Source organism: Grammomys surdaster, unplaced genomic scaffold, assembly GCF_004785775.1.
Source record: "Grammomys surdaster isolate TR1022 unplaced genomic scaffold, NIH_TR_1.0 331, whole genome shotgun sequence".
Taxonomy (NCBI): Eukaryota; Metazoa; Chordata; class Mammalia; order Rodentia; family Muridae; genus Grammomys; species Grammomys surdaster.
Window position 1 is genome coordinate 589778 of NW_021604750.1, and position 72089 is coordinate 661866.

Genomic DNA, 72089 nt, shown 5'->3' on the forward strand with positions numbered 1-72089 from the left:
AAAAGTAAATCCTCCTGCCATATAATAAACAAAACTCAAAATGTTCAGAACAAAGAATATTAAAAGCAGCAAAAGAAAAAGATCAGGTTATATACAAAGGCAGACCTATCAGAATTATACTCAGTTTCTCAACAGACTCTTAAAAGCTAGACGATCCTGGACAGGTATCTTGCAACCTCTTAAAAAACAAAGATACCAACTTAGACTACTATACCAAGCAAAACTCTCAATCACCATTAATGGAAAAAAAAACAAGATATTTCAAGACAAACCAAATTTAAACAATATCTACTCACAAAACCCAGCCCTACAGAAAATATTGGAAGGAAAATTCCAGCCTAAGGAAGATAACTACATCCAAGAAAACACAGGAAAAAGGTAATTTTTCATACAAGCAGAAACAAGGGAAATACACAAACAATAATTTAACCAGTATCAAAATAACAGTAACTAACATCCATTGGTCATCAATATCTTTTAACATCAATGGACTAAATTCGCCAATAAAAAGGCACAGGCTAACAGAATGGATATGAAAACAGGATCCATCATTCTGCTGCATACAAGAAACACACCTCAGAAATAAAGATAGACACTAAAGCAAAATAAAGAGTTGGAATAAAGTTTTCCAAGCAGACAGGTACAAGAAGCAAGCTGGAATAGTCATTCTAATATCTAACAAAATAGATTTTCAACCAAAATTAATCAAAAGAGACAAGAAAGGACACTTCATATTTATCAAAGGGAAAAATCTACCAAGATGTTATCTCAATTCTGAACATCTATGGCCCCCAAACAAGGGTATCCACATTTGTAAAAGAAACATTGGTAAAGCTTAAATCTCACATCAAACCCCACATATTAAAAGTGGGAGACTTCAACACCCCATTTTTACCAATTGACAGGTCATCTAGATAAAAACTAAACAAACAAACAAACAAACAAAATATAACTTACAGATACAAGAAAATTGAAATATCACCTTGTATCAGACTACCATGGATTAAAGCTAGACTTCAACAATAACAGAAACAATAGAAAGTGCACACACTCATGGAAATTGAACAACTCTCTACTCAGTGATTTGGGGTCAGGGAAGAAATAAAGAAAGAAATTAAAGACTTTCTAGAATTCAATGAAAATGAAGGCACAAAAATACCCAAATTTATGGAACACAATGAAAGTAGTGCTAAGAGGAAAGGTCATAGCACTAAGTGCCTTCATAAAGAATTTAGAAAGTTGTCATACTAGCAATTTAAAAGTATAATGTAAGCTCTAGAAAAAAAAGAAGCAAGCACACCAAAGAGGAGTAGAAGGCAGAAAATAATCAAAATCATGGCTGAAATCAATCAGTTAAAAACAAAGAAAATAATACAAAGAATCAATGAAAGCAAGAGCTGGTTCTTTGAGAAAATCAACAAGATAGACATATCCTTAGACAAACTAACAAAAAGACAGAGAGACGGTATCCAAATAAACACAATCAGTACTGAAAAGGGAGACATGACAACAGACACTGAGGAAATTCAAAGAATCATTAGGTCTTACTTCAAAAGCTTATACTTCATAAAGTTGGAAAATCTTAATGATTTTCTAGACAGATACCACTTACCAAAGTTAAATCAAGATCAGGTAAACTATTTAAACAGCCCTATAATGCCTAAAGAAACAGAAGCAGTCATTAAAAGTCTTCCAACCAAAAAAAGGGGGGGGGGGAAAGGGGGTAGATGTTTTTAGTGCAGAAATCTACAAGACTTTAAAGAAGAGCTGATACCAATATTCCTCAAACTATTCCACAAAACAGAAAAAGAAACACTGCTAAACTCATTCTATGAAGCCACTGTCACCTTGATACCTAAACCATACAAAGACTCAACAAAGAATGAGAACTTCAGACTAATCTCTCTTATAAACATTAATGGGAAAGTACTCAATAAAATACTCACAAACCAAATTCAGGAACACATCAAAAACATCAGCCATCATCATGAAGAAGGCTTCATCCCAGGGATGCAGGAATGGTTCAATATATAAAAATCCATCAATACATTCCACCATATAAACAAACTGAAAGAAAAAAATCACATGATCATCTCATTAGATGTTGAAAAAGCCTTTGACAAAATTCAATAGCCCTTCATAGTAAAAGTCTTGGAAAGATCAGTGATACGAAATGCATACCTAAAAATAATCAAAGCAATATATAGCAAGCCAATAGCCAACATCAAGTTAAATGGAGAGAAACGTAGAGCAATTCTACTAAAATCAAGGACAAGACAAAGCTGCCCACCCTCTCCTGTCTATTCAAAAAATACTTGAAGTTCTAGCCAGAGCAACAAGACAACTGAAGGAGATCGAGGGTGTTGAGGTTTTGTCTTTCTCTGTCTATTGTAATGCTAAGTGAGTGTGCAGGCTGAAGGGACAGCAGAGGTGGCAGGAGGGAGCAGGACATAAGAAGGGGGACAGAGATCCTCCTCAGGAGCAAAAAAGGGGAGCAAGGTAGGGGATGAGGCGTAAACTTCTTTAGAGGAAGAAGGACGGGGAGCGGTAAGGCCCATAACATTTGGTCCAGGTGGTCCCTAGCCTCATAAACTAAACCTTCACACTGTAAACGATGGGGAGATGGAAAGTCCCTTCCTCAGACCATAGTTGGGCCATTCATTCCTATAAGAGATGGTTAGTTTTCGGGGACACCAGACCCGAGTCTTCTGTGACTTGGCAAAAGTCCTTAAAATAGTTGTGCACCAAGCCCAATGGGGTACTTTGTGCCTGTCCCATCCGATCAGAAAAATACTCCACAATTTGGGTCAGGGGTCTCCAGAGAATCCCAGGACAAGTTCTCACATGTAAGGGTTGGGCATTCACTGGAATAGTGTGATAAGGGGTCAGGAAGAAGTTTTCCTCCAGAGCTGAGGGGGATAGGACTGCTGGCTTACGGGTCCTTCGCAGTTCTGTGTCCTGAACCTGCAAAACCACTGGGGATAGAGGTGGCTCTCCACCAGAAGCTGTGAGACAGTGATGTGTGGAACCTGGTCAGGGTGCCCAGGATTTCTATACACAATACCTTTAACCAAGTAAATAGTAGGAAAGTGGAAAGTGCCTCCTTCTGGCCACCCCACATTGAAAGCTGGCCACTCTTTCCTGAAAAACAAAACAAAACAAAACAAAACAAAAAACAAAAAACAAAAAAAAACAAGTCAGTGCCTAAACATGCAAATAAGCCCAGGCATTTGCAGTCCTTGAAGCGGGACTGGACTAAATCCGGGGGGGGGGGGGTGGAGCTGGTGGTCAAGGAAAAGGAATAATTAAACCACAAAAACAGAAATATGAAAACAAGCCTACATGGGTTCAGAAAACAAACAAAAACCGATGTGTCGAGAGCCCTGACTCTTATCTGTCAGGAGCAGATTGTGATAAGGGTTTAGAATCCCCTCAGGGAGAGAATCGACAGGTCCTGCTCCACTCAGGGATCATATGCTGGATTTGACTGTGAGATCATCAGCTCCTTGAAAGGGAAGAGAGACAGACTTCAGAGACAGAGGTTTTGGAATTCAGTTACTCTTTAATGACGCACAACAAGCAATATATTTTCACCGATGCTAAAGCTATTGCCATGAGATAGTGCTACATTTCTTATGCATTGCCTGTATCAATACGGCACAATGAACACAATTACCAAAGAGAGATAAGCATGGCAATAAGTACATCATTCATTCATGAATTATACGACTTGAGTCCTTATGAAGTTTCGTCTGGAGTGTATGAAGGAGGGGTCAAGCTGCGGCTTCCAGATAGTTGAATTGCTAATTTGACCTCTTAGGGTGCTCCAGAAGTGGAGGCATTGCTCTCTCAGTTAACTCTTTCATGATCGGGTGTTGAGGAGGCTTGTCGAAGTATCACGCTAGGTAATCATGGTTACCAGTGTGATATTGTGCTCCAGTTGGGCTCCTCTTTTATGTTTGATTTGGTGTTACTGCTGGCAAGCACGGCAGATAACCACTCGTGTCTGGTTATCACAGTACAACTTCACTTCTAGACTTGTCTCTACAAGTACCAGACTTGCCTCTACAAGTATTTTACTTCCAGACTTGTCTCTACAAGTTTCCTATTATAAAATGGAGTTGGTCCTGTTAAGGGCCTGCTCCTTACATAATGGTAACATATCCCCAAATATGGGTTCTGCCAATCAGAAAGGTCCTGCCAGTCTCCACCAAAGCCTGTGTCAAACTGGTGTTCTCTGATTCCAACTGAAAGAAGTGCAGAGACACCAACCTAGCCCTAGAGTGAGGGGCTCTGCCTTCTGGAAAGTACCTGTTGGCTTCCATCAAAACATCCTGGGTCATCCTGTGTCAGAAAGGAGCCATCTCCAACTGAAGGTGCCTGAGGAGCATTCTCCAAGACCCCACCCCTCGCCAGGAGGATGTTACCTGTGTGTCTGCCCTGCCTCTGTTGCTCTCAAGGACATATAGACAAAAGGGAGGAAATTCTCTCCACAGAGGAATAAGACAAAAGGCAGCTAAGAGCAAGGGGAAGATAAGAACACTCAACAAACAGAGACACTCTCCAACTGACTGATCGGTGGGGAGTCAATTACTCTCCAAAAAAATGCTCTACTATTGAGTCAGGGGAGAATTCAGTGTTTCCCAGCCAATGCAACCAATATAAGGGTCCAAAAACCAATGAAGACCCCAGACTCAGGTAGTATGCAAAAACAAAGAGCTTTTATTCTGCAGAAACATCTAGCATGCAGGAATTATCATTGTTTCCAAATGGCAACATCTACAGAGACATTTGAGTTCCTTTTATAACAAGATTGCTTAATTGCTTCTGAGTTAGCAGCAGACTTCTAAAACTCAGAGCACATTCCAAGGGGTTACAGAAACCATTAACCATAGGTCATAAAGAAGATATACACCACAGGACCCCAGGTGCAAAAACAGTAGATAAGATATTGACTGAGTTTGTGGAAACAAAATTTCAAGGATGGCTTCGTTATAGTCTTAACTTTTCCATGACCCTGTAAGCCAGTAACAAATGGTAAAAGTTAAGCCAGATAATTGCTCCTAGTGTATATACATGTAGGCATTCTCTGTTATAACTTCTTATTCAATTTATGTATAGACCTCCAGTGAGTGAGAGTCTTACAAGTACTGAGAACATAGGGCAGAGATAAGTCCCCCTCCCCTTTTCTCCCTGAGACTTCAACTTAGACAAGCAGAGGTCCCTGCTTTACCTAGCCTCCTGCTGTGTCATTTTGAGGTGCTAACTGGAGGCTGCAGAAGCCAGACTTAAAGCATCAACTGCAGAACTGCAGAAGCAGAATACCTTTCACCCAGGATAGATATAGCAAATGGTCTAAATGGTTCATGGTTTAGTTTCTGGATGGGATATGAAAAATGAACTCCTCACTAGGATGGGAGATGCTCCCAGGACTCAATGTGGGTGACTTTAGCCAAAATGCCCAACAGTGGGGATGTGGAACCTGAAGAGACCACCTCCAGTAGATAGACAGGGGCTCAAGTGGAGGCATGGGACACTAATCCACCTGCAAAACTTTCTACCAAAATTGCTCCTGTCTAAAAGAAATGCATGGACTGAAGGAATGGCTGACTAATGACTGGCCCAACTAGGGATCTATCCCACAGGTAGGTACCAAACCCTGACACTATTACTGGTGCTATGTTGTGCTTGCAGACAGGAGTTTAGCATGGCTGAGAGATTCTACCAACAGCTGACTGAGACAGATGCATATGCACCAGCCAAGCACTGGATTGAGGTCAGCGACCCCTATGGAAGTGTTAGGGGAAGATCTGAAGGAACTGAAGCAACCTCATTGGAATCCCAACAGTGTCAATTAATCTGGACCCCTAGTAGCTCCCAGAGCCTGAGCTTCCAACCAAAGAGCATACACAGGCTGGTCCAAGGCTGCTTTGTCTGGCTCCAGTGGGAAAGGATACAAGTTTCTAGTCCTCTAGAAACTTCATGTCCCAGAGTGGGGGAATACAGGGAGTACCCTCTCAGAGGCAAAGAGGAGAAGGGATAGGAGGAAGAACTCTGCAAAGGAGACAGCATTCGGGAGGTAAATAAATAATTTATCAATAAAAAATTCAAAAAAAAGAAAAATAGAAAATAATCTCCGGCTTCATTTAGCACATGGCAGTCAATGGGGACAATGTTTTTGTATCAGAGAATACCCACCTATTACAGGGCTCTCTAATATACTTTTATTTGGTGGAGCTGGAGAGAGGGCTCAGCAGTTAAAAGCAGGAGCTGCTGTTTCTGAGGTCCTGAGTTGAATATCCAGCAACCATATGGTGATCCATGACCATCTGTAGTGGAATGTGATTCTATCTTCTGGTGAGCACTCATATACATAAAATAAATAAATAAGTTTTTCAAAAAAAATTCCACTTAAAATTTATTTTTTATTTGGCATTGGAGTAAGCATAAGCACTATGAACAAATAATAAGGGGCCAACAGAATCCACCCATACCTCTAGTCATAGGGCTTTTCCTTATATCCCTGTAAATGTTGCCTTTTTATCACATTGTTTATGCTTTGAATATACTTATACCCCTCCTTACTGCAATCCACTTCTATTTGCATGTTTCCATCTGATAAACACCTACTTTGCGATAGATTGTGTGTGTGTGTGTGCATGTGTGTGTGTGTGTGTGAAAATGCTACCTATTCTGCCCTTTCTGTGAGTTATAAAGTTTTGTATGGTATAGGCTGTATTTTGCTCATTGTGCTCAATAAATCTTTACAATCAATCCATAGAATTAAGCGAGCTTTCCCTGAGAATTGTGATGATTCTTCACATCTATTGGTTCCTGTAAGGGTTACAGATAGAACAGCTTTTTATTGCCTATCCCAGGATTAGTTATTGGAATACAAGAGAGGACTCAAAATAACTTGTATGATTAGTAATGATTAGTAATATGATATTACAGCAAAGATATTATCAGAAATCAACAAAGTGTTGAGTGAATTGAGGATGGCAATTTCACAAACTAGAGCAGTAGATGATCTGTTGCTCAAATGTAATTCTGGTTGTCAAGAATTTGCTAGCATGTGTTGCTTTGATATGTCAGATTTTTCCAATACTATTGATAGTCAAATTAATGGTCTACATAAAATGATTAAAAACAGTTCTCTCAAGTGACATTTGAATTACTGCCTTGGCTATGGTTTTCCTATTTCCTTGGTCCTCTGTTAGCTATTCTTATAATTCCCTCATGCTTACCTATATTAATTAGACTAGCCATGCATTCAACCATGGTATCTATTACACCCATTATTTTTTCTTTAAAAAACTAGAAATGGGGAGATGAAGGAAGCAAACAGAATAAACATGGAAGAATCCAGAAATCATCATGCCTAATTTATTCAAGGAAAGGAAATGAATGGCACCTGGTCACTTGGAATGCCAGAGTGAAAGTGCCAACAACCTGGTGACCTTTGCTGTTCTATTTAGAACCAACTTCCACCTGATGCTCCAGTATCCTATGAATTGTTTAGGCCCCAATTTTGGGATTTATATCCCAATGAATACAACTCATTCCTATGAAAGAAGCCCCACGTACTTTGCATGTTCCACCAATAGAATCTAATCTTATGCTTATCACTGATCCTACCTCAGGGCCCTAGCCCTAAGCTCTGTTTACCAGCCAATAAAACTCATTCTAATTGTAAAGGTCACAGGTGCATTACTACCTTGCTAGGAAGTTTCTATGTAGCTATGAATAAAGCTTCTTTGTGGTAAATGTCATTTGGAAACCTCTTCACAAAGTTTTACTATGCTTAAATGTATAAGAATAAACCATGAGGTCAGACCCTGAAAGTTTTGACCCAGTGCCTGCAAAGATATTACTGACTCAAATTTCATTCTTCACCTCTCAGGGAAGAATGACCCCGAGGCTTGCAGGGCACCCAACAACTAGAAACAATCATTGAGTGAGGTAATCCAGACCCAGAAAGACAAACGTCATGTCTTCTCTCTCATTGGATGCACCTAGCTCCAAATCCTTAAATATGAATACACAGTGCTGAGTAATTGCAGAAAGTAGGGAGGGACCACTGTCAGAATAGGGAGATTAAAGAGAAGCAGAGAGGGTAATAGCAGAGTACTCATGATCTGACTGGGAAAATGAAAAAAGGGGGGGCACTTTAGGGAAGTATGGGTAACACAACAATAAATTTGTCTTAAAGGTACAAGAAATCATACTATTATCTATTTATGTTTTAAAAACCTAAAATACATATAATCTGTATGAAAGTACACATACATAATTTAAATAAATTTTTCTCATCTGGACTAACAATGTTCCCTCCAAGAGCCAAAGACCAACTAACAAAAACTTCCAATAACCAGATATGAAAAATCTTCTTTTGGTCAGGGATGTCTAAGAAATTCCCAAAACATTACAAGCTATCATTATTGAACTAGGTTGCCCTGCAGAGGCAGGAGGTAACTCCCCATGGCTGAAGACACCATGCATTTCAGATACAGGGCTCAGAGGCCCCTGAGCTGGAACTGAACTGGATGTCTCTTTCCCTGAGGACTTCCCCTGAGGTTTCATGGTACCAGAAAGCACCAAGCAAGCTTCCTGAGCAGAAGAGTAACCAATAGTTGTAGCCAGCTATGATGCCTACAAACCACAGCAATGACCAACATACATAACAATCCTAAGAGGGCAGTAGTGGCACACATACCTTGGCAGGAACCAACAGCTCTCTAGCTGGACTTACTCAACAAGAAGGAATCTATTCCTGGTGGTGGAAACCTAGCCAAGTATCCAGAGCTAGTGAAGTCATGGATGTTAACCATCACAACTATCTTAGCATATAATTCCTAACAACAATCTAAACATTTATTCTTACAAACTCAGGTAAGTGTAGTCCTTACTCCTCATGAAGAGAACTTTTCTTGGAACAAATGGAGACTTTATGGATGAGATTTGGAGTTGAGGCTTGGATTAGAGTTAGGAATAGTATTAGGTCCTGAATTAGGGCTAGGCTAGTGCTAGGATTAGGCTTAGTGCTGTGTTCAGGCCCCAGGCTGTTTAAGGATAAGGATCAGTTCGGGTTTAATGCTTAATGTTCAGGTTTAGGTTAGAATTAGGGCAAGGTTTAGACTACTAATTGGGTTAAAATTAGGGATAGTTTTAAGGCCAGAGCTTTTAAGAAAGTGTGTGACCCCGTGAGCTTGTGTGAGACTGTGTGTGTGTCTTGATGCGTGTTTGTGCGATCGTGTTTGTGTGTTTCTATGTGAGTATGGTGTGGTCTACATAATTTTAAGTGTAGGACCATGTTTTTCTGAGTATGTGTTTGGAGGTATAATAGTTTTGTGTGTGTGTGTGTGTGTGCGTGTGCACGCACACACACACATACACACACACTCAGGAATGCTGAAAATGGCAGTGTATAGTGGACAAGTGCATAAGTATCTCCAGTACAATTGTCAGTGAATCAACTGTGAAAAAACGTAAGGAGGAATTGTGATACCATGTGAAAGAGTTTCTGTGTGTGCGTGTGCATGAGTAGGCAACAATAAGTATGAATGTGTGACTGTGGGTGAGAGGAGAAAAGTACATAAGAGTGTGTGCGTTCACATGAATGTATATTGTATGTGTTTTGTAGTGTGAAAGTGTATAACATCATGTTCTATTTACTGTTTGTTTCTGTGATAGACATAACCAAAAGCAACTTGGGAAGGAGTGTTATTTTAGCTTACATGTCAGTCCACCAACAAGGAAAGCCAAGGGAGGAATAGAAAGCAAGAATCATGGAGAAAAGCCGCTATTGGCTTGCTTCCTCTGGCTTGCTTCTGTTGGTGTGTTCAGTTACCTTTTACAGTCCATATCCATGTGCCTAAGAATAGCACCACCCACAGTGAGTTGGGCTCTCCTTCATTAATAGAAATTAATAAAATGCCTCACACATATGATCACAGGGCAAACTGATAGAGGCAATTTTTCAAATGAGATTTCTACTCTGTTAATGTGTAGGTTTGAGTTAAGCTGACAAAAACTAGTCAACACAGAGTGTATACTTATGTTCAAACATGTATAAAAGTATGAGGGTGTTATTATGTGTATGTATGAACATGTTTACTTGCTTCAAGCATTTCTGCGTGAGACTGTGTGTTTAACACACTGTGTCATTTAAGTGTGCAGGCATGAGAGCATTCAAGTGTAAGAATGTATACTTGCATGCAAAATGTCTATAATTCTGAGTGTACATGAATGTGAATACGTGTGAGCATCTGAGAGTATAACAGTATGAAAGAATATGTAACAATATGGGCCTTAGTTAGGGTTTCTATTCTTATGATAAAACACCATGACCAAAATCAACTTAGGGAGGAAAAGGTTCATTTTATCTTATAGGTTGTGATCCACCAATGTGGAAGTCAGGGCTTGAACTCAAGGCAGAACACAGAGGCAGGAGCTGGTGCACAGGCCATGGAGAAATGTTGCTTACTGGCTTGTTTCCCATTGCTAGCTTAGCCTGCTCTGATATACCATCCAGGACCACCTGGTGTGGCACCAGCCATAGTCACCTGGGCATTCTGATATCAGTCATCAATAATAATAATAAAAAATGCATCACAGGCTTGCCCACAGGCCAATCTGATGGGAGCATTTTCTCAATAGAGGATCTTCTTCCCAAATGACTGTATCTTGTGTTGACAAAACACTAGCCAAGACAGTGTGTGTATGAGACAGAGAGAGAGAAAGAGATTTTGTATGAGCATGGTAATTGTGTGTGTGCATAAATGTTTGAATTTTTAAGTATTAGTACAAGAGGCCTCAATTAAGGTCTCTAAGTCTGTGCAGTCTAGTCCTCTGGCATTTCCTGGAGTTGAGGCCATGTGTAATTATGGCAGAATTGTATGCAAATGGTGGAGTGACTCACATGAGGCTCCAGTGACCTTACCTTGACCTTCCTTCTATGAATGAATACTGGCCATCTATGGTCCTGAGGTGACATACTCTTACAAATAGGCAGAGCTGTCTCATATGGATAACAGCTGTTTGGCTAGGAAGATAGTGCTGTACCACACCTGGATTTGCCTCCTGTTCGTACTCTTTGGCATTTTGAGCAATAAGAGCTGGATCCTGGAGCCACCAACTACCCTCTTGTGAGCTATCAATCCCATGAGAAACTAAAGAGGCAGGGAAGGCCTACATATACATCATGACCACAGTTCTGCAAAAACCTGAGGAAATGTTTTAGAATCCTGCAAACAAACACCTGGATGTTCCACCCTGGGAAGCAGGTGCCAGGCTAGATGCACATTCAACCTGTAATGTCTGTTCCTGGACCCAAGCTCATTCCCCACAACCAACACTGGCTCTTCACAGTCACCAACAGCTTTCTGTCACCATGATCCTCACTGTGACAGATGTGCTATGCAACATGGAAAGCCACGTCTATGGTGTTTAGTCCTGAGGTCTAGACCTTGGTGACTGGACAAAGGTTCACCAAGTATGAAGACAAGCAGAACCAGGGAAGCTGCATTCAGTGTAAGGAAGAAAGGAGGAAGGCTGAGTACTAACTAGATGCTCTAAATTCTCCCCTGCCCAGTAATGGATACTCCCCCCCACCCCGACCCTTCACAAGAATGAACACTACTCATCCCATATATTTTTATATTGAAAATATCTTTTCATACTCTACAATCTGATCATGGTTTCCATCCATCTCCTCCCTGAACTTCTCCACTTCCCCACCTTCTCAATTACTCTCTCTCTCTCTCTCTCTCTCTCTCTCTCTCTCTCTCCCTCCCTCCCTCCCTCCCTCCCTCCCTCCCTCCCTTCCTCTCACCTCTAGCAAACAGGCACATAAAACAAACAAACAAACAAAAACCAAAACAAACAAAAAACCCAAGCCAAAATAAAACAAATCAAACAAACTGAAAAAAAAAAAACCCAAAACAAAAACCAACAAACATATACACGCAGACACACATAAGACCAGTAAAGTAAAATGGACAGAGCATCAGGAGACAAAATATCTCCAAGAGTACCCTTCACAAATTTTAAATGCCCCTCCTGGTCCCCTTTTACAGTGTGGGTACTTCTGGACTGGCTCCCCAGGCCACTCTTTTCCGATGGCAGTGACACTTGATTCATGGTGACCGGCTAAACATTTGCGGTTCTCAACACTCTGGCCAAGCTGACATGTTTAATTCACCTTTGGTCATTTTGGATGCCTACCTATCTTCAGAAATAGACATCGCTATACAGACACACAACACGAAAATAGCGTCATCGAGCTGCGCGTCATCAAGCCACACCCCCTGCCTAGTGGGGAAAGCGGCGCAACCACCCTTTAAAGGCGCGTGCAAAAACAAAAGCCAGTCAAGTTTTGCGGCGGAGGCAGTTGGCCGCAAAGGCGCATGAGCAGTGACGTCATCAGCTGCTCTTTAATCCTAAATTTATGTATTTCAGGGTTCGGGGTGGAGGCAGGAGTGCATATCTGTCTAAAAGCAAAAGCTGCTTAGCGACCGCCAACAGAACTGGTAATTACACGTAATCGTGAATAGCCGTCATCCAACAGGCATTTACTAAGTACCTAGTATATGCCAGGCACTTTTCTGTGGGCTGCTACCTAACCCAGCGGTCTAAGTCTGATCGTCAGGCAGCAGTCAGCTTTCCACCACCCCACCCCTTGCCTAACACACTGGTCTGTGCACAGTAGGCGTTCAGAACAAGTCAAGCAATCAAAGTAAAGACCTCTTGGGACCCTTGGTGCTGGAGCTGTTGACTTGCAGAGACCCTGCAAGGAAACTGGTGGCCAGTAGCGGGTGCTGTGGAGTCACCTGGTCAGGCTACACGAATGGCGGCCGCAGCTGCTGGTGGTGGTGCTGGACTTGCGGTGTCAACAGGATTGGAGGCAGCAACGCTGCAGAAGCTGGCGCTTCGGCGGAAGAAGGTGCTGGGGGCTGAGGAGATGGAGCTGTACGAGCTAGCGCAGGCTGCAGGCGCCGCCATCGACCCGGATGTGTTCAAGTGAGAAAGCGAGGGTCGGGATTTTGAGCTCATACTCCCTACAAGTAATACCTGCTTCATGACAACATTTCTTGCGTCCGCTACTGTAAAATATCCATGTCTCTATAAGGGGTTTCAAGACCGTGGTCCAGCTGGCGCGACTCCTGGATCATGTCCGCTTTGTACCCTGCAGTGTTCACTAAGAACTGCATTTGTTTTCCTAGGATCCTGGTGGACTTACTGAATCTGAACGTGGCTCCCCTTGCCGTCTTCCAGATGCTGAAGTCCATGTGTGCTGGGCAGCGGCTGGCAAGCGATCCCCAGGACTCGGTGTCCATATCTCTGTCCACATCCACATCAGAGACCCGAGGTTAGAGGTGGCCTGGGTACTTCTGCCCAGAGGGTGGCCGGGTGGGGGAGGAGCAGAGAACCCCAGGCTGGCTTGTCTTAGAACTTCTCAGCCTGTCTATAGGCCTCGTCCCAGGGTCTGCAGACCCATCTACCTTCCAGGGACCTTAGTTGGCTCCACCTTTGGGATTGTACTGTAGGATCAAAGACTGGTCCAAACAGTCTGGGGTCCATCTGTCTGACTCCTTACCACTTCATCATGCCACACTCCACAGGTACTGGAATAAATATGGCTTTGGCCTTCATCTACCTGACAATCACAGGCTCAGGGAAGTACTCAGAGAACAGAGCAAGCAACTCCTTACCTAACCTTCCCAGGCCCAGGTTAGGCCAGCACACCTCCCATCTGGGGACTTTTTGGGTTGCAGGACTGAAGCCATCTGACTGCTGTAGAACATAGAGCAGAGGTCTGACAAAAAGATTAACCTAGTGCTCAAGTGGGAAGGGCTCCCCTGCCCTTGTGGTCATGACTGGGACCAGGCGTAAGCAGATGTGGTGAGCGGAGTGTGTCACCGAGGGATTGCAGGTCCTCCAGCCTACCCATCCTATCTGTCGCTTCTGTTCTCTTTGGCTGTTGGAACCCTCTGACATACAGCTTGTCCTCCATGACAAGTGGATGGAGATCCAGTGCTGGTTCCCTGCCTGGAAGCACGGGAACAACCTGGAAGGAATCTGAATCCAAGTGGGGTAAAGTGAGCTGCCTGGTGGTCAGGCCTGGGGACCCATACATACTCATGGATCTACCCTCTTTCTAATCGATGTGTGTCTCTGGTCTCTATAACCCTCCTTTATCTGCTAGGAAGAGAAACAAGGGTAACCTTTTCCTCAGGCCTGTAGCCTCTCCAGGTCTGCTCTATGGCCCAGCTCCCAAGCACCTGCCTTCCTGCCCCGACCCCTCACTCTGGTTCTCTTGCTGCCGCTCTTCTTCTTTCACAGGCATTTGATTGTCTCATCTCTGGGTTTGGTGTTGATGTGCAATCTTCCACTGGAAACTGCCATTGTTCCACAAGCCAGGACAGCTTTGAGCTACAATACCAAGACACTGTAGGCCATCCAGCCATGCAACTGAGAACCAGGACATGTTTTCTTGCTTAGTTCACCAAAGACATAGTGTTTTTAGAATATGCAATTAGGCTGGTGCTCCAGGATAAGACCAACATCCCCACACTTGCACACTTTAAAGATCTCTACCCAGGCAGATGATGTAGGTCAGGGACAAACATGAGGTACCATGGTATGCTGTTGGGAACACGACTCCAGCCTCTTCAGTAGTCCCTCCACTGATTGCAAGTATGGCACAGGGAACAGATGCCTCCCCCAACCTCCTTGACAATACCATTAAGAGTGACATTTTGTGGTTATACACATCTACTTGTAAACTGAGCTTTTATGCCTCTTTTGTGGGCTATGGTCCCCTCCAGCTATTAGCAGGTATGGTAATGTCAGGGTTGTAGAATCAGAGTGTGTGAGCTTCTCTAGTTGCCTCCTCTCCCATATCCTCCCCATGTTGCTGACTTCTGTCTGAAGTATGACCTTTAGGTTGAGAAGGCTGAGGACTGGGGATGGACTACAGAATGAGTGAGGAATACCTGGTGAGGACAGGAGCCACAGAGTTGTTAGCTCTGGAAAGTTTAGTCCTAGAAAGTCTTGAGGGACATTGTGGAATAGGAAGCTCAGGAATATTGGGTACTGTGGAGAGAGTGGAGGGGAGTGAGCACAGGTGAGGCAGAACCTGTAGCTCACAGGCTACCAGATGAAGCATAGAAATCTCTGACTTCTGTGTATCTCAGCACCCATGCACACAGCTTTGCAGCAACCCTATCAATGGCCAAGTATGGAATGGAGAAAGTAACAGGAGTCAAACTGATCGAGCTGGAGGGATGTCATGGCAGTAATGTCAAGTTTGTGATCATTGAGGTTTGCCACAGCTTTCCGGGAGGAAATAGATTGGTATTGCTTCAGGCCATGAGTTAAATTCTGTGCAGCTCCTAGAGTCTGTAAGATGCTGCAGGCCTCTTGATGTAGCAGAACCATTTAGACTGCTGAACTATGGCTGTCCATGTGGCCTTTAATGAATCACTCTTGTCCAGCAGAGAATTAGGAACAGTACTGCAGATACTGGCCACAGTGGTCTGAAATCATGCTGAGGAAACAGGTTCAGTGCAGTTAGAATTAGGGAAACTAGACAATTTGAAACGCTGTCCCTCCAGAAAGCACAAGGGGAAATTTTGAGTGTAGAAGCCAGATATCTTTCATAAGCTGGACTGTTCAGTAAGTGTCTTGAGCCACAATGGGGCAGCTGTTGTCAAGGATTTTGAAGGACTAGTATGAAAATGAACACATCTCATGGATATATATGAACATATAATGAGATAATAATCAAATTATCCCTTGAGAGCTGTAGGGATTCATTCCAAGACTACCTCTTCCCTACAAATACCAAAAACTACAAATGCTCAAGTCCCTCATATAAAGTGTCTCTCATGCATGCTTACTTTCATTTTCCTTCCTCCCTCCCTCCCTCCCTCCCTCCCTCCCTCCCTCCCTCCCTTCCTTCCTTTCCTCCTTTCATTTTTTTCTATGCTAGGAAATAAACTTAAGAATTTTGTTCTATGTTCTGCCCTTAAACCCTGGTACATTAGTTTTCTCTATACTAGTCATGAATCATGCCAGTGAGCTACATCCCCAGGCCTTTCTGATACCTCTGAATCACAAATACTGAGAGTACAGGTACCTGACATGTTGTAGAAATTATTTAATTCCTGGCCCAAGGTTTCTACTCCACCTTAAATCAATTAGTTCCTGAATGAAAGACACACTCACAGACTTTATGTTTACAATAGGCCCCAAAAAGCATGATAGCTGGGCAGCTCCCTACTCTCCATGCTGCTAGAATCTACTTTCCTGTCCTGGCCAGCAAGGCATTAAACAGGGGTCCAGGAAGGTCACCTGAAAGAGAAAGTGGGGGAAACAGGGGGACTCAAAGAACGAGTGGCTTGTCTATAGTCTGATCAAACTGATGATTTTGCTTTTTTCACACAAGGGTTATATACACAAAAAGGCAGGATGTGGGGAAGGGGATGACAGGAGCGTTGGTGTTTAGGAAGAGTACGGATATCTTCCAGAACAAAGTGTCAGCTGGGTGAAGGTTCAGGGGACAGGTCACTATGATTCTGCCTATGGTTCACTTGTCCTTATGTAAGTTGGTATTATCCACCAAGGTTACCTATCTACAAGGTCTATGACTACTCAGGCTGGCAATTTTCCACCAAAGCTGCTTGTTTACAATAGCTTATAGCCATCTGTTTCAATATTTTTCCACAAAGACCCAAGACTTTGTGTTAGCAAGCTGACTTAGGCCTATTGCTGATTTTAGGCCTTCAGTGTATATGCAGAGCTGCCCCTGACACTTTCCTATTGATAACCCTGAGTTATTACTATTTACTATGTTCCATCTGGGTTGCTTCTATCTCCAACTGGCCAGCCCACAAGGCGAAGCTGTCCATGGCTACTACTTCTCCCTTCTCCAAGTTCTTCTCCTCCTCCTCTGACCCCAAGTCTGGGAAAACTCAACTCCACCTGTGTCTCCTCTGGCTAGCTACTGGCTGTTGTCATCTTTATTTACCAATCAGGAATAACTTGGGTTATAACAGGGTCACAGGGGCTATGTGCAGACTCCAGGGGCCCTACATTTAGTATTACAATAGGCAGTAAAAGACAAAACCTCAAACTGGCACACATGTACATGTGCATGGCTCTACACATACACACACATGCTCATGCACACGCACACACACAACATGAGAGTAATTTCCTTCCCCATCTCTTCTAATTAGTTTCAGTTTTAAGTCTATTTTGTCAGATATTAAAATAGCTATACCTGCTTGCTTCTTGGGTCTGTTTGCTTGGAATACCTTTTCCATCATGTTATTTTAACATGATAATTGTCCTTGATAATAAGGTATGTTTCACAGGTGCAGCAGAAAGATAGATCCTGTTTTCTAATCCTATCTGTTAGTCTCTGTGTTTTTTATTGAGGAAATTGAGACCGTTAATATTGAGAGATATTATTTATTATTATATAATTTATTATTATAAATTATTATTTATAATTTTTTATTACCCATTATTTTGTTAACATGTGGGTTTCTTTTCCTTTCAGTTGTTCTAGGATTATTTATTCCTTTTTCTCCTCTTGGGTATAGCTAACCTCTTCAGGCTGTTTTCTCCCCAGTGTCTTTTGTAGAGCTTGATTGAAATTACTTGTTTTTGATGCGAAATGTTTTTCTTTCTCTGTCAATTGTGATGAATAATTTTACTTGTTATAGTAGTCTGAGCTGACATCTGTGCCCTTATTGAGTTTATAGAACATCCATGTAGGCCCTTCTAGCTTTCAGAATATCCTTTGAAAATTCAGGTATTAGTCTAATGGTCCTGCCATTATATGATTGGGTCTTTCTTTCTCTTGTAGATCTTAATATCCTTTCTTTGTTCAGCACTTTAGTGTGTTGGTTATTATGTGTCATGGGGAATTTCTTTTCTGATCTTGTCTATTTGGTGTTCTGTGTGTTTCTTATTACTCAATGAACACCACTTTCTTTTAGTTTGGGAAAATTGTTTTTCCCTCTTTAATTTATTTATTTATTCACTTTACAGGCTGATTGGAGCCCTACCCCCACTCCATCTCGATCTTCTCCTCCCAGTCTCACCCTCACACCCTCTCCCTCTTCCCCTCATCCTCTTTTCCTCAGAAAAGGGAGGCTCCCCATGAATACCAACCCACCCTGGTACATCAAGTCACAGCAGGATTAAGCACATCCTCTCCTACTGAGGCCAGACAAGGCAGCCTAATTATGGGGAAGGGATCCAAAGGCAAGCAACATAATCTGAGTTAGATATAGCATGTAGTTTTAAAAAATGAATCATTCTAAATCCTGCTTTGCACCTGCATCAGTGGTCTCCCCCACCCCAATGGCCAGCCCCAAGGAGCCATCTTGCCCTGGTTTCTATGACAAGCTGCTACCAAGCTACTCCAGTCAAAACACTCTCCCGAGCTGGCTCTCCATCCCAGCTAGCCTGGGCAAAGCTCCATGATTTGTTCTCTTTCCAGCCCACCACCCCACGGCCAGCTGTGGGAATGTTCTTGCCAGCCTGTGCTAAGCTGCGGTTACTTCACCCCTGGTTCTCGGTCCTTTGCCCAATCTTCCCATTCCAAAACCTGGCCAAATTCTGACCTGGCTATGTTCTTTCCATCCTGCCCACCTGAGTCACTGGGAATGGAAAACACCAGACAATCTTAGTTTAGAATCAACAGATGATACAACCCCTGGGTGCAGAATCTATCATCCTAAACTCATCAACTATTCTTACGCTGGAAATCTTCCAGTGGTGGAGGTCACCACCAGGTGTGACAGATCTTGGTCTACATCCTGCCTCTTGCTCCTGTCTTGCTGTACAAAATGGGCTGTTTCTTCCTCCCACATCCCCTCTTCCTCTCTCGGACTCAGAAGGCCAGTCTCCTCCTTTTTGCCTAGTGATTGGTGGCGGCTTCTTCTTCTTCTTCTTCTTCTTGTTCTTCTTCTCCTTCTCCTTCTCCTTCTCCTTCTCCTTCTCCTTCTCCTTCTCCTTCTCCTTCTCCTCCTCCTCCTCCTCCTCCTCCTCCTCCTCCTCCTCCTCCTTCTTCTTTTGAAACTTCTAAAAAGTTTATTTGAAATTAAGCCCCCTTTCCCTTAAGGCTGCACATTAGATCCTCAATGGCAGATAGGTCTGTAGTGATGGTAGCAATTCAGCGTGATCCTGCTCGAGGTCCACAGAATAGGCACGGGTAAATTCTGCAGGGATGTTCCACTAAAACCATCCTGGTATAACAGGTGCTTACTTGAGTCATTTGTGGCAGATTTTATTCCCATGAACTTGTAAATGTTGGAATTCCAATGACCTTTAAACCATAGCTTTTACCATAATTGAGAGGAGGTGGTAGGCAGGAAGGAACCTCAGAAGCCATGGTACATCCACTTTAGTTCCCAGCAAGCCTCTGGGAATAGTCTCAATAGTTTTAAGCTCACAGCCAAAGCTGTCTAGCACATCAGAGATGTTGTGACATGATGTTCAGAGCCGAGACCACGCAGCAGTTTGTGTTTAAGGAGACAGATGTGGATGAGGAAAGAGGTCAAAGCAGAGGTGATTGGCTTCTTGTCTTTATTATCCAATCAATTAATTAGGAGAAAATTCCTCTACAGTTAGAGAAAACCCTCACTTCAATTATTAGGGGACCCATGTGAAGACCAAGCTGCACATGTACTACATATGTGTAAGGGGCCTATGTCCAGCCGCTGTAAGCTCTTTGGTTGATAGTTTAGTCTCAGTGAAGCACCATGGGCCCAAATTAATTTACTCTGTAGGTCTTCTTGTGATGTCCTTGACAGATTGGGAAAATTCTTTTATGAATTTGTTAAAAATGTTTTATGTGACTTTGACCTGGATTTCTTCTTCCTTTATACCTGGTCTTGGTAGGTTTGGTCTTTTCATAGTGTTCCAGATTTTTTAGATGTTTTGAGCCTGAATATTTTTTGATTTAACATTTTCTTTGTCTTTAAGACTTGAAATTCTTCTCTTCCATGTTGAGGTTTTTGTTTGACGGTCCGAGTTTTTCATTTCCAATTTTATATCAATTTGGGTTTCCTTTAGTGATTCTGTTTCTTTGTCAGATTCTATTTTTATGTCTTTAACTATTTTTATTCAGTTGTATTTTCACTTTTTTTTTTGAACAGGGTTTCTCTGTGGAGCCCTGGCCACCATAGAACTCACTCTGTAGACTAAACTGAGAGATCTACTTGTCTCTGCCTCCTGAGTGCTGGAATTAAAGGTGTGTGTCACCACTGCCCAATTTTTCAAGGTCTTTATTAAGGACTTTCTTTATATCCCCTTTAAGGTCTTTGAATATATTCATGATTGCTATTTTTTAAATTCTTGTCTTATGCTAAGTTTCTTTTCCCAGGGCCTAACACAACTGGGTTGCTGGTTTCTGGAGGAGACGTATTGTCTTGGTCATGTTTGTGTTTTTGAAGTGGGACATAGGCCTGTAGAGTTAGTGTTTGAGATGCTTCTTGATGTATGTGTGTATCTGATCTTGTCTTTATTGGATGAGTGTTCCAATCTTTGGTTGCTGTTGTTCAATGTAGGTTCTAGCAAGGTGTGGAGTCCCAGCCAAATGTGATGGCTGTGGCTTCCCTGGTGGAGAATGGTTCTATGTCCCAGCCAAGTTTGTTGGTTAAGAGGTCCCTGGTAGAAAGCTGTTTTGCAGGTCAGTGGGAGAGTGTAGTGGTTTGAATATGCTTGGCCCAGGAAGTGGCAGTATTAGGAGATGTGGCCTTGTTGGAGGAAGTGTGTCACTGTGGGGGTGGGCTTTGAGATCCTCCTCCTAGCTGCCTGAGGAGTCAGTCTTCTCTTGTTTGCCTTTGGAACAAGATGTAGAGCTCTCAGATCCTCCAGTATCATGCCTTCCTGGATGCTGCCATGCCTTGATGATAATAGAATGAACCTCTGAACTTGTAAGCCAGCCCCAAGTAAATGATGTCCCTTATAAGAGTTGCCTTGGTCATAGTGTCTGTTCACAGCGGTAAAATCCTAACTAAGATGGAGTCACAAAGGAATGGGAAGTCGCTGAGCGGTGGTGTCGCACGCCTTTAATCCTAGCACTTGGGAGGCAGAGGTAGGCGGATTTCTGAGTTCGAGAGTTCGAGGCTAGCCTGGTCCACAGAGTGAGTTCCAGGACAGCCAGAGCTATACAGAGAAACCCTATCTTGAAAGACCAAAAAAAAAAAAAAAAAAAAAAAGAATGGGCTGGAAGAATGTGGGGACCCTGTGTTTAATAAAACATAAAGTCTGTAGGGGATGGGTCAGACTGGAAGGAGGGCAGGTTGCTGCTGGAGTAAGAATAAGTCTGGAGAGGACAGAAGGAAGATAAAGGACTTTACCTAAGTCTCAGCCTCGTGTTGCAGCTTTGAGTCCCTGGCAGAGGGAGGCTCTTCAGGGATGGGAGGGGGGAGACATAGAGGATTAGAAATGTGGTAGAAGAAAAGGCCTTCAGGGCTTCCAGGAAGAATTGAGGGAACTCCTGTCTGCCTCATGGAGGTGGGCTGGGAGGAGATATTTCTTTGTATGTTGAATAAACTCTTTATATAGCTGAGGGTGACCTTGTTACCTCTTGCCTCTATCTCTTGTCTTTTTTTTTTTTTTTTTTTTGCTGTGATTACAGTGCTGTGCCACCATGCCTGGTTAATGCATTGTTGGGAATCAAACCCAAGGCTTTGTCTATGCTAGGCATACAACTAGTGAACTTTGACACCACTGCCACCCTCCCCTCTGTTCCTCTCTCCTTCCTTCCCCCTTTAAAATATTTTCACTAAATTACTCAGATTAGCTTTAACTTTACTGTGTAGGACAGACAGGCCTTGACCTTGTGGCCCTTCTACTTCAGTTTTCCTAGTCCCAGAAGTAGCTAAAATCAAACCCCTCTGTCCAAGGTGTCTCCTATCTTAATCTTCCAAAAAGTGAGATTGTAGGAATGTAGCACTATACCCAGCTTTTTACAAAACCATGTAAGCCCAAAATTATTTGAATCTATAGATGCAAAGCCCATAGCCATAGAGGATATAGAGAGCTAATTAGATTGGATAGTTTGAGCTAATTAAAAATATTAATTTCTTATTTCCTTTCTTCTTTTTCTTTTCTTCTTCTTCTTCTTCTTCTCCCTCCTCCTCCTCCTCTTCTTCTTCCTTTCTTTCTCCCCCCATATTTTTTTTCTGGACAAGGTTTCATGAGGTCCAGGCTGACCTAGAACTATGTATCCCAGGTTGGCCTTTAACTCACAATTCTCCTGCCTCTACCTCCTATGTCCTGGAATTACAAGTATATTCCACCATACCTGTCATATGTTCTATATAACATGGCTTTCAGAAAAGTGAAAATTGGGCTTGGGTAGACCCTTTAGCAGTTATAAATTGAAGGGGAAAAACTCGTGTGTGGGGCAGCTCGGGCCCACCTGCGCACCACGGAGGGCAGAGTCCCGGAGCAGCTGCAGAGGCAGCCCATGGGGACACTTGGAGGCCGGGTCCGGAAGGCTTTTCCCGCCTGCGGAGGTTTCCCACATACGCAAGAAAGTCCCAGGCCCAGAAGACACATGGAATCCAAGATGAAAGTTTTATTATCCATGATGGAAAAGTTGGATCTGAATGTGGATACGCCCACAAGAGAGCTGGCTTATATAGAGAGTGGGAAGGAGGAGGGACCAGGGAGGAATAACTTAATTATCTAGGCCCCCAGCCTTATTAATATGTAAATCTCTCGAGGCAGAGGCCTGTTAGTCATGCCCTTTACCTGTGTCTTACGTGACTGACTATACAGGTTAAATGGAGATGAGACCTTTCAAAGTAAAAAACATGTACCATGCAGAACCTCCCAAACCTGTATATTCAGCAAGGAAAAAGCAATGGACCCTAGGCCATTGGCAAGTAGGGGACATGTGTTAGAGTCTGCAGTGCAAATCTTACCATGCTGGCAGAGGCTGGGATTCTCCATCCTTATGGGTGGGACTGATCCAAGGGCAAGCCTACTCCTTGGCATGTCTTATCCCTAAGGCCCTCCTAGTTTTCCAGTCACTGTCAGAGCCCAGAGGCCACCATTTTAAATTAAAGCTATAGGACAAGTGCATACTCATTGTTCTGGTGGGTTTTACAAAATTAATTAATTAACTAATTAAAGCAAGAATGAACTAAGTATAAACCAAAGAACACATACATCAGTGGCCTTCCTCTGTGTGTGATTTCATGGTTAAAGGTTCAGCCTCTGTAGGAGTTCTACAGTAATCAGTAGCTAAACTCAAGGCTCGAGGATTTCATGCTATTTGAGGGACATGGGAAATCAACACGCTCTTTCAAACCATCAGAGACTGTTCTCAGACATCAGTTGTGTACTTCCTGCCTGTGGGGCCTGATTAATGAAGGTGTGGTGACTACTCAAGTGTGAATTGTATGACAGTGAGTGCATCCTGCCATCTATTTGTGGGAAGATCACAACTTTCCAGTGCAGAATAGGTTGATTCACCTTTCCTAAATGACCTCCTAAGAGTGAGAGTGAGAGGAACCATTCCCGTCTCCACCCCTTGGTTCCTGAAACTGTGGATCCTGACTGTGGCAGAAGCTGTACCCTATATTAGATGCTCAGTCAAAACATATATTACCTTCTGGAAAACCTAGTCTAGCCCTCTAGGCTACTGCTGCTAATAGGAGCTGTGACTGTGTCATTGCACACTCTGTCAAGACAGCTGCTTTGTGGGATGGGGAGGGCAATGATAAGACCACTTATTCATGGATGTGGGCCCACTATCAGACTTCTCTGGCTGGAAAGGGAGTTAATCACAATCAGTGTCACTTCTGAACCAGTATTCAATAGACTCCACAAAGTCTTATTATTCCTTTATCTACATTGTACAATTACATTTTAATAATTATATGCTTATAAGCATGTATTTATAAATTATAAAATATATAATTATATTACCAGTTATATGAATTATATCTTATAATTTATACTTATATATTACCATTTATAAATATGTAATTCATAAATATATATAATATAATAATTATAGAAGGCCTTGGGTCCCTCTGGTGAAAGACTAACAGTGATACTCTAAGGTATTTTAGCAGTACTTTCTCAGAGGGACCTGGTCTTCCCTTCATTCAGAGACTTCTTGGTATGTAACAAGCTCATTTAGAAATTGTCTTAGGGACTAGACTCTGTGTGGCTATAATCTATTGTAGCCTTTCTTTGATTTGTTCTTTTTTTTTTTTTTTTTAACTTTTACAAGTCACACCAAATGTAATAGGCTTTGTTTCTTGTTCATTCTTGTTCATTCATGGAAACACCACTCCCTGTGCCAAACATATGCAAATCACTGCACTCCACTCCCTGGCCCTCATAGGTCAACTTCCAAAGTCCTCATAGTCTATAGCAGTCTCAACAATGTTAGAAGTCCAAAGTTCAAGGTCTCTTCTGAGATTCATCCAGTCACTTAAGTGTAATCCCCAGAGCAAGACAGAAAGCCACTGGGCAAAGTCCAAACTCTGCATCTCCATGTCTGATATCAAAGTGGTCTTCAGATCTCCAACTTCTTTTTCATCTTTGTTGACAACAAAATTTTTTCTCCTAGGCTGTTTCCACTCCCTGTTAGGAGCTTCCCTCAGCAGATAGACTATGGCTCTGGTGTATGGTTGGTAGGGTCCTGCATCCACTCTGCCACAGGGCTGGGCTGCTCAGGGAGACAGGATGCAGGAAGTTGACCTCATTTACCCCACACTGTCACCAGGCTGGTGTTGGGCTGTGGGGATGCTGGGAGACACTGCTCAGGCGAGGGTAAAAGGGAAGCACAGTCTGAGGCACAGGACAGCCAGAGCTGGCTCTGGTGTTCCCTGGCCTGCAAGGAGGCCAAGGCTGTCTGGTTCTCAGGCTCTTGGGCACCCAGATGCTACTGGGGTCCACAGAAGAGCTAAAAGTGGAGTTGGAGCCCTTGGCAGGATCTCGCTCAAGGGCCGAGGGTAAAAAGAGGGGGAGCTCTGGTTGGGCCCGTGGGGAGAGTCTTTGGCTTGTCAGTGGTGGTAGGCTTGGCTTAGACTTGATGACAGCTATGGTTGGGAGTGCAGAGAGGCCTTCTATAGATTAGACCGAAACTATAGGCAAAAGTCTCCATGCCTCCCTAGGGTAGATCCCAGTGAAAAGAGGCAGTCCATGGTTTTAAGACACTTACTGTAATGGTGGAAAGTGGATGAGTAAAACTATATCCCACTTCTCAAGGCAGGCCTGAGAGGTTAAATACTTTCTTGCAGGAAGGAGTGTCTGAGAAGGAAAATTTATTGGCTAAGTCCTCCAGGCCTTTAGGTACCTCATTAGAATGTAGATCTTTTTTGAGTCTACATGACCACAGGTCACGGGAAGGTTTTGGGGCATTGTCCTTACGTGATTGATGACCACAAATCTATGTAGAGCTGCAGCCTCATGCCAGGAGCCTGGTGTCCAGGAATCAGGCAAAATGCCTACCGTCCCTTTAGGGTCACTAGGGTTTCTAGCCTTAGCTCAACCAGGAACCAGGCATCACTGGAGTGACTGTCATTTTTAGTGAAAATTTTGGGTGGGGTGGAAGTATCAAAAGAAAATACTACACAGGCTGGAGGGGTAACACAACTAAGCCTGAGGGGTAAGGAAGGTTGAGCTTTGGGAAGACAAGGGATTATTGAACCAATTAATTATCCCATGGATTGTACAGTTTGAGGGTATTAACATCAGTTTTAAACATTTGAGTAATCTAGGTAGAAATCATGGTTTCCTTACTATCATGTAACTTTCCCCAAGTTCAGTAGCCATTTGACTTTGGCAAGAGAGTTCATCTGTAGCTGGAAGGTCCCAAGTCTGTCCTCAGTGGGTCTCAGCTGTCATCTGTGGAAGTCAGAGTTTGTCTCAGGAGTCTCAGTCAGATGAGCTGACTGGAGGAAGGCAGCTTTGTTGTCCCAGGCAGGTCCGAGGAGATGGTATTCAGTCTTGGTTGGATGGTCTTTAGTAATCTGGAGTTCTGATGTGGGTCTTTGTCACCTGTTGGGGGTACACTTCAGCTGGGTTTGCCCCACATTGGCAGCGCCAGTTGTAGGGTTGGTGGACGCCAGGGGCAGAGCCAGACCCAGTTTTCCCATGGCAAACTAGGAGCAGAGCTAACAAGGGGAGGGCAGCAGACAGTCCCTGGCAGGGGGTGTGGCCAGACCCGCTTTTCATGCTGCAAACCAGCAGTCACAGCAGTGGGTGGGAGTGAGCAAATGAAGGAGGGAGGAGGGGAAGCCTACACTATGGATCACTAGCAAGAAAGAGCCAGTTTAGTGGCATGTGAGAGATACTGTTTTCTGTTAACTGTGAATTAGACCAAAACATCCCAGTAAGTAGGGACAATGGTGGTGAAGACCGACCCATAGGTGAGAGAATAGAGTTATTAACTGCCCCTACCAGCATCCTGAGGGCATCATTAACAACCAGAGAGATTCTAACATATGCCAGACCACCAGGTCCATGTGATGAACTGAGGCTACACTCAGAGCTGGTGCTCCTGAGCCACAGAAAGCAGTTTACCAAGCCTGGGAATGTCTCAGCAGTGAGAAAGAAACTGTCTCAAAGGAGAGAGGAAAATCTCACCCAAGGGGAAAGGTCGTAGAATGAGGGTCAGTGAAAAGACTGAATTCTCCAACTGAAGGGCAGCACAAGGGTATCTCCGAGTTCAAGAACTCTCCCTTGAAACCATGTGGATGTGTATTCTGACCAGTGGGGGTAGGGGGCTTCCCAGTTCTCCAAATTGTAGGCTTGAAAGCTCTGGCACTGCCCACGGTACTGAGCTCGGGCGTAGGCCTGGGGGATTAAAGAAAGACTCAGGGGGGCTGGAGAGATGGCTCAGGGGTTAAGAGCACTGACTGCTCTTCCAGAGGTCCTGAGTTCAATTCCTAGCAACCACATGGTGGCTCACAACCATCTGTAATGGGATCTGATGTCCTCTTCTGGTGTGTATGAAGAGAGCAACAGTGTACTCATAAAAGAAATAAACAAATCTTTAAAAAAAAAAAAAAAGGGGCTGGTGAGATGGCTCAGCGGTTAAGAGCACTGACTGCTCTTCTAGAGGTCATGAGTTCAAATCCCAGCAACCACATGGTGGCTCACAACCATCTGCAATGAGATCTGATGCCCTCATATGGGTGTCTGAAGACAGCGACAGTGTACTTACAAATAATAAATAAATAAATCTTTAAAAAAAAAAAAAAAAAAAAAAGAAAGACTCAGACTCGGGTCATCCATTATAAGAGAATGCCAAAACTTTTACTGAGCAGGTTCAATACACCAAGCCAGGGAAGGAAAAATACAAACTCAGGAAAAAACAGGAACTCAATTGGAGGGCAATAGGATGTCAAGTGTAAATTCCCTTCCTGGGGAACCATGCCTCAGTCAGGATGTTTTGATCCTAGAGGAACCACAGAATGTTACTTAGTAGATAGCAGTATGCAGAAAGGCTCAGCCAGGGCATAGCAGCCCTTCGGGGTCCTACAAGGCTAGTGAGTATTGGATCTCTATGTGATAGCAGAGGGTAGGATGCAAACCTGCAGAGTTTCTAAATCTGACTCTCAGAACCATATGATGTGTTTCTAAAAGGTAAAGAAAGGGCGGATATGTTCTATTGAGGTGTAGTCAGGTATGGGGGTGCCTTGGTGGGCCCATTCCCCCTGAGGGACCAACCACACGATAGTATAATACAGAATAGAGTTTATTAAGGACAAGGAGAGGGGAGTTAAGAGGATTGTAGAGGCAGAGAAAGGGAGGGGGGGGGAGCAGAGAAGTATAGGCCTGCCATGAGCATGTGGAGAGAGAGGGAGGAAGGGAATGGGGAATGGGGAAAGAGGGGAGAAGGGAAGTGCAAGAGAGCAAAAGAGCAAGGAGGAGGCAAGCAGACCCTTTTATAGTGAATCAGGTATAACTGGCTGTTGCCAGGTAACTATGGGGTGGAGCTTACCTAGCTGTTGCAGGTAACTGTAGGGTGGAGCTTAGACAGAATGCTAATATCTGGCATCTTGAAAATCTTGGGGTCTCCACAGCAGATTCAATGTTACAACTTCTTGTTTCAGTGTCTGGGATCCACACAAGATCTTCTGGGCTCCCCCAAGGGGCTGGCGTCACTGCTCCAGCTCTATCTTCTGTAGCACTCTAAGCTCAGGTTGACTCTACTCCACTGCTGCTGCTGTTCTTGGTGATCATCCCCTGGTACTGGCATCTCCGATACACTGGGGTCTTCCAATGCATCTAGGCTTCACCAATATCCTCTCCTAGGCTACCTTCATGATGCTAAACCTCAAATCCTTTGGATGATCCCTTCAGTCCTGGGCCATCAACTACAACTGAGGCTTCACCTTCTCCAATGGCCTTCCATGGCCTTTTACAGTGCCAAGCCTTAGCTGTTCTTCATGACCCCCTTTATGCTTTCAAAAGCAGTACCACCTGAGTGACTCTTACACATTACCAAGTACAGCTGCAGCATGAGGCACAACCTTGAGTATTTCTGGAACACAGCTTCTTTGTGCTTTCAGAAACACTTCCCAGAAGATTTCACCTCAATAATGCTGGTCTCAATCACCATATTTCTTAGCTCCAGCTAACCAGCATTAGTTGTCTTTGACTATTGACTATAAAGCCAGAGCCAAATGACCGAAGCTGCTGACTTCTGTTGCTTCCTGGAACTAGAACTTGGCCCCCTTGTTATATTACATTATCACCAGCTTTCTGTTTTCCAACTCCTTCACTGCCGCAGCTTGGCTGTCCTGGATCCTGGTCTGTAGATTGGCCTTGAATTTAGAGATCTGCATGCCTGTCTTCTGGGATTAAAGGACTATACCACCAAGCCTAGACTTAAGCTTTTCTTTCACATAGCTCTTGCTCTGTCTAAGATTGGCCTTGAGCTCAGAGATCTGCTTGGCTTTGTCTCCTGGAATTAAAGGTGTGTACCACCATTTCTGGATCTAAATTTAGCTAGGTAGGTTCTTGCCTTAAAGTCTCATTCCCCTAATCTTCTATCTCCAAGAACACAGGATTCAGATCCATTTTTACTTCCTGGTGCCCCTTTAATACTCGAACCATATATTTTATATATTTTTTCCTTTCTAAGCTTGTTACACTTGTTACTTAAAATGTTCTTCATGAGGATTAACCAGAGAACAAAGTCTCTCTACTGGGCTTTTTTTTTTTGAGACTTCCTTTGTCAATTCAATTAATGTAAATCTCTTTATCTTAGCCTCAGGTAGACTTTACAAATATGGGTAAATAGTAGCCAAATTCATCACCAAAATACCACAAAAACTGTCTCTACACCATGTACTGAAATTTTTCTCCACTGAAACCTCTTGGCCCATGTCTGCACAGTTCAAATCACAGCAACAAAGTCTTCCATATTTCCATTCTAGGCTCATTAAGGCCCACTTAAAACATTCCATGACTTTCCAAACTCAATGTCCCTAAATCCACATTCTTCCAAACAAAAGCATGGTCAGGCTTATCACAGCAATACCCAAGTCCCTGATATGAACTTCTATCTTAGCTAGGGTTTTACTGCTGTGAACAGACATCATGATCAAGGAAACTCGTAGACAACATTTAATTGTGGCTAGCTTACAGATAATAGAGGTTCACTCTATTTTCATCAAGGTGGGAACATGGCAATGTCCAGGCAGGCATGGTGCAGGCAGAGCTGTGAGTTCTACATCTTCATCTGAAGGCTGATAGTGGAAGACTGACTTCCGGGCAGCTAGGGTGAGGGTCTTATAGCCCACACCCCCAGTGACAAACCTACTCAACAAGGCCACACCTCCTAATAGTGCCATTCCCTGGGCCAAGCATATATAAACATCATAAATAGCAAATGGTCCATGGCCTAGTTTTTGAATGGGATATGAAAAATGAACTCTACAAGGTCAGGCCATTTAGATGTTGCTTTGTCTATGCTGCCCACTACCATACCTACAGTGCTATTTCCTGTTTCCCCTGCACCAGGGCCCAATTAAAACCACCACATTTAATTCATTCAGCTGAGCAGCACTAAGGCCTGTCACAAAGAACAGGGCAAGAACAAAGCTATTTAAATGTGCTGGGCCCCTCTCATCATTTTGTGTCTAAAGCACCACTAAAGGACATGTCTTCTGAGTCTTCATTGTAAAGAATTTGACTTACACAGTAAGTCTAATTTCTCTGAGCCTTAAAATCCCTTCATAAGGCTCCTTTCAGTAGGCCATCTTTTGACAAATGCTTTAGCCAACCAATCAAACCAACTTTGATACTGTTCTTAAACTGTGGGAGGTTTTGTGTTAAACCTATATTCTCCTCTGAGTAGGCCCATGTCAAAAAACAGCCTGATCAAGTTTTAAGTTTCTTCCACTATTAATTTCCATCCTTAAAATCTATCCCTACACATTTCCCCAAACTGCTAGAATGAGTCACCAGACTTATTAACCCTTTAGTAGTATAACACACCTCTTTAGTGATTAAACTTTCTATGGCCCCTCTAGGAGCCTGTTTAGCCTTAAACCTGGTTCTAAGTCCCCAGGCTACGGTGGGCCCTGAGGACATCAGTATTGTGTTGCCTGGCTTCTCTTTTAGGGGAGTTCACTATTGATTCTTTGAATTCCCTTAGACAAAGATAGTGAAGTCAATACTGCAGGGGTTGGGATGAGGATGCCTCTGGTAAGAGTGGAGACAATAATTCCTGGGATAGATAAACCAACCATTCAAAACTGAGGGTTCAAAGGTCTCAGCCTCAGTAGACTGACTCTTCCCACACATCTGCACTCCAAAGTACAGAGTCCCATTCCTTACTTCTACACCCTCTGAGATGGTAGTTGAATTTTTTTGTAATTCAACCAGTCTTATAATGAGGGCTTTGGTTTGATTTTTTGCAACTTGAAGTCTATGGCTGCTGAAGAGAGGATTCTCTTCCAGGGCTCACTTAGAAACCTTTAAACTTTGTCAGTTTATCCAGAGATGCTAGAGGCAACAATCCAGCACCATTATTTTCCTTATTTTTCCCACAGATTGTCAAAAGTTATATGTATAAAGTCACTACAATTTAGTGTTCAGTTACACTTGTTCCGTCCATACAATAGGTAAAGTCAGGATAATCAGATGCATTTATGTTGAAAAGTTGTTTAAATAGTTCACACCATGGATTTTTGGTGTTCTACATGATACTGGAAGAGCATTCAATAACTGTAGCTATTGGTGACTTGGAAAAACCTGTGCCAGATATTTAAAAGGTTCATCCTTAAAATTCTCTTTCTCTTGAGCCACTCCTGGAATGATAGTCTTCATTAGTCAGGGTTCTTTAAAGGAACTAAACTGATGAAATGAAAACATGTATTAAAATACTATATTTTAATACACACACACACACACACACACACACACACACAAAGGGGATTAATTAGAACGGTTTACAAACTGAAGTCAGTGATACAGTCCAACAGAAAGTCCAAGAATCAAGCAGTTTTTCAGTTTACAGCATTCAGTTTCAGTTTCAGCATTCCCAACCTTCTGCTAGAGTCCCCAGGGATTCTTACAGAGCTCCTAGTCTTGACTCTATGTTGGAATTGCAAAGGAGATTCTAACCCTAGCAAAGAAATGCTTCAGCAGCAGGATAGATGAGCCAGGGAAAATGAGAAAAAATGAGGAAAAAACAAAAGCTTCCTTCTTCCCTGTCCTTTCATGTGGGCTGCCCATAGATGTGGCCCAGAGTTAGTGCTGGTGCGCTCACATCAAATAAGCCAGTTTCGAAAATCCCTTACCAGTATGCCAGGATTTTAGGTTTTAGTTGATTCTGGATGTAGTCAAATTAACAACCAAGATTACTAGTCACATATCTGCAGCTGAAACAGGTTGCATACAGCAGAAAGGTGGGCATATTTCCTGGGAAAGAAAACGGTGAATGTGCTGCAGCTGGAGGCTGCCTCGGTCCTAATTATTGGGTTCTATATCTTTTCAGGAAGAAACCGAGGTGGCCCCATTCTTGGCAATGTGACTATAGCAGCAGAACGTGGAAGTCGTGAAAGACCCATCCAGAGGATGCCACGCCAGCCCAGTGCTACTAGGCTGCCCAAGGTGGGAGGACCTGGAAAAAGTAACTCCCGAAGCAGCCCGTAGGCTACAACAAAGACTGCACTTGACACACAGTCCTCAAGGCGGATGGTGTCCACCTCTTCACTTCCTTAAACCCTTCTGAGAAGCTGAATATCTGTAGCTTTTTGATAATATTAAAAGATTTAGATTTAGAGTGAGTTCTATGTGGAATCCTGGTTTTGCTACAGCCATACTAACTGGGACGCATAACAATGATTTTTGTCTTTTTGGATCTTATTTGGAGTGTAAGAAAATATGTATATAGATGAGTTTTCTTATAAACAAGCCAGTATACTTTTCAGAATGTAAAAAGTTCCCTACAAGGTCCACCCTTCACAGTAGGTAGGGAGGGGTACCAGTATGGTCGCCCGGTGAGTCCAAGGCCCAGTATGGATGGGCTGTTACCCTCTGATCATATATGTTGTGAAGAGTTAGTAACATGCATTTACCTCTCTCTGCCAAACCTCCCTTTAACAATTAACCCAGTATTAGGGATTTTGTGGCCATTGCCTACACAGATATATTTAGATCCTCTCTCTCTCTCTCTCTCTCTCTCTCTCTCTCCCTGTGTGTGTGTGTGTGTGTGTGTGTGTGTGTGTGTGTGTGTTTCTGTCTTTCTCTTTGTTTGTTTTTAAATTGATACAGGCGGTCACTCTATAACCCCTGCTGGCCTAGAACTCAATGTCCCCTGGCATCTGCCTCCTGAATTCTGGGACTAACTTTATGTACATTCCACAGCTCACCATGCCAGGCAGAACTCTTTATTTCTAAGCTTTTTATTTATTTTTTTAGTTTTTATTTTTATTTTAGTTAGCATGCCTCCTCAGTGTAGGAGTGATCAAACATCTGCTCTAAGTGGGCCTAAGCCTCTGCTATGATTGTAATGTTGTTGAGCATTCACACAGTCTCCTACTCCTTGGCCTTGTCTCTCCAAACCATAGTTGAGAAAGGGCTAGTAGTTACTGCTCACCTGCCCAAGAAGGAAGAAAGCACACTCAATGCTTGAATCAAGTCCAGATACAGTGGCTACTGTTTCTTTAATGGAAGACACATTATAGGTACTCTTCCATGACTCCCTTCTTCCCACACTCTGGCAAAAACATTATTTCCATTATCACCCCCACAGCCCTCCTGTGAATGCTGTGGCTACCATGGTACAAGCAGATGGCCTACTTTGTGTTGAAGGCAGGCACTCTGAGTTTGAGAATCAAGATTTCAGAGGTGTCACCAGCAGTGCATAGGGTCAAATAGAGCAGGGATTAGCAAAATTATTCTCAAAGGTTAAGGTGCTAAACATTGCAGATTTGGTTTGTCACAACTGCTCAACTATGCCAGAGTACTACAGAAACAAACACACAATCTATACATGACTGGTTGTAGCTGTGTTCAGATTAAATCTTATATATGTGAAATTAGGCAGCTGCCCTCAGGTCCAGAAAAAGATAATCCCAGAGAAAACTTGCTAGGTGTGATGGTTTGTATATGCTCACCCAGGGAGTGGCACTATTAGAGGGTGTGGCTCTGTTGGAGTAGGTGTGGCCTTGTTGGAGTGGGTGTGTCACTGGCTTTAAAACACTCATCCTAGTTCTTCCAGTCTGGGCCCGAGCACTGAACAGATCCCAGGTGGCAGCTCTGCACCCAATCTCACAAAACCCAGAGGAGCAGACCTCCCAGGAGCTCTAACCTGGGCAGTATCTTAGGTAAGGAGACAGCAACACCCGCCTCAAACAGGGAATAACTGGGACCCACTGGGACCCAGGAATTCACTCCTGGCCTGGAGCACTAGTTCCTTCCTGTCTGTGCTTGAGCACTGAGCAGATCTTAGGCCCCAGCTCTAACCCCAGTAGTAACACTGACCCCACACAGTTCTGACACAACCAAGATAATAGGAAAGACAGGCTCCAGTCAGAAACAGGGCAGGTAGCACTAAGGAGATACAGATGGCAAAAGGCAAACACAAGAACATAAGCATCAGCAACCCAGGGTACTCGGCATCATTAGAACCTAGTTCTCCCACACTAGAAAGTCCTGAATTCCCCATATCGCCAGAAAAGCAAGATTCAGATTTAAAATCACTTCTAATGATGATGATAGAGGACTTTAAGAACATAAATAACACTCGCAAAGAATTTGAGGAGAACACAGGTAAACAGGTAGGAGCCCTTAAAGAGGAAACACAAAAGCCCCTTAAAGAATTAAAAGAGAACATAACCAAACAGGTGCAGGAATTGAACAAAACCATCCAGGACATAAAAATGGAAGTAGAAACAATAAAGAGATCACAACGGGAGACTATCCTGGAGATAGAAAACCTAGGAAAAAAATCAGGAGTCATCCATGCAAGCATCACCAACAGAATACAAGAGATAGAAGATAGAATCTCATGTGCAGAAGATACCATGGAAAATATTGACACAACTGTCAAAGAAAATGCAAAATGCAAAAAGTTCTTAAAACATCCAGGAAATCCAGGACACAGTGAGAAGACCAAACCTAAGGATAAAAGGTATAGATGAGAGTGAAGATTCCCAACTTAAATGACCAGCAAATGTCTTCAACAAAATTATAGAAGAAAACTTCCATAATCTAAGGAAAGAGATGCCCATGAACATACAAAAAGCCTACGGAATGCCAAATAGACTAGACCAGAAAAGAAATTCCTCCTGTCATATAATAATCAAAACACCAAATGCACAAAGCAAAGAAAGAATATTAAATGCAGTAAGGGAAAAATGCCAAGTAACATATAAAAGCAGACCCATCAGAATTACACCAGACTTCTCACCAGATACTATAAAAGTGAGAATATTCTGGTCAGATGTCATACAGAGCCTAAGAGAATACAAATGCCAGTCCAGGCTACTATGCCCAGCAAAACTCTCAATTACCATAGATGGAGAAACCAAGGTATTTCATGACAAAACCAAATTTACACAATGTCTTTCCACAAACTCGACATTACAAAGGAAAATAGTAGGAAAGCTCCAATACAAGGAGGGAAATTATACCCTAGAAAGAGCAAGAAAGTAATCCTCTTCCAACAAATGCAAAAGAAGATAGCCACAAAAAGATAATACCACCTCTAATTACAAAAATAACAGGAAGCAACAATCACTGTTCCTCAGTTTCTCTTAACACCAGTGGACTCAATTCCCCAATAAAAAGACATAGGCTAACGGAATGGATACATAAACAGAACCCAGCATTTTGCTGCATACAGGAAACTCACCTCAGTGACAAAGACAGACACTACCTTAGAGTAAAAGGCTGGAAAACAATTTTTCAAGCAAATGGTCCTAAGAAAGAAGCTGGAGTAGCCGTTCTAAAACTTCCAGCCCAAGAACACAAAGGGAGGGACTCATGGCCTCACCTGTATAGGTAGTTGAGGGTGGCCTTGTCAGGCATTAGTGGAAGTGATGCCTTGATGCCTGAAAGTTCGGATTCCCTAGTGTTGGGGAATATGAGAGCAAGGAGGGGGGAATGGGAGGATGGTGGGAGCACACCTTCACAGAAACTCCCAGAATTATATGGATTAGACATGACAGAGGTAGGCCACCAGAGGACTAGATTCCAGAATTCAAACAAAAAATTATCTTGATACTAAAATTTGTTTTGAGAATTGTATATTGCAGAATACACAGCCTTGGTGTATCTACTCATCAAGCAAATTGAGCAGACCTTCTCGAACCTCTGATGTCCTGGAATCTCAGCTGGATGCAGTGAAGACATAGACGTCAGAGGCTTATCATTTTACTCTTCTCCCTGCCCCTCTTCTAATATCTCAACGGTCGTAATCGGCTTGAAGAAGTTAATGAAGAGTCGGCACTGCTATTCCCTGGGCTTGGGGACTGAGGTGGTTAAAAGAGGTCTTTCTAGGGAAAAGTAGTGGTTTTGTTGGAACAGGGGGGAATAGCTAGGATTTATTGCATAGCCATAACCTATTGGTAGAAATCTGTATAATTGTTATTAAGTTGAAGTTATGATTTCTTAAATGGTACAAAATTTACTTTGATTTCAAATTTAAGGTTTTCATTGGTATGAGTTCCTTATTGATATAAAAGTGAGATTAATGTTTTTACTCTCATAGGCATTGTGCCTACATAACACATTTAGGAATACAAGGTTTAGACTCAGTCCTTCTTTAACTTTTTTAAACTGATTTGAGATGGTTAGCCTGTGAGTTAAGGGCCTATAGCAAATTCAAGGCTCTGAGTTTATTGTTAGGATGTCTTCCATATCTTATTTAGAAATAGCTGAGAGGAGTTAACAGAAAACAGTCCAGATTGCCTTACATGGATAGTTGGTTTTCAAAACATCAGAATTCCACAGAATTGACATTACAAACATTTCTGTATTAATGTTCATTTTGATTAGAGACCTGTCTGCTCCTGACAGCTTCCTGTCTTGGATTCTTAAGAAGAAATTGAGCATCTTTGGAGTTACTCCAGTTGTGGTGAGACAGCCACTAGATAAGAATTGCCTCTTTTCATCTACAGATAAATTACTGTCATGAAAAGGACACACTTTCGGAATAGTCGACTGATTATATCTGCCAAGACAGAGCAATTAGCCCTTAATAATTCTACATCACTAGGTCTGTCAGATGATCCTGGGCCAGAAGGCTGAAGATCAGATGCTCCAACGTTTTGTAGTATAGGGACTGTCCAGGTGTTCAGTGATCTCTATAAATTGGCTAAGTTTTAGAAGCTATGCTTTGTGCTTCCCATAATTTCAGTTAATTCAGTCATTCTAGATTTCTGACGGGGTTGAAGACTTATAGTCTCATAGCCAACCCACGCTATTTACTTTGAGAGAAAAGACTAGAGACGATGGTTTTCAGCTGACATTCATTCTAAAGCCAAGAAAAAAGCCAGGTTCAGAATTAAGTCTTTTAGTTAGGAGAGATGACAGAGGTTCTGTTTAGTCAACAAAATGATGGACTGGGTATTAGGTCTATCTTGTACCTTACTGATACAAATTGATATAGTTATGCTTTAATTGTATTTTGAGATAAAAATTTTATTTTAACAGGAAGGGTGATACATAGGAGGAGCTAAGGTGGGAGGAGTAAGGAGAGGAAGAGGAGGGGTAAGGGGAGGAAGAGGAGAAGAAGAGGAGGAGCTAAGAGATGTGTGTGCGTGTGTGTGTGCGTGTGTGTGTGTGTGTGAGAGAGAGAGAGACAGAGACAGAGAGAGAGAGAGAGAGAGAGAGAGAGAGGAACATGGAGGCAGATGCTCGTGTGTCTCCGCCAGTCAAAGGTAGTTGGTGTATCTAGGTTGAGTATTGGGATACACTTCTGATTGTATGGGCATCTTGTTATTGAGCATTACCAAACTTATAAAGCCTTTGATTAACATTTTTTTAAAAAAGACGCTCATCCTAGATGCCTGGAAGTCAATATTCTGCTAGCAGCCTTCAGATGAAGATATAGACCTCTCAGCTCCTCCTGTACAGTGCCTGCCTGGATGCTGCCATATTCCTGCATTCATGATAATGGACTGAACCTCTGAATCTGTAAACCAGCCCCAATTAAATGTCCTTATAAGAGTTGCCTTGTACTGGGCAGTGGTGGCGCATGCCTTTAATCCCAGCACTTGGGAGGCAGAGGCAGGTGGATTTCTAAGTTCGAGGCCAGTCTGGTCTACAGAGTAAGTTCCAGGACAGCCAGGGCTACACAGAGAAACCCTGTCTTGAAAAACAAAACAAACAAACAAAAAACAAAAAAACAAAAAACAAAAAAAAGAAAGAGTTGCCTTGGTCATGGTGGCTGTTCACAGCAGTAAAACCCTAACTAAAACACTAGGTAAGAAAATATTGCAAAACCAGCCAGGCATGGGGCTATAGATCTGTAATTCTGGCATGTAGGATGCAGAGATAATAGGTGGCCACAGTTTCTAAGACAGGGATTCACAGTGAGACCCAGTCCTAAAACAAACAAACAAACACAAAGGAATATATAACAAACACAGGTATACAGGTACACACCTGTAATACTCAGGACACAAAAGCAGAATGATCTGTAGGAGTTCAAGGTCATCTTTGATTATATATTGAGTTCACAGCCAGTCTGCGTGACATGTAACCCAACATCTAAAAACCTAAAGTGTGAGAAGATTGCATGGAGAATCACGACTGAATCTCAGCACTTAGGTCAGTGTTTCTCACCCTTTCTAACAGTACACAGGTTTAGTACAGTTCCTCAGGTTTTGGTGAAACCCCCCCCAGTCATAAAATTTTAGTTGCTATTTCATAATTAAAATTTTGCTACTGTTATGAATCATAATGTAGCTATATGATATACAGGATATATGATATGTAACCTCTGTCAAAAGGCCTTTCAACTTTCAAAGGGATTGTATCCCATAGGTTCTCAACCACTGACTTAGGTTGAGGCTAGAGGACCGTGAGAGGTCAGGGACAGTTAGTTGTACTACAGAGCCAAAACCCTATCTCAAGAACCTTTTTCAGTGAAATAATCAGAAACAACGAAAATTGAATTGCAAAAGGTGGCACGAAAAGCAAAGCATAGGGATCAACCCTTCTAACATACAAAGAAGCAACAGGACTTGATAATTAACTATTGAAAAAAGCTAAGAAGTGACAGCAAAGTTTCTAATGTGCACCAGGTCAGAATTAATTTTGTATAGAATGATCAGGGTGACAAAAAAAGATGTAATTTTTAAGCACAATAAAATTTATAACAGTTTATTTTGAATCAGATACTGACACTTAAATATGACATTTAAATATCTACATACTTATAGAATCAATTGGCATCTAGATGAACATGGTCTATTATGTTAACATTCCCATTTTAAAATATATTTATCGGGCTGGAGATGTAGCTCAGCAGTTAAGAGCACTGACTGCTCTTCTGGAGATCCTGAGTTCAATCCACCCAGCAACCACATGGTGGCTCGCAATCATCTGTAATGGGATCAGATGCCCTCTTCTGATGTGTCTGGAAAGAGTGACAGTGTATTCATATATATAAATAACTCTTTAACATATTTATATATCTATTTATATAGACATATATGTCTATATCTATAGACATATCTAGAGAGATGATAGATAGATAGATAGATAGATAGATAGATAGATAGATAGATAGATAGATAGATAGATGATAGATAGATAGATAGTCAGACAGATAGATGTCCCAAGGCAGAAATGGTTGCTATGAAGTTCAAATTGGCCTTGAACTCACAGTGGTGATCCTCCTGAGGATTTCTATGCAGATAGCTATTTATGGTTGAGAGAAGGTATGTTCCTCAGTGGTAAGATGCATACACTCCTGTAAACCCAAATTACACTCCCTGGGTCACAAAAGAATGAAAGTAGGAGGAGGTCTTATTGGAAAGAGGCGGAGGATGTATAGGAGAGGGAGAAGGCCATAAGATAACTTGTGGCAAATATGACCAAAGTATGTCATGTATAGTGTAATCACATGAAAAATAAATTGGTACAAAAATGATTAAGCAAGACAAAAAGGGGAAATAATCAAAGTAAAAAATTAAATGATGAGAATGAATACACACCTTTCAGTAATAACTATGAATATAAATGGTCTTGCTTCCCCAGTTACAACATAGACTAGTAGATTGGATCCCCCCACCCATTTTCCCGTCAAAAAAAATTGTTGCCTTCAAGGAATGTATCTCACCATGAAACAGACACTCCTTCTATTAGTCATGGTTCTCTAATAAAACATGGGATGTATTTTCTTAGAGTGGCTTAATAGACATAGACTTTGGTTAGACTATTCCACCAAAGACTGTCTCCAGTTGGAAAGTTCAAGAATCCAGTAGTATTTATTCAGTCCACAAAGCAGGATGTCTTAGTTAGTCTTCAGTATGTCTTGGAATCCTGAAGTAGGCTCTAGTGATGCTGAAGGAATTGATTCGCTAGTAAGAGTGAGGGTAAGCAGGTTTGCAAGAATTTTCCCTTTCGATGTCCTTTATATAGCCTTCTAACAGAAGAATGTGTGGCCTACATTAAGGGTGGGTCTTCCCACTTTGCAAATGATTTAATCAAGGAAAATCCCTCATAGGTGTATATCCAGCCATCAGGGTTTTAATTCATTCTATATATAGTCAAGTTGACAACCAGCAATAAGCATCACACATCCTTAGGGTAAAAAGGGTAGGGAAAACTATTCCAAGCAAATGGACCTAGGAAACAGACAGATGTGGCTGTTTTAATATCTGACAAAACATTAAAAAATCAAGGACCCTTCATAATGGGTAAGGGCACAGTCCATCAACAAAACATTATGAGTACACCATAAGAACAGATAAAAACAAGAGGCATGATGTTTTCTCTCACTGGCTTCTTCCTTCAGAGGGGTGGGGAAGAGGGATGATGGGGTAAGGCTAAGACTCTGTCCCCATTATTTAAGGGTTATAGGCCAAGTGGTTTCACATAGCAGGAGGGGAGTTTTAACTTGATCAGCTGTGATGAATCATACAGTTGCCAACAAGCACTTCTAGTGTAAATCTCTGAAAAATAACCAGTAGAAGGCTGAAAATGGATGATTTGGTTGCAGAGTGAAACTGCAAATTGTCTAGGAGTGGAGGACACAAAGAAGAGAAGAAGTGGGTGTCCATAGATAGATAGGGGTTTACATATAGAGTTGGGAAGAGCTGTGGATATTTAGGGTTGAGTCAGATCAGAAAGAGAGGAATGTCAGTAGAGTTGAAAAGTTGAGCCAGATAGCTCACCATTTCAGATGGGAGTGGGGGCTGGGAAGAGGCTGAAGAAAACTGAGCTATCTTGGGAGGTCTCATATGGGTATAGGACCTGGGAAGGAGTTTGTTGTTATGAAAAGATGTAGCTTGAGAGGTCAATCCATATTGAGAAGGATATAGGGGCAGTCCAGAAGTCTGGACCTTAGAGGTCAGATAAGCCCAGCGGTTGGATAAGTACAGAATTGGATGCCTTTAGTTGGTGAGTCTATTTTTCTTAGCTGTGCGTATAAGCAACTGTGGTGCTGAAGCAAGCCAGGATCTTGTTTTATATCTGAGATATATATTATATTCAGGAAGAGAATAGTTAGTGAAAAATAATCACCTAAATACCATTGCATATGGTTAAGTAAAATATATAAAGTCTGTTGTCCCTTGAACTGTTGAAGAAACATACTGATCATTTTAATCTTGCTTTTACTTTCTTGGTGTGTGTTTAAGATCATGCTAGTAACCAAAATTGTTGTTTTGGGATAACACTGGGACAGGGATTACATGTAAACAGATATGCTTTTGCCACCAAGGGATGGCTTTGGGACACAGTTGGTGGTAAATAGGCATTCCCACTCTAGCAAGAGATGAGACTGGGGACACAACATCCATGTGAACATGTGTGACCACTCTGCCATGGAACTATGCAAGAATATGGCTCATGTGTGAACAGCCATGCCCACTGTGATGGTTTGTATATGCTTGGTCCAGGGAGTGACAATACTAGAAGGTGTACTTTTGTTGGAGCAGGTGTGTCATTGTGGGGGTGGGTTTTGAGACCCTCATCCTAGCTTCCTAGAAGCCAGTATTCTGCTAGAAACCTTGAGATGAAGACTTAGAACTCTCAGCTCCTCCTGCACCATGCCTGCTTAGATGCTGCCTTGATAATATGGGACTGAACCTCTGAACCTGTAAGCCAGAGCCAATGAAATGTTGTCCTTATAACAGTTGCCCTGGTTATGGTGTCTGTTCACAGTAAAACCCTAGTTAGACAGAAGTTGTTACTAGAGACTGGGGCTAATGCTGTGATAGGACTGACCATGGCTTTGGTTTTTTGTTTTGTTTTGCTTTGCTTTGCTTTTTGGGAGGGGGAAAGAATGTGGATTTGGGGACTTTGGGTTTGGAAAGCCTTGAGTTGTTTTTTTTGTTTGTTTTTTGTTTTGTTTTTGTTTTTGTTTTGTTTTTTTTTTTGCATAGGAAAGTCATATTTTATTGAATGAATTTTCATCTGTAGAAATGCTGCTTACCCAGTGCTTCCTAGTTGCAGCTGGAAGAAGATACATACATGAAGATAATACATTTTTTCCCTTTTTATTGGATATTTTATTTACATTTCAGATGTTATCCCCTTACCCCATTTCCCCCCAGCCCAGAAACAGCCTATCCTATCCTCCTTCCTCTTGCTTCTATGAGGATGTGCTCCCACCCATCCCCCCACTCCCACATTCCCTCCCTCGAATTCCTCCACACTGGGGCATCCAGCCTTCATGGGACCAAGGATCTCCTCTCCCACCTATGCCCAACAAGGCCATCCTCCCTTACATAGAGAGCTGGAACCGTGGGTCCCTCCCTATGTGCTCCCAGGCTGGTAGTGTAGACCCTGGGAGCTCTGGTTGGTGGGTATTGTTGCTCTGCTCATGGGGCCACAAACCCTTTCAGCTCCTTCAGTCTTCTCTCTCACTCCTCCATTGGGGACCTTGTGATCAGTTCAATGGTTAGCTGTGAGCATCCGTCTCTGTATATGTCAGACTCTGGCAGACCTCTAAGGAGACAGCTATATCGGGCTCCTGTCAGCATGCACTTCCTGACTTCCACATCATTGTCTACCTTTGGTGACTGTATATAGCATGGATACCCAGGTGGAATGGTCTCCAGACAGCCCCTCCTTCAGTTTCTTTGTCTTCATATTTGCTCTCTTGAGTATTTCATTACTCCTTCTAAGATGGACCGAAGCACCTACACTTTGGTCTTCTTTCATGAGCTTCATGTGGTCTGTGAATTGTATCCTGGGTATTGCAAGCTTTTGGGCTAATATCCAATTATCTGTGAGTGAATACCATGTGTGTTCTTTTGTGATTGGGTTACCTCACTCAGGATGATATTTTCAGGTTCCATCCATTTACCTAAGAATTTCTCAAATTCATTGTTTTTATTTTTTTTGTTTTGTTTTTTTGGTTTTTTGAGACACGGTTTCTCTGTGTAGCCCTGGCTGTCCTGGAACTCACTCGGTAGACCAGGCTGGCCTCGAACTCAGAAATCCTCCTGCCTCTGCCTCCCAAGTGCTGGGATTAAAGGCGTGCACCACCACCGCCCGGGTCATTGTTTTTAATAGCTGAGTAATACTCCATTGTGTAAATGTACCACATTTTTTGTATCCAATCCTCTGTTGAAGGACATCTGAGTTCTTTCCAGCTTCTGGTTATTATAAGTAAGGCAGCTATGAACATAGTGGAGCATGGGTCCTTGTTATATGTTGGAGCATCTTCTGGGTATATGCCCAGGAGTGATATAGCTGGGTCCTCGGGTAATGCTCTGTCCAAATTTATGAGGAACCACCTGACTGATTTTAAGAGTGGTTGCACCATCTTGCAATCCCACCAACAATGGAGGAGTGTTTCTCTTTCTCCACATTCTCACCAGTATCTGCTATCACCTAAGTTTTTGATCTTAGCCACTCTGACTTGTGTGAGGTGGAATCTCAGGGTTGTTTTGATTTGCATTTCCCAGATGACTAAGGATGCTGAACATTTCTTTAGGTGCTTCTCAGCAATTTGAGTTTCCTCTGTTGAGAATTCTTTGTTTAGCTCTGTGCCCCATTTTTTAATAGGGTTATTTGGTTGTCTGGAGTACAATATCTTGAGTTCTTTGTATATATTGGATATTAGCCCTCTATCGGACATGGGATTGGTAAAGATCTTTTCCCAATCTGTTGGTTGCTGTTTTGTCGTATTGACAGTGTCCTTTACCTTACAGAAACTTTGCAATTTTATGAGGTCCCATTTGTTGATTCTTGATCTTAGAGCATAAACCATTGGTGCTCTGTTCAGGAACTTTACCCCTGTGCCCAAGTATTCAAGTTCCTTCCCCTTCTATTAGTTTCAGTGTATCTGGTTTTATGTGAAGGTCCTTTATCCACTTAGACTTGAGCTTTGTACAAGGAGATAAGAATGGATCAATTTGCATTCTTCTACATGCTGACCTCCAGTTAAACCAGCCCCATTTGTTGAAAATGCTGTCCTTTTTCCATTGGACAGTTTAGCTCCTTTGTCAAAGATCAAGTGACCATAGGTGTATTGGTTCATTTCTGGGTCTTCAATTCTATTCCATTGATCTTCCTGCCTGTCTCTGTACCAATACCATGCAGTTTTTATGACTATTGCTCTGTAGTACAGCTTGAGATCAGGGATGGTGATTCCTCCAGAAGTTCTTTTATTGTTGAGAATAGTTTTGACTATACTAGTTTTTTGTTATTCCAGATAAATTTGAGAATTACTCTTTCTGTGTCTGTGAAGAATTGAGTTGGAAATTTTATAGGGATTGCACTGCATTTGTAGATTGCTTTTGGCAAGATGGCCATTTTTACTATATTAATCCTGCCAATGCATGAGCATTGGAGATCTTTTCATCTTCTGAGATCTTCAATTTCTTTCTTCAGAGACTTGAAGTTTCTTGTCAAACAGATCTTTCACTTGCTTGGTTAGATTCACACCAAGGTATTTTATATTATTTGTGACTATTGTGAAGGGTGTCATTTCCCTATTTTATTTCTCATCATGTTTATTTTTTGAGTAGAGGAAGGCTACTGATTTGTTTGAGTTGATTTTATATCCAGCCACTTTGCTGAAGTTGTTTATCAGGTTTAGGAGTTCTCTGGTAGAAATTTTGGGATCACTTAAGTATACTATTATATCATCTGCAAATACTGATATTTTGACTTTTTCCTTTCCTGTTTGTATCCCTTTGACTTCTTTTTGTTGTCTAATTGGTCTAATTAGTACTATATTAAATAGGTAGGGAGAGAATGGACAGCCTTGTCTAGTCCCTGATCTTAGTGGGATTGCTTCAAGTTTTTCTCCATTTAGTTTGAGTTGTATACAGGTTTGCTGTATATTGCTTTTACTATGTTTAGGTATGGGCCTTGATTTCCTGATCTTTCCAAGACATTAACCATGAAGGGATGTTGAATTTTGTCAAATGCTTTCTTAGCATCTAGTGATATGATCCTGTGGTTTTTTTTCCTTTGAGTTTGTTTATATAGTGGATTACATTGATGGATTTCCAAATATTGAACCATCCCTACATTCCTGGGATAAAGCCTACTTGATCATGATGAATGATTATTTTGATTTGTTCTTGGATTTGTTTTGTCAGAATTTTTTACAAATAATTTATTTACTTTTCCTCAAATCATAACTCATTCACACAGGGGTTATAAATACGGAAAGGCAGGATGTGGGGAAGGACATGACACTGGAGTGTGGGTGTTCAGGGGGAATACAGATATCTTTCAGAACCGGGTATCGGCTGGGTGAAGGTTCAGGGGACAAGTCACTATGACTCTGCCTATGACTCACTTGTCCTTATCTAAGTTGGTTTTGTCTGCCAAGGCTACCTATTTACAAGGTCTATGACTACTCAGGCTTGTAAATTTCCACAAAAGGTGCCTGTTTGCAATAGCTTATAGCCATCTGTTTCAATGTTTTTCCACTGAGATCCAAGACTTGGTGTTAGTATACATGTTTGACAGGCCTATTGCTGATTTTAGGCCTATGGCTGATTTTAGGCCTTCAGTGTGTAAGCAGGGCTGCCTCTGACATCTCCTCCCTTCTCTAAGTATAGAAGGGCTGTGGCAATTCTAATCTTGAGAAGGTGGGGATAGAGGCCTGACCTCCAGTAATTGAATGGGATCTTGTAATGGTGCCAGTCCCCCTGTTGTTGTCTAGTGAGGGATGAGGGCCATATCTGTCCCGATGTCTTCTTCCTGGAGAGAGGATACTTTGGACATCAACCCCTATGCAGTCAGGCTTGTCCCTCAGGGAACCCAGAGAGATATTTTTATCTTTTATTGATATTCCCTTGCAGTGCTTAGCCTCGCAGCCTAAACAAGAATTCAGATCGCCTGTCAGAGGGGGTTCTAGGTGGCCCCTTTCTGCTTGGTCTAGGGGCAGAAGTCCCCCCTTTTAGGTTGGGTGGAGATGGGTTTTGGGAACACCATGTAGAAAGTAACAACCTCATCTTGAGTCTTGTGGTCCTCCATAGCTAACTTATTATAATGTATCTGAATAGGTTTTGCTACCAGATTATTTGTCTGTTGTTTCACAGAGTTAGTCAGCCTATTAGAGGCCCAGGGACCAGCAGAAATAAGCAAAAAGAACCCAAATAAAGAAGTAGGGTTGACAACCTCGGAGAGACTGAAAACCAATTCTTGTACCAGAATTCATCTGTCTCTTTCTCTCTCTGATTTATCTCAGGGCCTTCATTGACCTATTTCATGCTCTCTTTAACCCTCCCTGTCTTGTCTATGTAAAGGCAACATTCTTCTTTAAGGGCTGTACACAGTCAAGAGCTGTACACAGCCTTTTCTATTGTAATAGAGTAAATCAATTCCAATAAGGATCTTTGCGATTTTAGGAGGTCTCTTCAGACTGTGAAACGAGGGATTTCTTCAGATTAGTGATGTCAGTCTCTAGCTGTTTGATGTTCTTGACAGTGGCCCTTCAAAGGTATGAGTAGTGTAAGTTCGGAGGCCAGCTTCTGGATTAGAACTTCTAACAGCAGACATCATGGGTGATTCATTTTTACATGGAAAGGAAAAAGAAGGGAATTCTCAGGGAGATTTCTCTTTCCTGGATGTAAATTGTTATTCATCTTATTTATGGTTGGGCCTGGCTTTGTGGGGGTATCTATTTATTTCATTAATCTTTTTGGTAGCCAGTTAGCTGTGCCTTCTGTGGTATCAAACAGGCATATCAATCCTTGGCCCCTTAAGGGAACTGGGTCTGGGCCATTCCCTTAAATGGTAAAAGGGTCCTTCCCCATATCTGTAGCAAAGTTTTTGTTGGTCTCGGTGGTGCCAGAGGCAGTGAGCAGCAAATTTGCCATGAGCATTCAGCTTTAGGGAGTTAAAAGTGAACAAGGCATGATGGAGAGTATTTCAGGGGGACTCCTTCTGGGGGGTACCGTTCCCCCTCTTTTGTTTTGTCAGAATTTTATTGAGTATTTTTGCATTGGTATTAATAGGGGAGATTGGTCTGAAGTTCTCTTTCTTTGTTGTGTCTTTGTGAGGTTTAGGTATGAGTGTGATTGTGGCTTCATAGAATGAATTGGGTAGTGTTCCTTCTGTTTCTATTTTGTGGAATAGTTTGAAGAGAATTGGTATTAGGTCTTCCTTGAGGATCTGATAGAATTCTGCACTAAAACCATCTGGTCCTGTGCTTTTTTTTGGTGGGGAGACTTTTAATGACTGCTGCTATTCCTTTAGGTGTTATGGGCCTGTTTAGATGGCTTATCTGCTCCTGATTTAACTTTGGCACCTGGTATTTGTCTAAAAAAAATGTTCATTTCATGCAGATTTTCTAGTTTTGTTGAGTATAAGCTTTTGTAGCAAGATCTGATGATTTTTTGAATTTCCTCAGTTTCTGTTGTCATGTCTCCCTTTTCAGTTCTGATTTTATTAATTTGGATACTGTCTCTGTGCCTTCTGGTTAGTCTGGCTACTGGTTTATCTATCTTGTTGATTTTCTCAAAGAACCAGCTCCTGGATTTATTGATTCTTTGTATAGTTCTTTTTGTTTCTACTTGGTTGATTTCAGCCCTGAGTTTGATTATTTCCTACCGTCTACTCCTCTTGGGTGTATTTGCTTCTTTTTGTTCTAGAGCTTTCAGGTGTGCTGTCAAGTTGCTAGTGTATGCTCTCTCCAGTTGTTTTGTAGACACTTAAGAGCTGTGAGTTTTCCCCTTAGCACTGTGATCATTGTGTCCCATAAGTTTTAGTAGGACAAGCCTTCATTTTCATTAAATGCTAAAAAGTCTTTCATTTCTTTCTTTCTTTGTTCCTTTACCAAGTTATCATTGAGTAAAGTGTTGTTCAGTTTCTAGGTGTATGTGGGCTTTCCATTGTTTTTTGTTATTATTGAAGACAAGCCTTAGTCCGTAGTGATCTGATAGGATGCAAGGGATTATTTCAATATTTTTGTATCTGTTGAGGTCTGCTTTGTGACCAATTATATGGTCTATTTTGGAGAAGGTACCATGAGGTGCTGAGGAAAAAAGGTATATTCTTTTGTTTTAGGATGAAATGTTCTATAGATATCTGTTAAATCCATTTGGTTTAAACCTTCCATTAATTCCACTGTGTCTCTGTTTACTTTATGTTTCCATTATCTGTCCATTGCAGAGAGTGGAGTGTTGAAATCCCCCACTATTGTTGTGTTTGGTGCAATGTGTGCTTTAAGTTTTCGGAAAGTTTCTTTTATGAATTTTGGGGCATAGATGTTCAGAATTGAGAGTTCATCTTGGTAGACTTTTCCTTTGATGAGTATGAAGTGTCGTTCCTTATCTTTTTTTATTACATTTGGTTGAAAGTTTATTTTATTTGATGTTAGAATGGCTATTCCAGATTGTTTCTTGGGACCATTTGCTTGTAAAATTGTTTTCCACCCCTTTACTTTGAGGTAGTGTCTGTCTTTGCCACTGAGCTGCGTTTCCTGTATACAGCAAAATTCTGGGTCCTGTTTACGAATCCAGTCTGCTATTCTACGTCTTTTTATTGGAGAACTGAGGCCATTGATGTTAAGAGATATTAAGGAACAGTGATCACTTCTTCCTGTTATTTTAGTTATTAAAGGTATATTTATGTCTGTGTAGCTATCTTCTTTTGGGTTTGTTAGAAGATCACTTTATTTTTCTAGGTTGTAATTTCTTTCCTTGTGTTGGAGTTTTCCATATATTATCTTTTGTAGTGCTGGTTTTGTGAGAAGATATTGTATAAATTTGGCTTTGTCATGGAATATCTTGGTTTCTCCATCTATGGTAATTGAGAGTTTTGCTGGGTATAAAGTAGTCTGGGCTGGCATTTGTGTTTTCTTAGGGTCTGTATGATATCACTCCAGGCTCTTCTGGCTTTTATAGTCTCTGGTGAGAAGTCTGGTGTAATTCTTATAGGTCTGCCTTTATATGTTGTGACCTTTTTCCCTTACTGCTTTTAGTATTTTTTCTTTGTTTTGTGCATTTGATGTTTTGATTATTATGTGACAGGAGGTATTTCTTTTCTGGTCTAGTCTATTTGGAGTTCTGTAGCCTTCTTGTATGTTTATGGGCATCTCTTTCTTTAGGTTACGAAAGTTTTCCTCCATAATTTTGTTGAAGATATTTACTGTCCCTTTAAGTTGGGAATCTTCACTCTCATCTATACCTATTATCCTTAGGTTTGGTCTTCTCATTGTGTCCTGGATTTCCTGGACGTTTTGGGTTAGGAGCTTTTTGCATTTTCTTTGACCGTTGTGTCAATGTTTTCCATGGTATCTTCTGCACATGAGATTCTATCTTCTATCTCTTGTATTCTGTTGGTGATGCTTGCATCTGACTTCTGGTTTCTTTCCTAGATTTTCTATCTCCAGGGTAGTCTTTATTGTTTCTACTTCCATTTTTAGATCCTGTATGGTTTTGTTCAATTCCTTCACCTGTTTGGTTGTATTTTCTTGTAATTCTTTAAGGGATTTTTGTGTTTCCTCTTTAAGGGCTTCTACCTGTTTACCTGTGTTCTCCTGTATTTCTTTAAGGGAGTTGTGTATATCTTTCTTAAAGTCCACTATCACCATCATGATACGTGAATTTAAATCTGAATCCTGCTTTTCTCATGTGATGGGGTGTCCAGGACTTGCTATGATATTACTGGGTTCTGATGATGCCAGGTAACTTTGATTTCTGTTGCTTATATTCTTGTGCTTGCCTTTCACCATCTGGTTAACTCTAGTACTACCTGCACTCACTGTCTCAGACTGGAGCCTGTCTTTCCAGTTATCTTGCTTGTGTCAGAACTCCTCAGAGTCCAGATGTCTTGTGATCCTGTGATCCTGAGCTCCTGGGTGTAAGAGCTCCTGGGACTCAGGCTTCCTCTAGGATCCTGAAATCCTGCTGTACTGAGAGCAGTGGTTCCACCATGCTCTGCTGCTCTAGGAAGCTTCAGGATATGGTGTCTTTATGGGACCAGACCTGCTGGGTGTAGTCTGTAGACCTACTCCCCATCAATGGTTAGCAGCAGCTGTGAATGGAAGTCCAAGGATCTAGCAGTTGTTCAGTACCACAAGGCTAGCAGGCAAAGAGCCGAGATGTTTTAAGAGGGCCTTAATGAGCCATCCTACCAGGAATATAGAATACTTTGTTGCTGTGAGTGACTGAACTGTGCAGAGGTTTCAGTGGAGAACTTCATTATGTGGCCTAGAGACTGTTTTTGTGGTATTTTGGTGAAGAATATGGCTGCTTTTTTGCCCATGTCTGAAGAGTCTGCATGAGGGTAAGGTGAAGAAACTCAGATTAATTGCATTGACAAAGGAAGTCTCAGAAATGTCCATCATAGACTTTATTCTTGGGTTAAGTCTCATGAAGAGGGTTTTGAATAAGCATAGTAAGCTTAGAGAGGAAAAATATAAAATACATGGTTTGAGAATTAAAGGGGCACCAGGAAGTGAAAATGGAGCTGAATCCTGTGTTCAAGGATATTAAATTGGATTAAGGGAGTGGTGACCTTGGGGCAAAATCCCACTTAGCTAAGTTTAGGTTCATGCATAGTCTTTCAAAACAGGGTTTCTCTGTGTAGCCCTGGGTGTCCTGGAACTCACTCTGTAGACAAGGCTGGCCTCAAGCTCAGAAATCCACCTGCCTCTGCCTCCCAAGTGCTGGGATCAAAGGCATGTGCCACCACTGCCCAGCTCATGCATGGTCTTATAAAGCCTTTAATCCCAGAAGGCAAAGGCAAGCAGATCTGAGTTCAAGGTCAGCCTGAAACAAAGCAAGTTTTAGATCCAGGCATAGTGGTTCACACCTTTACATGCAGTTCTTAGGAGACAGGCATGAGTTCAAAGTCAGTCTACAGAGAAAGTTCCAGAACAATTAAGTATGGGGAAAGGAATTAAATCAAGAGAATTACTGAAGAATCCTCAAACTGAAATAGTACTTGAAATGAAAAATTCAGTAAGTCTAATAAAATGTTCATTGGAATGCCTCACTAACAGCATCAGGCATACTAAAGATAAAAAAATCAGGACCTGAAAATAAAGTAGCTATGATGAATTATTCATTTGAAAAGAATGATAGACTTTTAAACATTGTGAAACAGAACATATAGGATGTTTGAGACACTACGAAAAGACCAAACCTATAAATCTTAGGCATAGAAGAAATCCAGGTCAAAGTCACAGAAAAAGTTTTCAATAAAATCATAGAAAATACTCTCAATCTAAGGACTGAAGTGAAAATGTTCCTATATCATATAAAAGTCAAAATACTGAATGCACAACAGAACAACAACAACAACAACAACAACAACAGAATAATGAAAGCTGCAAGAGAGAGCAAGTCAATGGTAAAGGCAGACTCATCAGAAAAACAGCTGAGTTTTCAACAGAGACTTTAAAAGGCAGTTTAGACCAATGTTCTGTAAGTTCTGAAAGACCATAGAAACCAACTTCAATTTCTATAGCCAGCAACACTATAAGTCATATTTGAGAAAGAAAAAATTTTCATGATAAAAGCAGCATAAAGTTTACCTAGTAAGTCCTACAGAGGAATGGATATTTCAAAGGATATTCATGAGACTGAAATTAAAAAAACAGTGGTTAGTGGTTAGGTTAGTGATTACACAAAGGAGGACTAAGAAAACATGAGTCAAAATAAGATGTCAGGAATCAATATATATCTTTCAATAATAACTTTGACTATCAATGATGTGGTGGTTTGAATATGCTTGGTCCACGGAGTGGCACTGTTAGGGAGGTGTGGACTTGTTGGAGTAGGTGTGTTATTGTGGGGGTGGGCTTTGAGATCTTCTTTCTAGCTGCCTGAGAGACAGTTCTCTCCTGGCTGCAGCTGGGTCAAGATGCAACTCAGCTCCTTCTATAGCACCATGTCTGCCTGGACACTGCTAGGCTTCCCACCTTGATGATAATGGACTGAACTTCTGAACCTGTAAGCCAACTCTAATTAAATGCTGTCCTTTATAAAAGTTGCCTTGGTCATGGTGTCTCTTCACTGTAATGGAAATCCTAACTAATGCCGACTTGGGTATTGGAGACTGGGATACTACTGCGATTGGCCAGACCATGCTTTTGTTTAGAGAAATGTGGACTGTGCGACTTTGGAAAGCAGTAGACTCCTTTCAGTGGGGCCCAGTGGTCCACCCTAGTAGAAATATGGAAGACAGTGGTGCTGAGGGTGATTTGCCAGCTTTCTGTTTTCTGTGGAAACCTGGCTCTAGAGGCTTCATGAGAATTTTTGTATGTGACCCAGAGACTCTTTTTGTGATATTTTGAAGAATGTGGCTGCCTCTTGCCCTTGTCTGAAAAGTCTGCCTGAGGCTGAGGTGAAGAGACTCAGACTAATTGCATTGATAAAAGGAGGTCTCAAAATAACCCAGTTTATCAAACTTAGAAAGCTTAGAGAGGAAAAATACAAAATGTATGGTTCAAAGAATAAAGGACACCAGGAAGTAGAATGGAGCCAAATTCTATGTTCAAAGAGTTAAATTAAGAGAGGGGTGACTTCTGGGGAAGATCCCACCCAGGTAAGCTTATTGTTTATGTTTTTGCAGTTGAACAAGGGATAGTTATATTTAGGCATTATTACCTGGTTATTGTTTTCATTCGAACATTGAACCTGGAATGAACTAAAATCCAGAAATAGACGACACACATGTGATCCAGAATTTAAGGCTGGAAGACACAGGCTTTTGATCTGGATTTCTAAGTGGCCATGAAAAGCTTATGTCCACACATGGTGGTATACACCTTTAATCCCAGGAGACAAAGCCAAACAGATCAATGAGTTCAAGGGATACAGCAAGTTCTAGGTGAAGAGAGCTTAAATCCAGGCATGTTGGTACACACCTTTAATCCTAGCATTCAGGAGACAGAGCCACGCATATCTCTTGAGTTCATGGTCAATCTACAGACTGAGTTCCAGGACAGCCAAGTTTAGGCGTGAAGGAGTTGGAAAACAGAAAGCTGGTAATAGAATAAGGGATGCCATGTTCCAGCCTCAGCAAGAAGCAGAACTGGCAGCTTTAGTCATGTGGTTCTGGTTTAGAGTCAAGAATAAAAGCGGTTACTAGGACAACTGATGTTGGTTAGTTGGATCTAAGGAATTAGCAAGAAACAAGTATCATCAAAAATAAGAAGAATTAAGAAGAAACAATGATTAAGAAGAAACAAGTATCATCAAGGTGAAATCTTCTGGGACATGTTTTCTTGGGAGCACAAAGAAGCTGTGTTCCAGAGATAGGCAAGGTTGTACCTCACGCTGCATCTGGAATGGGTAATGTGTAAGAATCACCCAGGCAGTACTGGTTTTGAAGATATGAAAGGGTCATAGAGAGTAGCTGAGGCTTGGTACTGTGAGAGGCCATGGAAGACCAATGGTGAAGGTGCAGCTTCAGTTGGAGTTCACAGCCCAGGACTGAAGGGATCATGCAAAGAAGTTGAGACTTAGCACCATGAAGGAAGCCTATGAGAGGCTATTGGTGAAGTCTAATTGCTGCAGAAGATGCAGAATACTGGAGATGCCAGTACAATGGGATGACAACCAAGAACTGCAGCAGCAATGGAGTGGAACCCACAAGATCCTGGAGTACTACAGAGGGTAGAGCTGGAGATGTGACCCAAGCCCCTTTGTGGAGCCTAGATCATGTGTGGATCGACACTGGAACAAGAAGCTGTGAAGATGAAGTTGCTTTGGAAACCCCAAGACGTTAAAAGATGTCAGAGCTGTGTGATACCTGCTGAGGAAAGGTACTAAAAGGGAGTGGAAATAGCCCAAAAGAAGTTTGTTACAGTCAAGAAAGCTGGAAGGATTTGGGGATCTGAAGGGCACTTTGACATCAGACTTATCTTCATAGATGCAGAATTTGGAGTTTGCTGAGTTGCCTTTTTGTCTTGCTTTTGTCTGGGATTTCCTATGTCATTTTGGAATGGTAATGTATACCCTGTGATGTTGGACGTATGTGATCTGCTTCTTGATTTTGATTTTATAGGGGAATTACAGTTAATTGATTGAATCTCAGGTGAGACTTTGAACTTTTAAATATTTTTGAGACAGTGGGGACTTTTGAAGTTGGACTGAATGTATTTTGCATTATGCTATGTTTAGGTTTGGCCTCCATAGACTCATGTGTTTGAACAAGCCTATGGGTACCGGGGAGTGGATGGAATGTGGTTTGAATATGCTTAGCCCAGGAAGTGGAACACCTTGTTGGAGTAGGTGTGGCCTTGTTGGAGGAAGTATGTCACTGTGGGGGTGGGCTTTGAGACCCTCTTCCTAGCTGCCTGGGAGACAGTTATCTCCTGGTTGCAGTTGGATCAAGATGCAGAATCCTGAGCTCCTTCTCCAGCACCATGTCTGCCTTCACACTGCCATGCTTCCTGCCTTGATGTTAATGGACTGAACCTCTGAACACTAGCCCTAATTAAATGTCCTTTTATAAGAGTTGTGTTGGTCATGGTGTCTCTTCACATCAATGGAAACCCCAACTAAGACAATGGTCCCAACTTCTTGCTCAAAAGAAACAGGTTAGCACATTGGATTAGAAAAGACAACTCAGCTGGGAATAGTGGTAAACCTTTTTAATTCCAGCACTCGGGAGGCAGAGTGAGGGAGATCTCTGGGATTTCTGGGATGGCCTGGTCTAAAGACAACCAAGGATATGTAGAGAGACCCTGTCTAAAAGGGAAACAAAATTCGTCATTTACTGTCCTCATCAAAGACAGACACTACCTTAGGGTGAAAGGATGGACAAAGATATTCCGGGCTAATGAAACCAGAAAACACGGAGGATTTGAAGCCAAACAGACTTAAAGCTTAACTTATCAGAGATGAAGGTCATTTCATACTGAATCAAGAACATACATGCACAAAACTCAGGTGTACTCAATCCCATAAAACAAATGCTTTTAGACATAAAGCCAGATTAACCCTCACACAGAAATAGATGACTCAAATAACATACTTACACCAAGGAACAGGTTGTTTAAACAGCATTAAAAAATGACAAAGAATACAGCTATTGAGATTGAATAACAGACACACAGACACACACATACACACATAGACACACACACACACACAGACACACACACAAATCTGTAATGGGCCAACAGGGTAGGATGCTTCTGCCAAGCCGATGATCTCAATTTGATCCATGGGATCTACACGCTTCCACACCATGGTGTACAAACACCCACCACACCCAACAATAGAACACAGAAAAGATCAAGCTCTGAATAGAAATTAATGAAATAAAAATGAAAAAAATAACGTAAAGAAATCATTGAAACGAAGTTGGTTCTTTGAAACGAGGAAGAAATATTTGTCATATTTTTTTATTTTTATATGTGTGCATGTATATGAATGTGGGTGAATGTAAGACATGACACATGTGTGAAGGTCAAAGGACAACTTCCAGGAGTTGATTCACTGTCTCCAATATGGGTCTCAGGGATTGAAGTTAGTTAATGTTGGCAAAAAGTGCCTTTATCCCTGAGCCATCTTGCCAGCACTATAAAATAGATTTCCTCAATTTGTCAGTGATATCCTGCTGCCAGTGAAGGTCTAGGAGACTCTCTCAGAGACAGAATGCTTTATGGTTGGTGACACCTATAGACTTTACATCCAAGGCTCCCATCCTCCCCAAGTCCTTCCAAGGATATTGGGGTCTGTCGCCTGATCCACCAAGCACTTCACTTGAGTCTCTTCTGAAAGTCTACTCTCTGGCTCTTGCGCACGAATGTTGTAGTCTTTGTTGCCTCGAGCTACAGCTATAAAACTCCCAAAGGCAGGTGAAGCTTCATGACCGAGACGCAGCTCATCACTGGAAAAAAGTATTGAAAGAATATGAAAACACAGACACAAATGACTTTCCCCTTTTGACCTGTATTTGTATCCATTAAAAATATTTTTTTCCATTAAAAATATTATTTTATGATTTATACATTTTCCTCCCTCATGTCACTCATAACTGTGAATTCAAAGTTTGGGTCAGTAGAAAAATAAAGCATGAATAATACAACTATTAACATTTGCTTAGAAATTTTTGTAGCCACTCAGGAGTGGACATACTGGCTACATTGGTAACTCTTTAAATTTCGAAGCAGATCTCCACACTCTTGCACACACTTTCATCCCGCCTGAAAGCTGTCATAACACACAAGCAGCAGATTGTCATTGCATTTGCTAAACTACTACTTATGCTGAGTATGTCTCCATTCAGTTAGTGGTCATTACCATTTGTACATTTTTCTATAGAAAAATGTTTGATTACTTTGATCATGTTTTAAAAATTGGGTTGTCTTTGTATTATCAAATTAGAAAGAGTTTGTTTTTAAAAAGGCCACTTGTCAGATGGCTGCAAACCTAGTATGTAGTCAAGGATGACTTCTATCCCATCTGCTGAGATTATAGGTTTGTATTACCACATTGGGCTTTAAGAAAAATTATTTGAGAGATTTATGTTTGTGCTTGTGAGTGCCTCCAGGGGCCAGAAGTGGACATCAGATAACCTGGAGTTGGAATTACAAGCGGTTATAAGCTGCGTAAAGTGGGAACTGAAACTCTAGCCTTCTGAAAGAGCAAGTGCTCTTAACTACTGAGTTGTCTATTACCCATCAACCCCACTGTACTTTTAAAGAACTTACAAGCTTATTTTAGGCATTAATCTTTTCTCAGATAATAAGAATTGAAGGATTTTGTCAATATGTGGACTGTCCTTTTTTTTTCTTTAAGAGATGACTTTTTTTTAATTGTATGTGTATGGATGTTTTATCTGCACACTACATGTGCACTACACTTATGTGCACTACATGATGCCTTATGTCTGAGAAGGACAGAAGGGGCCTCAGATTCCCTGGAACTGGAGGTACAGATGATTGTGGGTGGGGGAACCAAACCTGGGTTCTTTTAAAGATCAACAATGCTCTTAAATGCCAAGCTATCTCTCTAGCCCCACTACTTAAAATTTTTTAAAAATTTATTTGCTTGTCCATGCACATGTGTGCTCTGGAAAAGCAGCAAGCACCCTTATTGCTAAGTAATTCCTGCAACCCTTATCTTAAAACAAAATCTAGCTCTGGGAATAGAACTTCAGGCCTTATGCTTTTAGGTTAGCTCAAGAACCCTCAGTTACTTTCCCATTCCTCCTCTGATCTTGATTACACCCTGTAAAGCACAGTTGGGAATTCTCAAGTCCAACTTGTGTATCTTGGTCTTCCTCATGCTTCTGGGGTTACACCTAGCAATGTTGTGTCACAGGCACGTGCAATCATAAAGATCAACTTAATGTTTTACATTTAAGTCTGATAGACTTTGAATTGATTTCTGCAGCTCACTCTCTTGGTAACACCAATCACTGTATAGATCTGACACTATTGTGAAAATCAAGTCAATTACAGAGTACATCTTACTACTGCTCAGAACTGAAGTCTACGTTTTTTACTTCCTAGGAATAATACCTACAAATTTCTATCTGCTTTAGGTTTCAATTTTAAAAAACTTCAAACAAACCTAAAGGTCAATGCAGCTCAGGTTGCTATCTGAGAAGCCCATACTGTGTTCTTCACTACGAGATACTAGTGTTCATCACGACCAAATAGGCCAAATGCCCTAAAAAGTACAAAGGCAAATATAAATTCCAAGCTCCTCATATGAGGTGCTCCTATTGGTGCTGGCTGTATAGAAGCCCAAAACAGACACAGGTGTAAGCCATAGTCCTAGCAGGCCTGGGCTTGGAGTGGTAAGCCTCCCTAAGACTCACTTTCTCCATCTACACAGTGAAGAGTGTCATACTGCTCACAAGAGTCTGGAGTGCTTCATACTTCTGAATACGCACTGATTCTGTGTTCACAATCAAGTCTTACCAAGTTATAACTGCTGGGTTGGCTCCTGCTAGCTTTCTCTTAGCATAATATATTTTATGTTGTGGATACCAATTCTTTTCAGTTACATTTATTTCTTGAATCCATGATCCTCCTTTTCTCAGCATTGTCTGCTCAAAACCCTAAAGGGAAGGAACACATTTTTTTTCCTACTCATTATAATAGCATATACAAATTACATTAAAAACATTAAATCAAGCAATGATCCTAAAACAAAGATCTATAACTGGAACAGCTCTATAGCATTCTAATCAGCTACTGACACGGCACTTATCACCATGACCATGCGGTGCAGAGAGGCGAGAAGTCCATAGAAAAGGATGAGCTCCGCTACTGATTCAAACAGCACTGTCTGTTCTTAGGATTAAGGAAGAATTCATGGGCTAGAGAAATGGCTCAGCCATTAAGAACACTGACTGCTCTTCCAGAGGTCCTGAGTTCAATTCCCAGCAACCACATGGTGGTTCACAACCATCTATAATGGGTTTCAATGTCCTCTTCTGGTATGTCTGACAGCTTACAGTGTACTCAAAAATAAATTAAAAACAAAACAAAGAAAAAAAAAAGAAAAATCACATGGAATGATTTCTAAATCAAAAGTTGTTGTTGGCCAGAGAGATGGTTCAAGGATTCAGAGCACTTGAAGTTCTTACAGAGGACCAGGGTTCAGATCCCAGAAAGTACATGGTTGTTAAAAACCTTCTGTAATTCTAATCCAGGTACTCCCTCTTCTGGCCTTTGAGGGCACTGCACACATATGGTACACTTATATATTTGCAGGCAAAATACCCATAAAAATGAAATATTTTTGTAAAAAGTTGTAGGTCCGGAGGATTGTTATAATTCCAGAAATCAAGAGGTTGAGGCAAGATTCCCTTGAGTTCCAGGAAAGCCTTGGCTATGTGGTGAGTTCTAGGCTAGCTCAGGCTAGAGTAAGACCCTATTTATAATTAAAACAACAGTAACAGCAATAAATTATGTATGAAAACAGAACTCATACTTACTGTTAACACTGGATCCACACTGTCACCTCCAGTTAGGCTCAAACTAAACATAGTAGTATGTTTTTTCCAAATAAATGTTCTGCCTTTTTTTTGTTTTTTTTGTTTTTCGAGACAGGGTTTCTCTGCGTAGCCCTGGCTGTCCTGGAACTCACTCTGTAGACCAGGCTGGCCTCGAACTCAGTAATCTGCCTGCTCTGCCTCCCAAGTGCTGGGATTAAAGGCATGCGCCACCACCGCCTGACTAATGTTCTGCTTTTTATCTGATGTTTTATGGTTAGTTTTGAGAAATGTAGCACAAAATATAAACATTTCAGTAAATACAATGATGCATTTTCACAATACAAAGGAGACATAAGTGTGTCTATCCAAAACTAAAATGTACCTTCCAATCAAAGGAGGGTTCCTTCACAAAAACTTCCATGGTGTCAGTGAGGAGATCTGCACATGAGCGGAAAGCCCTCAGTGCATGCACCATGACCATGCATACCAGACCCGTTTCTTTCATTGGCAACATGAGACTGACAAATTGGCGTGTTAGACGAAAAGGCATCAACTCAGGGAGTGGAAGAAACTAAATAAGAGAAAAAAGTATATCTAAGTACATAGTGCTGGATAGTTTTATGTCAACTTGACACAAGCTAAAGTCATTTCAAAGGAGGGACTATCAATTGAGAAAATACCTCTATAAGATGGGGCAAGCCTGTAGAATACTTTCTTAAATTAGGGATTGATGGGGGAAGACCCAGCCCATTATGGGTGGTTCCATAACAGCCATCCCTAGGTTGTTGGTTCTGGGTTCTATAAGAAATGAGGCTGGGCAAGCCATGTGAAACAAGCCAGTAAGTAGCACCCTTCTGCCATCCGTGTTCCTGTCATGTTTGAGTTACTGTTCTGGTTTCCTTTAGTGATGGGCTATGATGTGGAAGTGGAAGACAAATAAAACCTTTCCTCAACTTATGGTGTTTCATCCTAGCAATAGTGATGTTAACTATGACATATAAGAACTAGAACTCTCAAAAAAACAAAACAAAACAAAACGAAACAGGCAAAATGCAAATAGAGCACCCCCTTAAAGGTATTATCCCTTTTAGTGAGACTACAAACTGTATCTCCTTGTTTGCTTTTTTTTTTTTTTTTTTTTTTTTTTTTTATCTCCTTGTTTTTGATTTCTTTCTTTTTTTTTTTCTTTTTAATGTTCATTCTGTCCAAACAGGGGCTCGTTGTCTCCTTATACCATAATGTGGGTTCTGTGCACTGAACTCAGGGCATCAGGCTTCCTGGCATGCACATTTACCCACTGAGCCATCTAACTGGTCCTGTTTTTAAAACTAGGGTCTTACACTAAAGGCCATGCTTCTCTTGAATTTTCAATCATTTTACTGCCCTAGCCTCCCTTTTGCTGAGGTTAAAGGCATAAACCATGCCTGGAAAACTCCACATTTCTTAAAATCAGCTAGATAATTTCTATAACCAAGAATAATCAATTCAGATTGCATTATTCTCTCAAAGCATAAACTTCTATGGAATAATCCAGAGGCTGGGAGACTCAAGCACAACAGAAACAATTTAAATTACATTTTGTATAGGACACTCTAGTTACATGTTTTCATAACAATGTAATGTTTTTTTCTTGGCTCTGATCACATATCACTATGTCTCCTATGACTTACAGGCCATGTACGAGCCTAAAATGAGAGTGAGATTATTTGTTTCTTCAGAAAGTGTCAGGTTTCAGAACAATGCCAAAGTCAACTTCTTTTAATTAATTTCTGGAGGTGTTATAACACCACTTGGTTGTCAACTTGACTTCCCCTGGAATCTACTAAAAAACCCAAGCTTCTGGGTGCACCTGTAAGGGATTTCCTTGATTGGATCATTTGAGGTGGGAAGACTCTCATACTGCAGCTGAGCCACACCTGGTGGCAGCCTATATAAAAGACATGGAACAAGAAAACTTTTATTTTTTGCCCATTTACCCTAGGTTTCCCTAGAAAGTTTATCTATCCTGTTGCCAAGGCATTCCTCTGCTGGTATTATAATCTACTTCTTTGGGATTCCAACACAGACTGAAGACTAGCAGCTCTCTAGGAATCTTCCAAGACTAGCACCTGACTGGTACAGCTGAGACATCCAGTCTCCTGGACTGAACAAGTACTGCATTCTTGCCCTTTCTATCAGAAGACAGTCATTGTTAGGCTAGCTGAACCACGGTCTAAAATTACTTTAATAAATCCCATGTATATATTCATTCTATCAGTTCTTCTCCTTTAGAGAATCCTGGCTAATACATATTCCAATTCTAAATCAGGAGTGAGAGTTAAGCACAACACACCTGAGTAGCCGATCCAAATGCATGTCCGAAGTCAATTCCAATCACACTGCCTGTCTCCATGTCCACCATGAAATTGCTCAGGTGTCTGTCTCCAATACCGAGGAGCCAGTGGCTGATGCACAGTAGTGCATGAGAGCTGGCAAAGTGAGTACGCAGCGCCAGGAAGGCCTCAGGGCTGGTGCTCATCTTTAAAAAGGCCCGCCTAGGAGACAGAAGCCACATGTCATCTCTGCTATGCCACTAGGTTTGTGAAGTCACAAACATACTTACTTTAAGAGATCAGCAGGCACTTTATTTTCCCTTCTTCTAAAAGCCATAACTGTTTCTGTCCGGTTAGCTCTGCTGTAATTTAAGAAAAACATTTCATTAGAACAGACTTAAAATTATTTACACTGAAATACTGTATCAGCTGGACATGGTGGCACTTGGGAGAAGAGACAAGTGGATTTCTGAGTTCCAGGACAGCCAGAGATACACAGTGAGACCTTGTCTCAAAAAAAAAAAAAATCCAAACCCTGACCCCAAAGAAAAAAGTATTATTAATTCAAATAACTATATTATAATGATATCTGCAGCAAAATATATCCTTTGCTTTCTTCTCTCACTTCCCAGTGCTGGACACAGATGCCAGGGCATCATATAAACTAATTCGGGACTCTACAAAAGTATGCACTTTTTAGAAGAATGAACAAAGATAGAAAAGTCCAACTTACTTGTACATTAGCACATAGACTCCAATACTTAAAAGTCAAACTTACTTGTACATTAGCAGATAGCCTTTAATATCACTTTTCCCTGACACTTTTATCAGCCAGTCTCTATAGTCATGAATTGGTGCTTTGGGATCACTAGCAAGTAGGAAAAAGAGAATTAGATTAGAGAGGTATTTTGCATGGCAAGGAACACTGAAAATGTATTGAAAAACAGTGAAGAATAAATCCAACTTTCAATGTGCCATATTCATTCTTAATCACTCCAAGATAAACTCAGGCAGCTCCCCCACACAAAAACTCTGGTACAATAGAGTCAGGTACAATACAGTTCTCTTTTCATACAGAGAAAAATAAGATGCTAAAGTAAACACAAAGATCTGTGACCTAGGCATGTCACCCTGAAAGGCAGTCTGACAATCGACAGTAAGTTAAATCTTTTCAAATCATTCACAAATCCATTTTTCCTTACTTTTAGACTAGGTTCTAGCTATTTCTTTATCATTTCCTGAATGTAGATACATATACAAAACCCATTTTAGGTAAGATGAAGTCTTTTCTTACTGTCAGCAATCTCATCCTGAATTTGAAAAAGCCGTCAGTAACATTTTACACCAAGAGTCAGCACATGTGCAGGTGGATACACTCTGGTGTGTATACATTTGGCTACTTTTTAGTTTGTGTTGAATGTCTAATAAGCTTTCAGAAATCAAAACAAATAATTACAAGCTGAGGGGCAGGCTGGCAGTATGGACCTGTGCTCATGAGTCGAATGCAAACCTGGACTATACAATGAAACCCATCCTCAAGAACAGGGGAGGGTGGGTGTAGGGTGGGTGTGGGTGTGGGGTGGTGGTCGTGAAAGCTAGCATGTTCCTTTAACTGTGATGCAGGAAGATCTCTATGCATTTTTAGGTTACCCAAGGTGACATGGGAGACATTACCTGTTATATGCCACTTTCTCCTCTTGTGACATACTACTCAAAAGAAGGTCCTTCAAGGTCATAGTATTTTCAATCCATTCAATTAATCCTAATCTGAAAAATAAAACACAATGTTTATAAATAAGTACAATTGGTATTTCTTCATCAGAAAAAAAGAGGTTCTGAAGAATCAAAGAGAAACAGATGTCTTCCCATCCAATCTACACTTCCTCACTTACTTCCTATATAATTCTAGTTGAGTTCTGACCATGGGAGGCTTCAAGAACCCATAAACCCACTTTAGAACTCAGCCAGTGTGGGAGATAAGTTCTTTCACCAATATAAATAGGTTCACTCAGGCCATACCTAGAGGTCAAGGGCACAACACGGTAAGTCCTTAACTGCATGTTTCTCTGACTGCAGGCAGCATCCTGAGAGAGGATGGCATTCATGACCTCAAAGAGCTGCTCAATGCGCTGGTCTTGACGGAGGTCCTCACCACCTTTTACCAGGAATGGGTATTCCTTTTCATCATGGCCTCGAATAATGATGCGCTTTGGTTTCCTCAAGGAGATCATTACTTTTACCTTTAAACATTAAGAGATTTGTTATAGTAGTGAGTTTAGTCTAATGTTGCTTATATAATGTTAATTTGGCCCCCCAAATTTCAAACTCTCATATATGACATTGAGGAACTCTGTTCCTATTGGTTTTGATTGGTGAATAATGTTGTCAGCAGCCAATGGCAGGGCAGAGCATACAAAGGCAGGACTTTTAGGATTCCCAGGCTAGCGACAGGAAGAAAGGGGAGGAAGAAGGAGACCCACCAAGCTGGGGGAAGGTGGAGAGGAGGTGCAAAACTTGAGAAGGTGTGGGACAGAGAGCACAGCCCCCATGTAGGAGCTGGGGGAGAGAGGCTCCAAAAGGGCTACCAGGCATGGTCCAGAGCAGCAAAGATGGAATCGAGATGTTAGTAAGTAATAACTCAGGGACATTGGAGGGGGTAGATTAGCCACATGAACGCTAGGGAGTGACTCAGCCATTGAGCTATTTAAGGCATATGAAAATATAAAGGGGCCGGGCAGTGGTGACGCACTTTAATCCCAGCACTTGGGAGGCAGAGGCAGGCGGATTTTGGAGTTCAAGGCCAGCCTGGTCTACAGAGTGAGTTCCATGACAGCTAGGGCTACACAGAGAAACCCTGTCTCGAAAAACCAAATATATATATGATATATATCATATATATATATTACATATACATGCTGTGTAACTGTGCCTTTCATTCAGAAACCTAGAACATTGGGGCAGGTAGTGAAGAACAGACCTCACAGACCTCTACCATCAGGATCAATTCAAGTAGTTAATTGGGAACTGCTACACTTTTGCTCTTTTAAAAATAGTCTTGCTATGTTACCTAGCTTAGTCTCTAATGCCTGGGCTCAAGTGGTCCTTCTATCTCCTGAAGAGCTGGGGCTACAGTGTGTACTACTAGAGCAAAAAATACTTAAAGGGCAGTTTCAGAGTAGCTCACTATACCATGGTCAGGGTGGACGTATTCCTCAAAGAAAGACTTCTCTTTGAAGACAGAGTCAGGTGGTATACAAAAGCAGAATCTGGGGTGTAGGCTTTGGGGCCATCTGCCATGCTTGAGTACTATATCTGTGCAAACTCAATTCTTGTTTACAGATACTGCCTATAACTGGATATCCTTCTTAGTATGTGATGTTCAACATAAAGGTCTTTTTACATGATTAATTCTATACATAATCTACAATGGACATATATAGCTTATACTATACTTACTTTACTAAATTATATTTTTCTTTATTTTTGACATAATTTAATTGCATTTCTTCCTCCTCTTTCTCCTTCCAAACGCTCCCATATATCCCTCCTCACTTGTCTTCAAATTCATGGCTTCTATTTTCATCAACTGTTATTGCATGCATGCGCATATATATGTATACATTGTTGTTGTTGTCTATACATATATACTCCGAAACATAATGTATTAAGTCCATATAATATAAATATTTCAGGGCTGATCATCCAGTACTTAACTTATAATATTCTTAAATGCAACTGATACTGAAACATTGGAGACACTATCTTTAGGAATTTGATCAATATTATAATTTGGGAACAACATGCTCCTGGAAAGTTGACCAATATATCAAATGTCACAGAGATAGTGATGACAAACACAACCTACCCGCTCATCAAATCCAGAGATCCGCACGTGATATTCAGGCAGTGGTTTGCTCTTCCCATCATATTGTCCTAATGCAAACATAGAGCCTTGCTTAGAAACTGTCTGTTATAAACCCTACATGTTTTAAAACATCTATGTTGATTTAATTAAAAAATGTTTATGTAACATACTTTTTTTTTAATTCAAAGTTTTCATTTATAAAAATTAGCCATAGCCAGGTATGGCTTCACCTTTAATCCCAGCATCCAGGGGGCAGAGGCAGGTGAGACTGTGAGTTCCAGGCCAGCCTGGTCTATATAGTAAGACCCTGTTTTAAAAAGAAAAACAAACAAAAAAAGGAAACAGCTCTATTTTCCTGATGAGTGTAACTGCACACTTGTCAACAAAATAACAAGAGTATATCTCTATATAATGTTCTATTTGTTGAGACTGGAAAATCAGTCACCAGATTAAAACATTACTTTCTTAGGAAAATTTTAGGTTGGAGAAGAAGGAATAGGAAAGAAATTTCTTCTGACAGTTTGCTGCATTTGCCTACCTCAGTGTGACAGTCTGTTTTCCTGTTGCTGTTCTCTTTGAATCAGACCAGCTGGTGACTAGGAAGTGACCTCTCTACACTGCTATTTATTTCTGAAGAAAAGTTACTCAGAAACAAAGTAGGAGTCAATGCTTTGGGGTTCCTATAAGTACAAATGGAAATCTGAACAATTGCTGTAATAAAAAAAATATAGTAAACTGTACTAATTTATAGCAACTACAGGTTTTCCTAATAATGAACATGGTTGAGGTGGGACACTGGAGAGATGCCTCAGCAGTTAGGAGCATTTGCTGTTTCAGAGAACCTGAGTTTGTTTCTCAGCACCCATGGTAGGAAGCTTACAACCACTAAGAACTCCAGCTCCAGAAGATACAACACACTATCTTGGTCTGTGGGCATTTGCACTTCCATGCACCTACCCTGACAGACACATAACCAAAAGTAAGTAAATCTTAAAAGCAAAACAAAGCAAAACAAGACAACAAAACCCAGATTGGCTGGGGAGATAGCCCAGTGGGCGAAAGTACTTCTAGTATAGCACACGTTGAAATTGCCATAACTCATGCAAAAGCCAGCTATGACAGCTGAGTTGTCTGTGGTCCTAGTTGCTCCCAGGTCCTGTGATCCCATGAGGTCTGGAAAGCAGAGGTGCACAGGTGCACACAGGCCCGCCAGTCTGCTGTATGAAGCAGAAAAAAAAAAGGTCCTGTCTCTCAAGCAAGGTGGCTAGGAAAGGTGAATACCTAGGGTTGTTCTCTGACTTCCACATGCATATTTTACATAATATATGCATCCCTGTGCAAATGCATGTGTGCACATGTGCAGACACAAACACACACATCTGTTAAGATCCCAATGTCATTACTTAGAAAACGCAAGTTCTTGCTACCACATTATTCTCCTTAAGAAGAGTTTTTCCCACTCACCAGGAATCTCCAGTTCACTTTTCAGGAACTGCACTTTGAACTCACTCATCCAGGGGGAATACTCTTTCAGGTTCCCAGGTAGCTTTGAGTCTTTTCTCATCCTTATAAGTAATGAGTCAGTGATATTACAAAAGTCACTGTGCTTCATTGTAAGTAGCTTAGAACCACCATTCCCAAAGCTTTTGACAAATTCTTTCCCAAAAGCCTGGAAATAAAAAATTTACTGTAAAGTTCAGTGTTTCTTTTGTACATTTGAAAAAGCTCCAAACTTATATTTCAATATTCTAAAATATGTCGAATGTCTCTTTTGTCTGTGCCTTAACTTCCGTTAGACAGGTCATTGTTAGAATGGCTCCTAGTTACAAACTCTAGTTTGCTTCAAAAACACAGCAAAGAGCTGAGCGTATGGTACAGGCCTTTATTCTCAGCATTGTCTGGAGACAGAGGGAGGTCAATCTCTGTGAGTTCAACAATAGCTTTGTCTACATAGTGAGTCCTTGTCCCCCAAAACAAAACAAAAACAGAAAAAGAAAACAACCATGGCAAGGTCTTCTAACCTCTCTGCACTCTGTCCAGTTGTTCTAGGCTTACTTCATTTGATGTACAAAGAATGACGTGAATAATTAGAAACAAAGTTAAAAGCAAAATCAAAGGAGCAATTAAATAAGAACAAATAGTTCACAATTCTTCATAGGAGCTAAAGAGAAGAGGGAAAGAGTGATACTGGTCATAGTCAGGGTCTATTGAGACATTGCTCTAGATCATAAACCAGTATAAATATTATAAGATCAATAATTCTAGAAGCAATTATCAGAAGTACTGTATCTTGGAATGTATTCTTTTAAAAATATTTATTTGAATAAAAAGCTTGATATCAAATAAAAAATAAAGCAAAACTGGGGACTCAAGATTTAGCAGATCATCTTTTTGGCTTTAAGACAGAGTCTCATGCAGTTCATGAACTTCTGCTTCTCCTTTCCCCACCTCCCAAGTGCTACATACTTGATTACTTTTTTTCAAACTGACATTGATAGTTTCTAGTAAGAAAATTGACACATAAAGATATTTCTTCTCCAATTTAGAAATGGATTGAAAATATAGAAATAAAGGACTGTAGATAGTACTTTGGCATAGTACTATCCAGCATGCTCAGGGTACTAAATTTAGTCTTCTGAACCACACACATACACACAAAGGAGTTTGTAGCTTAGTAAAAGGCTGTGTGTGGCTGTGCTTGACAACAGTAGGGAGGAACAGTGATGTGTGCTGATATACTCTTACGGCAGTAAACACTGGACCCAGCATATAGAGAAAAGATTTAAATCTAAAGTAGCTATGGCTTTAAAAAGAGAACATGGTAGTTTTTCAAGCAAGGCCATTCTCATTCAGTTGAATAGGGTAGGACAGGCTGTAGCATTAGAACCATGGAAAGGAAGCCCTTTCACAGAGATGCCCTCAGCCTGTAGGTCAAGGGATCCTGGTCTAGTTCTCTCACTGCTGTTCTTATCTTCCTTTCAGTAAAGCACAGCTCAGCACACAACATTCAGTTCACAGCTTTTGTTCAAAAACAGAGTTCTTCTAGCACTTTCATATGATAATGGCCGATGCAGGCTCTGATAACAGACTTGTAAGGCCTAGAAAGCTGCAAACCTGGGCTTGTAAAATGTGTGGGCTACTGTTTTGGGAAAACAAACCAAATATATCTTTTCTTATCTAATATTCTATAACTGTATAATTTTATTAAACTAACCTAAGTATAATTTGTTACTTAATTATATGATGATTTTGCTTAGAGTCACTTGAATATTCAAGAATCAATACCACAAACACAACAGGATACTGACCTCAATGTGTATCAGAAAGCAAAATATAAAAGTTCACGGTGTTTTTAGGTTGTCTTCCCATGTTTAAGCTACAGGAAGCCTTGTGTGCTCCTACCTTTAATCTAAAGTACACTAAGTATAACCCACAAAAGCAACCTCTACTTAATTAAAGTTATCCTAGTCACCTAATTTTTTTTAAAGATTTATTTATTTTATGAATGTGAGTACACAGTTGCTGTGATCAGACACACCAGAAGAGGGCATCAGATCCCATTACAGATGGTTGTGAGCCACCATGTGGTTGCTGGGAATTGAACTCAGGACCTCTGGAAGAACAATCAGTGCTCTTAACCACTGAGCCATCTCTCCACCCCCTAGTCACCTAATTTAAGATGACTGTTCCATAACTGGAAGTATGTTTAGATGGAAGAAGAGACCAAAAAAAAAAAAATCTCAAAAACCTCTGCATGCAAGTCAAAATCAGGAGGATCAGGAGGATTAAAGGAAAGGACTGGATAAAGAGAAAGTTGCTCTCTATTCTTGAGGATATCCTAAAAGAATTGAAAATACCTCCCCACAAAAGCTGATAGATGTACAGAACAGCACTATTCATAAGACTGAAGAATGCTTACTGATCAGAGATCAACAATGAAACAGCAGGATATAGGGTGGAAGAGAAAGATCAACAGTGGGAAGAAACTTAGTAATAAAGAATGAATGTAAAAACATGCTAAGGTCTAGAAGGAGCTTTACCAGGTTACCAGGGGCTGGCAGGAGCAGGAAATGAAGAGTTAACAGTAAGTGGGCACAGGGTTGGCTACTTTCTATGGTGAATAAAATGTTCTAATAGTTATGTAGTAATGACTTCAAACTTCTATAACTATACTAACAGCTACTACACTGTACATATTAGGTGAATGAACTGTAAGAACATATAATTTATATCCTAACATAACTGCCATGTAGACAGTAGGCTTGGGAACTACCAACAGAAGTGTTGAAGGATAAAGAACATCCTGGTTGGTAGACCAGTAAGAGGTAAAGGGCCAAGAAAAAATGATGCTGAGAATGAGTGTCTACACCAGAAAGAAAAGTTGCCACTGGCAACTTATGTCCTTCCCATCAATCTTCTCAGCCTTCCCTTCTAGCTTATCTCCATTCCTTTGTGACAGTTCCCCTTCAATAAATATTGCTTTTTAATCACATTCATTATTAATGGTCTTAAATCTCTAATAAAGAGACAAAGACTAACACACTGGATTAGAAAACAGGATCTATCTTTCTACTGCATCCAAGAAATATCTCATCATCACCTCACAGTAAAAGGATAGAAAAAGATATTCTAAGCAAATGGACCCTTCAAGAAGCAAACAGGTGTAGGTAGCCATTATAATACCTGACAAAACAGACTTCAAACCAAAACTGACTAGGATAGGGAAAGACACTATATAATTGAAGGAAAAATCCACCAAAAGGATATTGCATTTCTAAACATCTATGCACCAAACACATGGTGTATTAGTTAGGGTTTCTATTGCTGCAATGAAACACCATGACAAAAAAGCAAGTTGGGGAATCAGTGGATCAATAGGTTTATTCAGGTTACACTTCTAGATTATAGTCCATCATTGGAGGAAGTCAGAACACAGATTCAAGCAAGGCTGGAACCAGGAGGCAGGAGCTGATGCACAGGCCATGGTGGATTGCTGCTTACTGGCTTGCTTCATATGACTTGTTCAGCATGTTTTCCTATGGACCCAGAACCAGCAGACCAAGGATGTCACTATCCACAATGGGCTGGACCCTCCCCCATGGAACATTAATTGAGCAAATGCCTTGCAGCTTGATCTCATGGAGGCATTTCCTCAACTGAAGCTCCTTCTTGTCAGATGACTCTAGCTTGTATCAAGTTGATACACAAAACCAGCCAGTACACAGGGGTACCCAAGTTCATAAAAGAAACACTACTACAGCTTAAATCACGTATTGACTCTCACACTGACAGTGGAAGACTTTCTCTTCTACCCTCACAAAAAAGCAGGTCATCAAGACAAAAACTAAACAGAGGAATGCTGGAGTGAACTTCATAAATCAAATGGACATAGCAGATAGCTACAGAATATTTCACCCCAAAACAAAAGATTATACTTTCTTCTCAGCAGCTCATGGAACTGTCTCCAAAATTGACCATATATCAGGTCATAAGACCTAGATATAAGAAAACATAGATATAAGAAAATTGAGACTTTGGGCTGGAGCAGACACAGAGTTGGTCTGCTCCTGTCCTGTGGAGAAACTGAATCCTGAGTCATCGAGGAGCCACTGCACTCAGAGCAGAAGGATTTCCAGATCCAAGAGGTGGCCTGAGTCCCAGGAGTTCTTCCACCCAGGAGATTAGGAGCATAACACCACAGAGACATCTGGACTCCGAGGAGCTCTGCAATAAGCAAGATAACTGGAAATACAGACTCCAGTCTTACACAGTGAGGGCAGGTACCACTAGAGGTAACCAGATGGCGAAAGGCAAGCGCAAGAACATGAGCAACAGAAACCAAAGTTTCTTGGCATCATCAGTACCCAGTTCTCCCAATATAGCAAGCCCTGAACACCCCATCACACCTGAAAAGCAGGATTCAGAATTAAAATCACTTCTCATTTTGATGATAGAGGATTATAAGAAGGAATTAAGTAACTCCCTTAAAGAAATACAGGAGAGTACAAGTAAACAGATAGAAGCCCTTAAAGAGGAATCACAGAAATCCCTTAAAGAAATGCAAGAAAACACAAAGAAGAAATTAAACAAAAACATTCAGGATCTGAAACTGGAAATAGAAACAATAAAGAAAGTTCAAAGGGAGACAACCATGGAGATAGAAAACCTAAGAAAGAGATCAGGAGTCATAGATGAAAGCATCACCAACCGAATACAAGAGATAGAAGAGAGAATCTCAAATGCAGAAGATACGGTGGAAAATATTGACACAGTTGTCAGAGAAAATGCAAAATGCAAAAAACTCCTAACTCAAAACATCCAGGAAATCCAGGACACAATGAGAAGACCAAACCTAAGGATAATAGGTATAGATGAGAATGAAGATTCCCAACTTAAAGGGCCAGTAAATATCTTCAACAAAATTAATGAGGAAAACTTCCCTAACGTAAAGAACAAGATGCTCATAAACATACAAGAAGCCTACAGAACACCAAATAGACTAGAACAGAAAAGAAATACCTCCTGTCACATAATAATCAAAACATCAGATGCACAAAACAAAGAAAAAATACTAAAAGCAGTAAGGGAAAAAAGGTCAAGTAACATATAAAGGCAGACCTATAAGAATTACACCAGACTTCTCACCAGAGACTATAAAAGCCAGAAGAGCCTGGACTGACATCATACAGACCCTAAGAGAACACAATTGCCAGCCCAGATTACTATACCCAGCAAAACTCTCAATCACTAGAGATGGTGAAACCAAGATATTCCATGACAAAACCAAATTTGCACAATATCTTCCCACAAACCCAGCACTTCAAAGGATAATTGATGGAAAACGCCAACACAAGGAGGGAAACTACAACCTAGAAAAAGCAAGGAAGTAATCT

The 72089-nt window shown here is 41.3% G+C and overlaps 2 protein-coding genes across 2 annotated transcripts in view; one reads left to right on the forward strand and one right to left on the reverse strand.

Annotated features, from left to right (window-relative positions):
• Positions 1-12490: 12490 nt before the first annotated feature.
• On the forward strand, positions 12491-32300 carry Mzt2b (mitotic spindle organizing protein 2B). Its single transcript, XM_028778270.1, has 3 exons — positions 12491-13020; positions 13224-13369; positions 32009-32300. Exons 1-3 carry the CDS (start codon positions 12848-12850, stop codon positions 32164-32166), a joined length of 477 nt encoding a protein of 158 aa, XP_028634103.1. The 5' UTR covers positions 12491-12847; the 3' UTR covers positions 32167-32300.
• A 23139-nt stretch (positions 32301-55439) lies between these two features.
• The window catches only part of Prkdc (protein kinase, DNA-activated, catalytic subunit), a 199243-nt gene continuing 182593 nt past the window's right edge, over positions 55440-72089 (reverse strand). The window contains exons 77-86 of the mRNA XM_028778260.1: positions 66661-66865; positions 65197-65264; positions 63351-63571; positions 63006-63098; positions 62110-62199; positions 61622-61693; positions 61352-61553; positions 59402-59590; positions 57998-58137; positions 55440-55956 (exon numbers count right to left, since the gene is read on the reverse strand). Coding sequence (XP_028634093.1) covers positions 55752-55956; positions 57998-58137; positions 59402-59590; positions 61352-61553; positions 61622-61693; positions 62110-62199; positions 63006-63098; positions 63351-63571; positions 65197-65264; positions 66661-66865 — 1485 coding nt within the window. The 3' untranslated portion in view covers positions 55440-55751. The remainder of the gene's footprint in view (positions 55957-57997; positions 58138-59401; positions 59591-61351; positions 61554-61621; positions 61694-62109; positions 62200-63005; positions 63099-63350; positions 63572-65196; positions 65265-66660; positions 66866-72089) is intronic.

What these genes read in the sequence shown, in the direction of transcription:
- Mzt2b (XM_028778270.1), top strand. Translation starts at nt 12,848, where the DNA reads ATGGCGGCCGCAGCTGCTGGTGGTGGTGCTGGACTTGCGGTGTCAACA. An exon ending in ATCGACCCGGATGTGTTCAA is followed by an intron (nt 13,021 to 13,223) that starts GTGAGAAAGCGA and finishes TTGTTTTCCTAG; the next exon opens with GATCCTGGTGGACTTACTGA. An exon ending in ATCCACATCAGAGACCCGAG is followed by an intron (nt 13,370 to 32,008) that starts GTTAGAGGTGGC and finishes ATATCTTTTCAG; the next exon opens with GAAGAAACCGAGGTGGCCCC.